This window comes from Chiloscyllium plagiosum, unplaced genomic scaffold (genome assembly GCF_037043375.1).
Source record: "Chiloscyllium plagiosum isolate Xiang-an unplaced genomic scaffold, Cpla_swu_hap1 HiC_scaffold_16, whole genome shotgun sequence".
Classification (NCBI taxonomy): domain Eukaryota; kingdom Metazoa; phylum Chordata; class Chondrichthyes; order Orectolobiformes; family Hemiscylliidae; genus Chiloscyllium; species Chiloscyllium plagiosum.
The window spans coordinates 2,237,945-2,310,033 of record NW_028270154.1 but is presented as its reverse complement, the minus strand read 5'-3'; positions in this window follow the sequence as shown (position 1 = coordinate 2,310,033).

The window sequence follows — 72,089 nt, the reverse complement described above, 5'->3', positions numbered from 1 at the left end:
ATCTGATGGGCTGAATGGCCTACTTCTGTGCCTACATCTCCAGATTTGGCTGTAAGAGTGAGAAGCAGGCGGAGACCACTTAGGTCCTCAAGCCTGCTCCACCATTCACTGCGATCACAGCTGATCTTATTACTCCACAAACCCACACAATCACAGAAACACAGAATGAGGACATTCAGCCCATCACGTCAGCACTGGCTCTCCAAATAAGTATCATGAGTTTAGGCGATTCTCGGGCTTTGTCCCCATAATCTTGCGCATTGTTTTGTTTAAATAATTATCTAATGTCTTCTTGAATACCATATTCAAACTGCCCCCATTTCATTTCTACTCAGTGTTCCAGACTCAACCAGCTCATTTTCTGAAAGAGGTTTTTGATTCTTTCACAAATCATAATAAATCTGTGTCCTCTCGTCCTTGGTCGTTTTATGAGAAGAAACAGCTTCTCCTTATCTGCTCTACCTGCCGGTGTCATGATTTTGAAAACTTCTTCTCTTCAGTAATTTGACTCAGTGACTTTGGGAGCTAAGTGTGTATTACATTCTTTCCATCCACAAAGAACAAGCCCTCTGTATTCATATATGTAGCAAATCCCTACCAGTAATCCTCAATTGGTCAGTATAATTGTTCACACACTCAGGATTATCCAGCAAATACTGTCCAATTACACAATCACATCTAATGTTAATAATATAACAACAAAATAAGTGACAGCCATTCTCTGGGTCATTTCCCAGGGCAATGCCTTGACAAATTAGAGTCATCCTGCCTTGACTAAAATATAAACAAATCTTAGCAGTTAACTATCAGACATCATTAGTTAATGAATTGTCCTTGACAATTTCTCTCCAAATAAGATTTCTCTTATCACCTCGTCAGCATTCTGCACTTTTACAGAATAATTCTTGCTTTCCTTTCACTTTAGTATTCCTTGTTAATTGTCCTAATGAGTGCAGAATGAGAACATAGAACGTAGAACAATACAGAGCAGAACAGGCCCTTCAGCCCTCGGTGTCGAACTATTCTCAGCTCATCCCCCTACACTATCCTAAAATCATTCATGTGCCTATATAAGGATTGTTTAAATCTCCCTCATGTGGCTGAGTTGACTACATTAGCAGGTAGGGCATTCCATGCCCTTACCACTCTCTGAGTAAAGAACCTGCCTCTGACATCTGTCTTAAATCTATCACCCCTCAATTTGTAGTTATGCCCCCTCGTACAAACTAACATCATCATCCTAGGAAAAAGACTTTCACTGTCTACCCTATCTAATCCTCTGGTCATCTTGTATGTTTCAAATAATTTAGTCTTTTTTTCATCAATACTAAAACACAAGCGACGTGGACATGGTAACCATCTTCCAAATCACTCATTATATTGTTAACTGCAGAGTAGAAAGAAACAAATGAGCTGCACTTGTTTTGAAAATCGAATTGTGCATTTATCACAAAATACAACAGGAGTCCAAATACACACTGACAATAACCAAAATCAGAAAAAGTGAAAGAAGGATGTGGATTTTTATAGCACTATCATAACCATAATACACCCTTTGAAAGCCAATGAAATGCTTTTGAAGAGGAGTCACTGTTGAACAGTATAATAATGATGACGGTGAATGAGGAGATGTTTTGGACACAAATCATTTCTTTGCTTCATTCTCAAGAAAATAGTGATGTGGGAAAGCTTCAAAGAGCTCATGTAACGTCAGATGATCTGTTTGTAACAGATACCTGCTGCCCGGTATTACTTCCCTATCTAATTGCACCAGCTCACAGAGGATCTGATCATTTGCTGCATCCCAGGCTGTGTTACTGAACAGTAGCTACACTTGCATGTGTAATTACATTCATCTCAGTGACAAGGTCATCAGTGCAAGTTTCAACTACCCTGATTGACCTCTGAAGCCAGGAGACTGTTATCCCTGGTAAATATATCTGTTACTGTTTCCCTGGTCCTATCAGAGTGTTGATGGCAATGTTTGGTGTCAGCAATAATGAGGGCACCTAGTTCCACCGAGACTTAAATATGCAAAGCTCTCTTCCCCGAGGCTCTAGATTTGTAATTGTGTTGAATTCTATGCAAGGTTTAACTTAACGCAGGAGCCCCCATTTGCACATCATTAACCTAGTATTCTTTCATAAACTGTACAAAACATTCAGAAAACTCTTTGAGAGAAACAAAAGGGAGGGAGTTTCTCATTTGTATATGAGCAGCTCAAATTGAAGGGAGCAGACACTAACTACTTGACAATGACGCTCCAGCACCACCCTGTACATGGTCATGCCTGGAGGGAGAGGTAAGATGTGAGGTGTGAATGGTATGGGAGACTGTAGCCAAATCCTCCACTCATTGTTAGAATGACAGCCAGTCTAAATGGCAGGGAGAAGAGGGATTGCGGTGTCGCATTCAATCAGATCAAACCCTGTGGCGACATCAGTGGTTAGCACTGCTGCCTCACAGAGTCAGCAGCCTGGGTTCGATTCCAGCCTCGGGCGACTGTCTGTGTGGAGTTTGGACATTCTCCCTGTCTCTGCACGGGTTTCCTCTGGGTACTCCAGTTTCCACCCACAGTCCACAGATGCGCAGGTTAGGGTGGACTGACCATGCTAAATTGTCCACAGTGTTCAGGGATGTGTAGGTTACGTGCATCACTCAGGTGAAATGTAGAGTAATAGGCAAATTGGGATTGGGTGGGATATCCTTTGGAGTGTCGGTGTGGACTTGTTGGGCCAAATGGCCTGTATCCACATTGTAGGGATTCTATGAACATAACAACTCAGAGCAAGAGGAGGGCATTCAGCCCCTCAAGCTTGTTCTACCTCTAAATATGATCATGGCTGACCTCAACTTCACTTTCCTGCCGTCTATCCATAATCCTTCAACCTATTACTCATTAAAAATCTGCCTATCTCCTCTTTCAGTTAATTCAATATCCCAGCATCCACTTCACTCTGATTCCAGATTCACAACCGTTTGACAGAAGTAATTCCTCCTTATCTCCTAATTAGTGAAGGCATGATTACAGAAGGTAACATGTTATTGATGCGGGCAGCTTAAAAAAAAGGACAGAACATGCTAGATTTATTTGTCCAGAGACAATAGAGTCATAGAGATGTACAGCATGGAAACAGACCCTTCGGTCCAACCCGTCCATGCTGACCAGATATCCCAACCCAATCTAGTCCCACCTGCCAGCACCCGGCCCATATCCCTCCAAATCCTTCCTATTCATATACCCATCCAAATGCCTCTTAAATGTTGCAATTGTACCAGCCTCCACCACATCCTCTGGCAGCTCATTCCATACACATACCACTCTCTGTGTGAAAAAGATGCCCCTTAGGTCTGTTTTATATCTTTCCCCTCTCACCCTAAACCTATGCCCTCTAGTTTTGGACCCCCCGACCCCAGAGAAAAGACTTTGCCTATCTACCCTATCCATGCCCCTCATAATTTTATAAACCTCTATAAGGTCACCCCTCAGCCTCCGATGCTCCAGGAAAACAGCCCCAGCCTGTTCAGTCTCTCCCTGTAGCTCAAATCCTCTAACTCTGGCAACAGCCTTGTAAATCTTTTCTGAACCCTTTCAAGTTTCACAACATCTTTCTGATAGGAAGGAGACCAGAATTGCACGCAATATTCCAACTGAGGCCTAACCAATGTCCTGTACAGCCGCAACATGACCTCCCAACTCCTGTACTCAATACTGTGACCAATAAAGGACAGCATACCAAATGCCTTTTTCACTATCGTATCTACCTGCAACTCCACTTTCAAGGAGCTATGAACCTGCACTCCAAGGTTTCTTTGTTCAGCAACACTCTCTAGGACCTTACCATTAAGTGTATAAGTCCTGCTAAGATTTGCTTTCCCAAAATGCAGCACCTTGCATTTATCTGAATTAAACTCCATCTGCCACTTCTCAGCCCATTGGCCCATCTGGTCCAGATCCTGTTGTAATCTGAGGTAACCCTCTTCGCTGTCCAATACACCTCCAATTTTGGTGTCATCTGCAAACTTACTAACTGTACCTCTTATGCTCACATCCAAATCATTTACATAAATGACAAAAAGTAGAGGACCCAGCACCGATCCTTGTGGCACTCCACTGATCACAGGCCTCCAGTCTGAAAAACAACCTTCCACCACCACCCTCTGTCTTCTACCTTTGAGCCAGTTCTGTATCCAAATGGCTACTTCTCCCTGTATTCCATGAGATCTAACCTTGCTAATCAGTCTCCCCTGGGGAACCTTGTCGAACGTCTTAGTGAAGTCCATATAGATCACATCCACTGCTCTGCCCTCATCAATCCTCTTTGTTACTTCCTCAAAAAACTCAATCAAGTTTGTGAGACATGATTTCCCACGCACAAAGCCATGTTGACTATTCCTAATCAGTCCTTACCTTTCCAAATACATGTACATCCTGTCCTTCAATATTCCCTCCAACATCTTGCCCACCACTGACATCAGGCTCACTGGTCTATAGTTCCCTGGCTGGTCTTTACCGCCCTTCTTAAACAGTGGCATCACGTTTGCCAACCTCCAGTCTTCTGGCACCTCACCTTCGACTATCGATGATACAAATATCTCAGCAAAATGCCCAGCAATGACTTCTCTAGCTTCCCACAGAGTTCTCGGGTACACCTGATCAGGTTCTGGGGATTTTTATGCATTTCAAGACATTCAGCACTTACTCTTCTGTAATATGGACATTTTGAAAGGAGTCACCATCTATTTCCCTACAGTCTATATCTTCCATATCCTTTTCCACAGTAAATACTGATGCAAAATACTCATTTAGTATCTCCCCCATTTTCTGCGGATCCACACAAAGGCCGCCTTGCTGATCTTTGAAGGGCCCTATTCTCTCCCTAGTTACCCTTTTGTCCTTAATGTATTTGTAAAATCTCTTTGGATTCTCTTTAATTCTATTTTCCAAAGCTATCTCATGTCCCCTTTTTGCCCTCCTGATTTCCCTCTTAAATATACTCCTACTTCCTTTATACTCTTCTAAGGATTCACTTGATCTATCCTGTCTATACCTTACATATGCTTCCTTCTTTTTCTTAACTAAACCCTCAATTTCTTTAATCATCCAGCATTCCCTATACCTACCAGCCTTTCCTTTCACCCTGACAGGAATATATTGCCTCTAGATTCTTGCTATCTCATTTCTGAAGGCTTCCCATTTTCCAACCATCCCTTTACCTGCGAACATCTGCCCCCAATCAGCTTTTGAAAGTTCTTGCCTAATACCATCAAAATTGGCTTTTCTCCAATTTAGAACTTCAACTTTTAGAAATGGTCTATCCTTTTCCATCATTATTTTAAATCTAATAGAATTATGGTCGCTGGCCCCAAAGTGTTCCCCCACTGACACCTCAGTCACCTGCCCTGCCTTATTTCCCAAGCGTAGGTCAAGTTTTGCACCTTCTCTAGTAGGTACATCCAGATACTGAATCAGAAAATTGTCTTGTACACACTTAACAAATTCCTCTCTATCTAAATCCATAACACTATGGCAGTCCCAGTCTAGGTCTGGAAAGTTAAAATTCCCTGCCATAACCATCTTATTATTCTTATAGATAGCTAAAAAAATGCAGATGCTGGAACCCAAAGTAGATAGGCAGGAAGCTGGGGGAGCACAGCAAAGCAGGCAGCATCAGGAGATGGAGAAGTTGATGTTTCACGTGTAACTCTTCTTCAGGACTGGGGGTGGGTGTGGGGGAGCTGCAGTTAAAGGGGGTGGCGGGGGCAGGGTGGTGAAGTGGGGATAGTTGAAAGCAGGTAGAGGGTACGACCTGATTGGTCAACGGGAGGAATGAATCAGGTTCATGGCTGGGAGGAGTGGAGGGGAGTAGGAGGGGCTGGGAATGGAGTCAGGGGATGGGAAGGGAGGCTATTTGAAATTGGAGAACTCAGTGTTGAGTCGTCCAGGCTGAAGGTGAGGTGTTGTTCCTCCAATTTGCGCTGTGGTTCATTGCGCTGTGGTCAAGGATGGTCATGTTGGAGAGGGAGTGGGAAGGGAAATTAAAATGGGCGGTGACTAGGAGGTCCATTTGGCCCCTGCAGGCCCGGCTGAGATGCTCGGTGAACCGTTCCCTAAGCTTACATTCGGTCTCCCCAATGCAGAGAAGACCACATCGGGAGTACCTGATGCAGTAAACCAGGTTGGAGGAGAGGCAGGTGACCCTTTGTCTAACCGGGAAGGAGTGTTTGGGGCCCTGGATGGAGTTGGGGGCTGTGGTATACTGACAGGTTCTGCATCTTTTCTGGTTGCAGAGGAAGGTACCTGGGGGTCTGGTGGGGGGGGGAGGTGTGTGAACCAAGGGCTGCCGAAGGGAACGATCCTTGCGTCCTTGCGGAAGGCAGAGAGGGTGGGGAGAGGAAGATGGTCTTGGTGGTGGGGTCTAGTTGGAGTTGGTGGTAGTGGGATTACTTGTCCCACAGACTCCAAATCAGAAACAGTTGCCGTTTCAGATTCAGGACATCTCGTCAGGTGCTTAATGACTGTGCCCAGTATTTGCTGTTTTTGCTTGTGAGGACACTGAATGGTTGAAACGTGCTCTTGATATGTGTAATAGTGAGTATCCCTCCTGCATTGCCTGATGACTGGTCTAACACAGTGTGCTCAAGGAAATTGCTATTGTTTGGGAATAATGCTGAATATTTCATAGCCCCTGAAAAGGCTGATAGATTCTTTGTGAGAATCACAACAACATTTGCTAGAGTGAGCTATTGTTAGAGTAAAACAAAACTGCAGATGTTGGAAAGAGGCTGCCTGGCTTATTGTGTTCTTCTAGCCTCCTGCCTGACTACTTTAGAGTGAGCTGTTGTAACAGTAAGTGGAAGGATCATTAAATATCATGTACTTCTCTTGATTCACAAATGCCCTTTAGTGAATGCAAGAAGCTGATCTTACCCAGTCTGGCCTACATGTGACTCCAGACCTGCAGCAATGTGATTCACTCATACTTCACTCTGAAATGCCTGACCGAGCCAGAAGTTGTCTGATGAAGGAGCTACACTCCAAGAGCTCGTGATTTTAAATAAAGCTGTCGGACTATAGTCTGGTGTCGTGTGACTTCTGACTTTGTCCACCAGAGACCAACAGCAGCATCTCCACATCATGCCTACCAAGCCACTCAGTTCAGGGGCATTTAGGGTTGGGAAATGAATACTGGCATTGTCAGTGTTGCCTACATTCCATAACCAATCACAGTATGTTTCTAACAAAGAAAAAGCAAAATATTGCAGAAGATCTGACCTAGGGGCAGAACATGGTGAAAATATGGCCTGCCATTATTTATGGAGAGAGAAACAAGGAGAACATTCTGAATCTGTGATGTTTGGTCAGAACTGATCTCAACATGGTGCTGAATTTGTTGGCCTTCATTGTGAGAGGGTTCGAATACAGGAGCAGGGGTGTGTTGGTGCAGTTATACAGCACCTTGGTGAGGCCACCCCTAGAATACTGTGTGCAAGTTTTGGCCTCCTTTTCTGAGGAAGGATGCTCTTGCTCTCGAGGGAGTGCAGTGAAGGTTTCCTAGGCTGATTCCAGGGGATGGTGGGACTGACGTATGAGGAGAGATTGACTAGGTTAGGATTGTTTTCATTAGAATTCAGATGAATGAGGGGGGATCTCATAGAGACTTATAAAATTCTAACAGGACTAGACAGGATAGATGCAAGGAGGATGTTCCTGATGGTGGGTATCGTCACAACCAGGGATCAGAGTCTGAGGATTCAGGGTGGACAATTCAGGATGGAGATGAGGAGACATTTTGTCACCCAAAGAGCAGTGAACCTGTGGAATTCATGACCACAGGAAGTAGTTGATGCCAAATCATTGAATGTATTCAAGAGCTAGATATGGCACTTAGGGCAAATGGGATCAAAGACTATGGGGAGAAAGCAGGATTAGGCTATTGAGTTGGCCAATCAGTCATGATTGTGATGAATGGCAGACTAGGCTTGAAGGGCTGAATGGCCTCCTCCTGCTCTGATCTTCCATGTTTTTATGTTTCTATTTTGGAAGAGCCAGAGATAACAATGAATAACTGAAAAGAGATATTCGCGAAATAAAACAAAGAACTGCAGAAAATTTGAAGATCTGAAACATACACAGGAATTTCTGCAGAAACTCAGCATCAGTGGAAAGAAAACAGACGTGGCATTTCCAGTTCAAAGGGCGGTCACTGAACTCGAAATGTTAACTCTGCCTTTGCTCCACCGATTCTGCCAGACCTGCTGAGTTTCTCCAGCAATTTCTGTTTTTGATACAATTATTAGTGAGTTACATTCAAAGATGCTGCTTAATGTCTTTGGCTACACAGCAGACTGTTCACAATTAAACAAGTAAAAACTACCATCACAATCACAACCCAGATCGTCTATTCTTTATTGTTTCCAAAATAGTATGTATGTAAGATATTTATATGAATTTTATATTTTGATATAATTTTATATACACACACACGCACATGTACACACACACACATATATATATACACACATATATACACACATATATATATACATACATGCATATATACATATACACACATAACACAACACACACATATATATACATATACACACAACACACACACACATATATACACACACACATATATATATACACATATATACATACATATATATATACACACACATATACACATATAACACACACACACACATATATATATATATATATATATACACACACACACATACATATATATATATATATACACACACATACTGCATTTTACTAGATTTAAAGCTTGTAGAGAAAAAAAAACTTTCTCAAAATTATTTTGCTTCATTTCCTGAATAAAACAGAAGGGAAAGAGAAAGAGACTGATCTCTTGGGACAGATATAAATACTGATCTAATTGAAGCCTCATTTATCCTTAAAGAATAAAACAGCTTTATCTAATGTTCCATTAAGTCTCAAGTAGAGAATGAACTGCCTCCCATTCTTTCACTTCTCTGCACAGAATGTATTGCACTTCACACATTATTAGATTTCCATTATGAGGACCTTAATGTCAGCGCAGATCAGGGTTTTCTGGCCCATTTCATCTCAATGTATCACATTTTCACTCAGGTTTCTATCTAATGGAATGAAACTTGGTATTAACTCCTCTGAGAAAGTCTAGATTCTGCAGATAACTATATTAATGGAACTTCCCGAGTTCACTTTATATTACAGTAGTGAAATTGCAAATGTGAAAGTGGAAAGCTGTCAGCTTGCACAATCCTTCCTGACTAAAAACAGCCTTCTACATTATTCACCCACTGAAGCAATTTGCTTCAACACACTATTGTTTACCCTGATTACTGTGTGCTGCAGGTTTAGTGTGTATGGAGAGTAAGATCATTTATCAAGCATTTGAAGTGGTGTCAATCATGACACATTCAAGCTAAAAGGCTGATGGTGGTGGTGAGGGGAGAGGTATTGTTTTGTATGAGAGCAGAAGCCAGCCTTTTCGGAAGCTTTTCTGAACTTGGCGTTCAGAAGTGGACAATGGTGTATTGAGACCAGTCTGGAAGAACACTATTTTAATACATAGCGCTTAGGAATGAGTGTGGGGATAATTTCTGATTTAATATTTATAATATGCAGGGAGAGTTAGAAATATTCTGATGAATTGAATTAGGTTTTATTATCATGTATAATCAAGTACAGGGATACAGTAATACAGTGAAAGGCTTACAATGTCACTAATCACTCTTTAGCACTGGGTAATGGGTAGAAAAATAAAGAAATAAGTCAAAGATGCATCAGATACATCATGCCATCCATGTCTCTCGAGCTAGCTTGCTCTGCACTATATAGGTATGCGTGCATGTATGTGTGCACGTGTGAGTGTGCATGTGTGAATGTGTGTGTGTGAATGCGTGAGTGTGTGTATGCATATGTGTATGTGAATGTGTGGGTGTGGGTGTGTGTGTGTGAGTGTTTAAGTGTGTGAATGTGTGGGTGTGTGTGCGTGTGTGAGTGTTTATGTGTGTGAATGTATGGGTGCGTGTGCGTGTGTGAGTGTTTATGTGTGTGAATGTGTGTGTGTGCGTGTGTGAGTGTTTATGTATATGTGTGTGTGGGTGTGTGTGCATGTGTGTGTGTGAATGTGTGGGTGTGTGTGTGTGTGAGTGTTTATGTACGTGTGTGTGGGTTTGTGTGCGTGTGTGAATGTGTTGGTGTGTGTGCGTGTGTGAGTGCTTATGTGTGTGTGGATTTGTGTGTGTGTGAATGTGTTGGTGTGTGTGGGTGTGTGAGTGTTTATGGGTGTCAATGTGTGGGTGTGTGTGCGTGTGTGAGTGTTTATGTGTGTGAATGTGTGGGTATGTGTGCGTGTGTGAGTGTTTATGTGTGTGAATGTGTTGGTGTGTGTGCGTGTGTGTGTTTATGTGTGTGAATATGTGCGTGTGTGAATGTGTGTGCGTGTGTGAGTGTTTATGTGTGTGAAGGTGTGAGTGTGTGAGTGCCCTCAGATCCCACCCCTCCAACCGTAACAAGGACAGAACGCCCCTGGTGCTCACCTTCCACCCTACCAACCTTCGCATAAACCAAATCATCTGCCGACATTTCCGCCACCTCCAAACAGACCCCACCACCAGGAATATGTTTCTCTCCCCACCCCTTTCCGCCTTCCGCAAAGACCGTTCCCTCCGTGACTACCTGGTCAGGTCCACGCCCCCCTACAACACACCCTCCCATCCTGGCACTTTCCCCTACCACCGCAGGAACTGTAAAACCTGTGCCCACACCTCCTCCCTCACCTCCATCCAAGGCCCTAAAGGAGCCTTCCATATCCATCAAAGTTTTACCTGCACATCCACTGATATCATTTATTGTATCTGTTGCTCCCGATGCGGTCTCCTCTACATTGGGGAGACTGGGCGCCTCCTAGCAGAGCGCTTTAGGGAACATCTCCGGGACACCCGCACCAATCAACCCCACCGCCCTGTGGCCCAACATTTCAACTCCCCCTCCCATTCTGCCGAGGACATGGAGGTCCTGGGCCTCCTTCACTGCCGCTCCCTCACCACCAGATGCCTGGAGGAAGAACGCCTCATCTTCCGCCTCAGAACACTTCAACCCCAGGGCATCAATGTGGACTTCAACAGTTTCCTCATTTCCCCTTCCCCCACCTCACTCTAGTTCAAAACTTCCAGCTCAGCACTGTCCCCTTGACTTGTCCGGACTTGTCCTACCTGCCTATCTCCTTTTCCACCTATCCACTCCACCCTCTCCTCCCTGACCTATCACCTTCATCTCCTCCCCCACTCACCTATTGTACTCTATGCTACTTTCTCCCCACCCCCACCCTCCTCTAGCTTATCTCTCCACGCTTCAGGCTCGCTGCCTTTATTCCTGATGAAGGGCTTTTGCCCGAAACGTCGAACTCGAAGTTCCTTGGATGCTGCCTGAACTGCTGTGCTCTTCCAGCACCACTAATCCAGAATCTAGTTTCCAGCATCTGCAGTCATTGTTTTTACCCAAGAGTACCATCCCTTCACAAGTCTAATAAACACTTCTCAAACTATCTCATAATTGTGGCTGTTTAGCTGTGTTTAGTGCAGGTCCTATCGATATGAATATGCTTCTGTCTTTGATATGAGGTTGCGTTTTGTCGATGCAGCCATGTGCGTAATGTCTGATGAAACCTCAAAATGATTTCATTTGAACATTGTGGCATTGTAAACAACACTAGTTACATTCAAGTCTTTCTTTTGTATGCTAGTTTCCTTTTCCCTTCTACAAAATAACCAGATGCTATTCACTCGAACTGTGTCTCACTTCAACTGCCTGACTGTTTCTGACAATAAGGCTTATTGTCCCACCAGGTGCCTGCTTTAGAAGGTGGTCCCTTGTGGTCAAGCTTTCATTTTGCTTTCTTAGGTGTCAGTGGTTACAAGGATCTGCTCGCAGCTGTAAACATCAAAAAAACACACTTAACCGCGACTCTGCTGTCCACACATGGACTGTCCAGGTCCACTCAGGGTCTGAAGGCTTTTAATGCTTTCCTTCTCACACGGGCAGATTGTGAAACAGTCCTCCCTGTTCAAGGACAGCAGGCTATCAGCAAAGTTAACAAGAGCACCATGAGGAGGAGACAGAAGCAGATGCTGATAAAAAGTCAAATTCCTGCCAAACTAATGCAAGGATTACAAATTTCCGGGAGGCTGTGTTTCCACAGAATTGCTTTCTACAAAATCGTCCAACTGAGTCATCATCTGCTGAGTACTTCTCGAGACCATCTTCAGTGTTTGCGCATATGCTCGAAATTCTTTGAGTAGGTTTCTTTGAGAAATAAGCCTCCCCTGTGAGATGATCCAGAGCTTCATCAGCCAAAGGCATTTGTCTCATCACGCTTCAGGCAATCCATTCCCGGATCCCGTCAGAGTGACCATTCCCAGCTCCGGTCAGAATGATCATTCCCGGATCCTATCAGAGTGACCATTCCCGACTGCTCTCACAGTGTCCATTCCTAGCTGCTCTGACAGTGACCATTCCCAGCTGCTCTCAGAGTGACCACTCCCGGCTGCTCTCAGGGTGGAAGAAGTGAGGACTGCAGATGCTGGAGATCAGAGCTGAAGAATATGTTGCTATAAAAGCGCAGCAGGTCAGGCAGCATCCAAGGAGCAGGAGAATCGACATTTCTGGCATGAGCCCTTCTTCAGGAATGAGGAAGGTGTGCCACACAGGCTAAGATAAAAGGTAGGGAGGAGGGACTTCAGGGAGGGGTGTTGGAAATGTGATAGGTGGAAGGAGGTCAAGGTAAGGGTGATAGGCTGGAGTGGGGGTGGGGGCGGAGAGGTCGGGAAGAAGATTGCAGGTTAGGAAGGTGGTGCTGAGTTCGAGAGTTGGGACTGAGACAAGGTGGGGGGAGGGGAAATGAGGAAGCTGGAGAAATCTGCATTCATCTCTTGTGGTTGGAGGGTTCCTAGGCAGAAGATGAGGCGCTCTTCCTCCAGGCGTCGTGTTGCCATGGTCTGGCGATGGAGGAGTCCAAGGACCTGCATGTCCTTGGTGGAGTGGGAGGGGGAGTTAAAGTGTTGGGCCACGGGGTGGTTGGGTTGTTTGGTCCGGGTGTCCCAGAGGTGTTCCCTGAAACGTTCCGCAAGTAGGCGGCCTGTCTCCCCAATATAGAGGAGGCCACATTGGGTGCAGCAGATGCAGTAAATGATGTGTGTGGAGGTGCAGGTGAATTTGTGATGGATATGGAAGGATCCCTTGGGGCCTTGGAGGGAAGTGAGGTGTGGGCGCAAGTTTTGCATTTCTTGCGGTTGCAGGGGAAGGTGCCGGGAGTGGAGGTTGGGTTGGTGGGGGGTGTGGACCTGACGAGGGAGTCACGGAGGGAGTGGTCTTTCCGGAACGCTGATAGGGGAGGGGAGGGAAATATATCCCTGGTGGTGGGGTCTGTTTGGAGGTGGCGGAAATGACGAAGGATGATACGATGTATCTGGAGGTTGGTGGGGTGGTAGGTGAGGACCAGTGGGGTTCTGTCCTGGTGGCGATTGGAGGGGCGGGGCTCAAGGGCGGAGGAGCGGGAAGTGGAGGAGATGCAGTAGAGAGCATCGTCGACCACGTCTGAGGGGAAATTGCCGTCTTTGAAGAAGGAGGCCATCTGGGTTGTGCGTTTTTGGAACTGGTCCTCCTGGGAGCAGATGCGGCAGAGTCGAAGGAATTGGGGATATGGGATGGCAATTTTACAGGGGGCAGGGTGGGAGGAGGTGTAGTCTAGGTAGCTGTGGGAGTTGGTCGGTTTATAGTAAATGTCAGTGTTGATTCGGTCGCCCGAGATAGAAATGGAGAGGTCTTGGAAGGGGAGGGAGGAGTCTGAGGCGGTCCAGGTGAATTTGAGGTCGGGGTGAAAAGTGTTAGTAAAGTGGATGAACTGTTCAACCTCCTCGTGGGAGCATGAGGCAGCGCCGATACAGTCATTGATGTAGCGGAGAAAAAGGTGGGGGGTGGTGCCAGTGTAGCTGCGGAAGATGGACTGTTCCACATATCCGATGAAGAGGCAGGCATAGCTGGGGCCCATGCGGATGCCCATGGGCTACTCCTTTGGTTTGGAGGAAGTGGGAGGATTGGAAAGAGAAGTTGTTCAGAGTGAGGACCAGTTCAGTCAGTCGAAGGAGGGTGTCAGTGGAAGGGTACTGGTTGGGTCAGCAGGAGAGGAAGAAGCGGAGGGCCTTGAGTCCTTCGTGATGGGGGATGGAGGTGTATAGGGACTGGATGTCCATCGTGAAGATAAGGCATTGAAGCCGGGGAAGTGAAAACCATGGAGGAGGTGGAGGGCATGGGTGGTGTCCTGAAAGTAGGTGGGGAGTTCTTGGACTAAGGGGGATAGGACAGTGTCGAGGTAAGCAGAGATGAGTTCGGTGGGGCAGGAGCAGGCTGAGACAATGGGTCGGCCGGGGCAGTCAGGTTTGTGGATTTTGGGCAGGAGGTAGAAACGGGCGGTGCGGGGTTGTGGGACTATGAGGTTGGAGGCGGTGGATGGGAGATCCCCCGAGGTGATGAGGTTATGGACGGTCTGGGAGATGATGGTTTGGTGGTGGGGGGTGGGGTCATGGTCAAGGGGCAGTAGGAGGTGGTGTCCGCGAGTTGGCATCTAGCTTCAGCGGTGTAAAGGTCGGTGCGCCAAACTACCATTGCGCCTCCCTTATCTGCCGGTTTGATAGTGAGGTTGGGGTTGGAGCGGAGGGAGTGGAGGGCTGCACGTTGCGAGGGTGAGAGGTTGAGGCAGTTAATGTCGCGATGGCAGTTGGCTATGAAGAGATCGAGGGTAGGTAAGAGGCCAGCGCGGGTTGTCCTTGTGGATGGGGTGTGTTGGAGGCAGGAGAAGGGGTCGTCAGAGGGTGGGCAAGAATCTTAGTTGTCCATTCCCGACTGCTCACACAGTGACTATTTTCGTCTGCTCTCAGAGTGTCCATTCCCAGCTTCTTTCAGAGTGACCATTTGTGGCTGCCCTCACAGTGACCATTCCCAGCTGCTCTCAGAGTGACCATTCCCGACTGCTCTCAGAGTGACCATTCCCGACTGCTCTCAGAGTGACCATTCCCGGCTGCTCTCAGAGTGTCCATTCCCAGCTGCTCTCAGAGTGACCATTCCCGACTGCTCTCAGAGTGACCATTCCCGGCTGCTCTCAAAGTGTCCATTCCCGACTGCTCTCAGAGTGTCCATTCCCAGCTGCTCTCAGAGTGACCATTCCCGACTGCTCTCAGAGTGACCATTCCCGACTGCTCTCAGAGTGACCATTCCCGGCTGCTCTCAGAGTGACCATTCCCAGCTGCTCTCAGAGTGTCCATTCCCAGCTGCTCTCAGAGTGACCATTCCCGACTGCTCTCAGAGTGACCATTCCCGACTGCTCTCAGAGTGACCATTCCCGGCTGCTCTCAGAGTGACCATTCCCGACTGCTCTCAGAGTGACCATTCCTGACTGCTCTCAGAGTGACCATTCCCGACTGCTCTCAGAGTGACCATTCCTGACTGCTCTCAGAGTGACCATTCCCGACTGCTCTCAGAGTGACCATTCCCGACTGCTCTCAGAGTGTCCATTCCCGGCTGCTCTCAGAGTGACTATTCCCGACTGCTCTCAGAGTGACCATTCCTGACTGCTCTCAGAGTGACCATTCCTGACTGCTCTCAGAGTGACCATTCCCAGCTGCTCTCAGAGTGACCATTCCCGGCTGCTCTCAGAGTGACTATTCCCGACTGCTCTTACAGTGACCATTCCCGACTGCTCTCAGAGTGTCCATTCCCGGCTGCTCTCAGAGTGACCATTCACCTCTGGCTCAGCACCAAATGCCACCAGGAGCTGGTGTTTTAGCAGAGGGAAGGTTTGCCAGTGTACACAGTGATGAAGTGCTGCCGTGTGTGAAGTGGGCATGCCTGCCCCATATCCCTGCATTCCGTGGTGCTATCAGAAAGAGATCAAGTGCCATCGGGATGATGATGGACACCAAGAGGCAAAGGTCACTGCAAGTAGAGTACAAGGTGGACGATCCTACAGTGTGGGGAGTTGGATTATCCCCAGAAAAGTGAAATGAGGAGAAGGAACAGTGGTATATCACAATTACTCTGCAGCAGATCTTCAACATTCCTGTCTCCAGCTGTCTATACTCTCCTTCTCTCCTTTTCAATGCTTTTGTTTCATTCAGTCTGAGAGACTCCATGAAGCAGTTTGTTGGAGTCCTTCTTCAATGTACATACATTGCCTTATCGTTTAATCACAAAATATAATTCTCACATTGTTTCTCTGATAGCGAGGTGATACAGACTCAATCAGATATCAGAACATCACGGTGTTAGTAACGTACATTTAAAACTGATGAAAACACAAGGAGATGATCTGAGTGAAATCTATCCCTGCACGATTGTGAGTGAGGGGACATCTGAGGTTAGAACTTTGAGGATGGTAAGCATCTCTGACATTGAGAGCAAACCATTGAATAGAAACTGGAACGATATCATTGATGTGCGAGGGTACAATGCAACATCTTTCAGTGATATTAACCCCCCCAACTAAGTCAATATCTATACTAATTCAACTGATATGGGTATGGTTGGCTGGGCCAACATTTATTGCCCATCCCCAGTTGCCTTGAGAAGGTGGGGGTGAGCTGCTTTCTTGAACTGTTGCTGTCCCTGTGCTGTAGGTCAACCCACAGTGCGGTTAGGGAGGAAATTTCAGGATTTTGACTCAGCAATAGTGAAGTGAGGGCGATATATTTCCAAGTCAGGATAATGAACGGCTTGGAAGGTAATGGTGTTTCCATTTATTTGCTGCCCTTGTCTCTGGAGATTAAAGTAGTTTTGGGTTTGGAAGGTCTGTCTAAGGAACCGTTTTGAGATCTAACACCGCATCTTGTATCTAGTACACACTGCTGCTATTGAATGTCAGTGGTGGAGGGAGTGAATCTTGAATCTGGTGAACTTGATGCAAATCAAATGGAATATTTCTTCCTGATGGGGTCAACGTTTTCACTGTTGTTGGAGCTGCACTCATTCAGGCAAGTGGGAAGTATTCCCTCACACTCCGGACTTGTGCCATGTCAAAGGTGGACAGGCTCTGGGGAGTCAGGAGGTGAGTTACTCGCTGAAGGACTTTTAGCTTCCGACCTGCTTTTGTTAACCACAATATTTATATAGTTGATTTAATTGCATTTCTTGGCCAATAATAACCATAGAATGTTCACGTTGGAGGATTCAACAATGGTAACCCAACTGAATATCAAGAGGCATTACCTGGAAATTTTGTGGTGTGATTATTATAAGCCACTTATCAGCCCAGGGTTGGATATGCTGCATCTGGACATGGACTGCCTCAGTATCTGAGGAATAAAAAAGGTTCTTCCCTTTCTGTTGTTTGGGAGCAGCGGGAAGGTGATAACAGGGTGCGTTATATTTGTTTAAATTGATCCATTTCTCATTTTACCCTCCATCTTCTGGAATCTTGTGCAAGCACAGGGCAAGTTTTTAAAGTGATGAAGTTGAATATTCTTTAACACAAATTTCAACTGGCTGGAATGGGACCCCAATGTTTTCTTTTTGAGTAAATTCTTCTGCTCCTGTTTTTAATCCCATGTTTTGTTTACTAAGATGGCACCAGCAAATAGCTTCTTTGAACACTTTTCACTGTATTCCTGTTCTCAAGCACATGTGACAAAAAAAACAAAATCTAAATCTTGTTATGGGCGAGGCCAGGCCTCCTCAAAATGTATTAAGAAGGCGTCCTGGAACATAGAATATAGAACAGTGCAGCAAAGTACAGGCCCTTTGGCCCTTGATGTTGTGCCAATATTTATCCTACTCTAAGAACAAACTAACTTACATGCCCTTTATTTTACTATCATCGAACTAGACACTAACTTTTTCTTATTTTAAAGGTAAACGCGACGTGTTGTGTTCCAGATGGAATTTGATTGGTCAAACTATCAATGTTAAGCAAAGCACAATTTATTTAAACACTGTTATTAAAATACAACAAAAAAAGAGGAACTTGAAAAAACAACACAACTGGAAAACTTAACAGAATGATAGATTGTTTTACTAATAAAGTGTAACTGTTCCAATATAGTAACATCTCATAAACACATCTGTGGCAAAAAGGCAAATTTAGAAAACAGATTGTCTCACATGCAGTTCTCCAATCCAGGAGGAAAGAACATCAAAACACAATTTTAAGAGAAACTCAGAGAGCTAGAGTGTATCAGCCATAAGAGATTCACTGTCTTTCAACCCTACTGAGACCTGAGCAACAACTTCTGAAAGTTACTAAAAAATCCTGGTTCTGTGGGAGCTTGACCACACCCATCCAGGCTGCTTCTGTTGTTCTAACTTTAAAAAAAAACCCAAGGCCTCACGAGTTGTTTATCTTCTCATAGACTGCTCTACACTTGTCATCCAATCTCTGTCTAAAAGAAACCAGGACAAAACACACCTCGAAAGACGCAGTATTGTCATAATATAAATGCAAATGAAGCTATTTTTAATTAAGAACAGAGAAGATTGAAATGCCCGGAGAGTCTGGCGGCACCTATCGAGAGAAGAAATGGTTAATGTTCTAGGTTGATGGTTACTGACCAGGAGAACATGCGCAGTGTTCTGATTTTGTGTCAGTGCTCAAACTGATCAGTTTGGGTTCAGATTAAACCCCCCTTATAATCCACCGCCCATTCCAGCAACAACTTGCATGTCGTTTTCTCCTTCAGAACCAGACACAGAGGTGAAAGGAAGGACTGCTGTGCTCCAATGGAATTTTTTAACATGGTTCCAACACCACATAATGTGGGATTCTGAAATATTCACATGTATTTAATAGATGTTGGAATTCCATCAAATAATGGGATCTCTCTGTAATCACTGAATCTAATAGATAGCTTCCCAGGTTAGTGATTCCAAGTATTCCTCTTGGAGGCCTTATCAATGCAATTATTCTCCTGCTACCTTTTTATCTTTGTCTAATTTTTGGTAGCCATGCAAACTGAAAGTTAACTCAACACAGACCTTACCTGAGAAACCCACACCAGAAAATTGAATTGAATTGAATTGAATTTATTGTCACCTATACTGAGATACAGTGAAAAGCTTTGTCTTGTGAGCAACACAGGCAGATCCCAGGGATAAGTAGCATAGATAGTAAATAATAGGTAAACAAAAACACAGGTACAGGTGAATGTTAAGAGTTTGTGAGTCCATTCAGTATTCTAACAACAGTAGGGTAGAAACTGTATCGAAACCGGCTGGTGCTTGTGTTCAGGCTTCTGTACCTTCTCCCCGATGGTAGAGGTTGTAGAAAAGCATTGCCAGGGTGGGATGGGTCTTTGAGAATGCTGGCGGCCTTTCCTTGACAGTGGGTCTAGTAGATGGATTCTATAGATGGGAGGTTGGCCTTTGTGATTGTCCGGGCCGAGTTGACCACTCTCTGTAACTGTCTTTGATCTTGAATGGTACAGTTGCCGTACCAGGTAGTGATACATCCAGACAGAATGCTCTCGATGGCACACCTATAAAAGTTGGCAAGGGTATTCACCATCATGGCAAATTTCCTCAGCTGCCTAAGGAAGAAGAGACGTTGTTGGGCCTTTGTAACCAGTGCATCCACATGAAGAGTCCAAGAAAGTTTGTTGTGGATGACTACTCCCAGGAGCCTGACATTCTCCACTCATTCCTCCTCTGTGCTGTTAATGTGTAGAGGGGCATGAGGAACATCCAACTGAAAGTCGACAATGAGTTCCTTGGTTTTGCTGGCATTGAGAGCTAGGTTGTTCTCAGTGCACCATTTTTCCAGGTCTTCCATCTCTGCTTGGCTTCATCCTCAATAATCTACCTATTATAGCTAAACCTCTCAATGTTAATGGTGATAAGAGGGTCCACCACACAGTCCTTGTGGTGATTACATTTTATTTTCATTGAATTGCGTGGCACTATCTCTGTGTTAAATGGGATAAACATCAAATAGATGTCATATGTAAAGACTGGCATCCATAATGAACTGTGAGCCTTTCACAGCAACAGGACAGTATTCAACCACCATCTGCAGCCTCATAACCCACCATATCCCCATTCTATCATTACCATTAAGGAGATCTCAACCTGGTGAAGATACAAGCCAGACTACTGGTGACAGAGAGCAGCTGATAGGCAGGGCTAAACAATCCCACACCAGAGGATCAGGTTTAAGTTCTGCAGTCCGATACATCCAGTCATGAATGGGGGTGGACAATTAAACAACTCATTTGAGGAGGACTCTCCACAAAGCTTCCCAACAGCAAATCAAATGAAGATAAACAGTCACCAGACTCAAAATGTTAAAACTGCTTTCTTCCCATAGATGCTGTCAGACCTACTGAGTTTGAGCAGCAATTTCTGTTTTCATTTCAGATCCGCATCCTAAATGATGGGGGTCCAGCACATTGGTGTTCAAGAAAAACCTAAATATTTTTGTTGTATAACATTAATGTATTCTCAAAAATCTTCATCCATCTTCAGCTGCTCATCAGTGATCCTTCCTCCATCAGAAGATGAGAATTAAGAATGTTCGCTGATGGTTGAACATGGATCAGCACCATTCATAAGACCATAAGACCTAAGAGTGGAAGAAAGACCATTTGGCCCATCGAGTCCACTCCACCATTCAATCATGGCTGATGGGCATTTCAATTCCACTTACCTACCTTCTCTCCGTATCCCTTAGTTCCTTACGAAATTAAGAGTTTATCAATCTCTGCCTTAAAGACATTTAACGTCCCAGCCTCCACTGCGCTCCATGGCCATGAATTCCACAGGCCCACCACTCTCTGACAGAAGAAATGTCTTCTCATTTCCATTGTAAATTGACCTCCTCTAATTTCAAGGCTGTGTTCGTGGGTCCTAGTATCCCCACCTGATAGCAACAATTTCCCAGTGTCCACCCTTTCTCAGCCATGCATTATCTTGTAAGTTTCTGTTAGATCTCTCCTCAACCTTCTAAACTCTAATGGGTACAATCCCAGGATCCTCAGCCGTTCATCATATGTTAGACCTACCATTCCCGAGATCATCCGTGTGAATCTCCGCTGGACACGCTCCAGTGCCAGTATGTCCTTCCTGAGGTGTGGGGACCAAAACTGGACACAGTACTCCAAATGGGGCCTAACCAGAGCTTTATAAAGTCTCAGTAGCTCATCGCTGCTTTTACATTCCAACCCTTTTGAGATAAATGACAACATTATCTTCACTTTCTTAATCACAAACTCAACCTGCAAGTCAACCTTTAGAGAATCCTCAACTAGCACTCCCAGATCCCTTTGTACTTCAGCTTTATGAACTTTCTCACCGTTTAGAAACTAGTCCATGCCTGTATTCCTTTTTCCAAAGTGCAAGACCTCGCTTTTGCTCACGTTGAATTTCATCAGCCATTTCCTGGACCACTCTCCTAAACTGTCTAGATCTTTCTGCAGCCTCCCCACCTCCTCAGTGCTACCTGTCTGCCCCCCTAACTTCACATCATCGGTGAACTTTGCCAGAATGCCCCCAGTCTCTTCATCCAGATCATTAATGTATAAAGTGAACTTTATTCAAGAACATTCAAGACTTTTGTTACTTGTTCATGTTTTGGTTTTCTGATTCAAACACTTCTTTATTTGATGAAATTAACACAGGTTACGTTTAACCTGGATGTGTTGCTGACCTAATTATTTGCCCTCCTAACTCTCATCTGAAATGAAGAACCTGTCAGTGATTGAAATTTCTTTGAATTTTTTGAAGAGCTTTTCAGTGTAAAAGTGTATTCCAAATGATATCCTTCCCCTTTCCAGTTTTAAGATTGCTATTAGTTGCTATCTCATGTTAACCCAGAAAAAATAGTGAAAAATCTATTGGGAATGCTATTGTACGTGCTCTAAATTATCTGCAGCAGTGAACTGTCCATGAGCTGCTTGGATAGGTTGCTGGTTACGACTCTTACTATTATGTACCAATTGTGAAATAACAAAAAAGATTTCAGATCTGTAATTCTGTGGTGCCATTCACGACTTCAATAGAACCTGAAAGTCTCTCACACCAACCAAAAATAAACACTAGAATAATGTGACTGTTTTCCACCATTCAATGAGATAAGGGCTGATCTGGTAATGCTCAACTCCACCATCCTACCTTACCCCATAAGCCCGGTCCCCTTACTGATTACAAACCTGTCTATCTTGGTCTTGAAAATACTTAATGACCCAGCTTCAACAGTCCGTGCTATGGTGAAGGATTCCACTGATTCATAACCCTCTGAGAAAAGAAATTCCTTCAAATTCCTTATTCTAAGTTGAAGACCTCTGGTCCAAGACTCTCCCACAAAGAGAAAAAATATTCTGCATCGACCCTGTCAAATCCCCTATGAATCTCATATACTTTAATAAGGTCTCCTCGCATTCTAATAAACTCCAATGGGTTCTGTCCCAACCTACTCAACCTCTCCTCATAAGGCAGTCCCTTCAAACCTGGTATTAGCCTAATGAACCTTCTCTGGACTGTCTCCAATGTCAGTATATCCTGTAGTCTGCCCAGTGCCTTGTACAGTTTATCATCACTATGGTTACCATAATAGCCTTGCTCTATGACCTCTTTGAGGAGAAAGTGAGGTCTGCAGATGCTGGAGATCAAAGTTGAAACTTTATTGCTGGAACAGCACAGCAGGTCAGGCAGCATCCAGGGAACAGGAGATTCGACGTTTCGGGCACAGGCCCTTCTTCAGGAATGAGCAGAGAGTGTTCAGCAGGAGAAGATAAAAGGTAGGGAGGAGGGACTTGGAGGAGGGGCGTTGGAAATGTGATAGGTGGAAAGAGGTCAAGGTGAGGGTGATAGGTCGGAGTAGGATGGAGGCGGAGAGGTCAAGAAGAAGACTGCAGGTCAGGAAGGCGGTGCCGGGCTGGAGGGATTCGGCTGAGACAAGGTGGGGGGAGGGGGGATGAAGAAACTGGTGAAGTCCAAGTTCATCCCCTGTGGTTGAAGGGTTCCCAGTCGGAAGATAAGACGCTCCTCCTCTGACCATCGCGTTGTTGTGGTTTGGCGGTGGATGAGTCCAATGACCTGCATATCCTCGGTGGAGTGGGAGGGGGAGTTGAAATGCTGTGCTACAGGTTGGTTGGGTTGGTTCATCCGGGTGGCCCAGAGGTGCTCTCTGAATCGCTTCGCAAGTAGGCGGCCTGTCTCCCCAATATAGAAGAGGCCACACCGGCTGCAGCGGATGCAGTAGATGATGTGGGTGGAGGTGCAGGTGAATCTGTGGCGGATATGGAAGTTTCCTTTGGGGCCTTGGAGAGAAGTGAGGGGGGAGGTGTGGGCGCAAGTGTTGCACCTCCTGCGGTTGCAAGGGAAGGTGCCGGGAGTGGAGGTTGGGTCGGTGGGGGGTGTGGATCTGACAAGGGAGTCGCGGAGGGAGTGGTCTCTACGGAAAGCTGATAGGGGAGGGGAGGGAAATATATCCTTGGTGGTGGGGTCTGTTTGGAGGTGGCGGAAGTGACGGCGGATGATGCGCTGTACATAGAGATTGGTGGGGTGGTAGGTGTGGACCAGTGGGGTTCTGTCCTGGTGGCGGTTGGAGGGGCGGGGCTCAAGGGCGGAGGACCGGGAAGTGGAGGAGATGCGGTGGAGGGCACCGTCGACCACGTCTTGCAACCGCAGGAGGTGCAACACTTGCGCCCACACCTCCCCCCTCACTTCTCTCCAAGGCCCCAAAGGAAACTTCCATATCCGCCACAGATTCACCTGCACCTCCACCCACATCATCTACTGCATCCGCTGCAGCCGATGTGGCCTCCTCTATATTGGGGAAACAGGCCGCCTACTTGCGGAGCGATTCAGAGAGCACCTCTGGGCCACCCGGACGAACCAACCCAACCACCCTGTAGCACAGCATTTCAACTCCCCCTCCCACTCCACCGAGGATATGCAGGTCATTGGACTCATCCACCGCCAAACCACAACAACCCGACGGTCGGAGGAGGAGCGTCTTATCTTCCGACTGGGAACCCTCCCACCGCAGGGGATGAACTTGGACTTCACCAGTTTCTTCATCCCCCCTCCCCCCACCTTGTCTCAGCCGGATCCCTCCAGCCCGGCACCGCCTTCCTGACCTGCAGTCTTCTTCTTGACCTCTCCGCCTCCATCCTACTCCGACCTATCACCCTCACCTTGACCTCTTTCCACCTATCATATTTCCAACGCCCCTCCTCCAAGTCCCTCCTCCCTACCTTTTATCTTCTCCTGCTGAACACTCTCTGCTCATTCCTGAAGAAGGGCCTGTGCCCGAAACGTCGAATCTCCTGTTCCCTGGATGCTGCCTGACCTGCTGTGCTGTTCCAGCAATAAAGTTTCAACTATGACCTCTTTACCATGTTTTGTAAATCTGTCCTATTGGTTGGCCTCATACATCTTTCCAAAATGCAAAGGCTGAGGAATTTCTTACCTCTTTCTGTGTTCTTGTCCAGGTTCTAGTTTCTTTGCTACTGGAGATTACTGCACAGTGGGTGTTAAACCCAAGCAGGGCGATCATTTGCATGCAATTATTTCACATACTTCGAAATTTTCATGATGCTGATTGGACAAAGCACTCCTGCTGTGGAGCAATTTGTATCACCTCAAGAGAGGAAATTATCTGTTAGCAACAAAATGCAACTTAGCATGATTTGCACTGAATTTGCATCAATTTATGTGAAATTTTAATGCCCCTTGTTTCTCAGAGTATACTTTCAAATGCATTATGGTGAGCAGACTAGACAAGGGAACGGTTTCTGATTGCAGTAAAGTGGATTGGAGATGTCAAAGGTACAAATGCACTGTTTTAAATCAGTACAATGCTGAATAAGCAGGATACAGAGCTGTCTCTGAGGGCAATGGAATGGGTGGGAACATGCATGTAGCTGGTAAATCGAACAATTTGCATTTTATAAAAGAGGATAGAGCACCATGTGTGGATTTTTCTGCTCAGCTTCTTTGCAGTGTCGCTACAGTTCATCTCACTGCTGTCTAAGTTTTTTGTGTTAATTCATTTAATTTTGTTTTAAAGAAGCACAGTGACATTCCCTGACACATTGTTGTTAAAATGCAGATAAGGAGTGGCATAAATGGAATCAGTTAAATGATATTAGATAGGGATGGGAAGGAAAAGAAGAAAATAAGTTTACCATTTCGGATGAACAGCAGATTTATTTATAAAAGGTCCCCTCTGAGTTTCTGTATACAGCAGCATCTATCGAAAAAACTAAGAGCTGGAGTTGGCCAATCCGCTCCTTGAGTTCAACACGATGATGTCTAAACTGATCGTGACCTCAACTCCACTTTCTTGCCTGACCTGTCCTCTATCCATCTCACCATGGAAAATATTCAATGACCCAGCCTTTACGGCCCTCTGGGCAAGGGAATTTGAAATAACCTTTAATCGCAATTATACTTTAACCACAAATAAATTTCCTGGCTGGTGAAAACCCAATCTGTTGATCTGGGTGGCTGTCGGTGCTCACAGAACCCATTAACTACGTTTATGGATGCTCAGGGTTGGTGTCCAGTTGGTCTTCATAGATAGAACATAGAACATAGTAAAGTACAGCACAGAACAGGCCCTTTGGCCTACGATGTTGTGCTGAGGATTAATCCTAATGTAAAATATAATAACCTAACCTACCCACTCCTCAACTCACTGCTATCCATGTGCATGTCCAGCAGTCGCTTAAATGTCCCCAATGACTCTGCTTCCACCACCACAGCTGGCAACGCATTCCATGTATTCACATTACTCTCTCTGTAAAGAACCTAACTCTGACGTCTCCTTTATACCTTCCTCCTAATATCTTAAAACTATGACTTCTCATACCAGTCAATCCTGCCCTGAGGAAAAGTCTCTGGCTATTGACTCTACCTATTCCTCTTATTATTTTGTACACCTCGATCAGGTCTCCTGTCTTCCTCCTTCTCTCCAGAGAGAAAATTCCAAGCTTATTCAACTTTTCCTCATAAGGCAAGCCCTGCAGTCCAGGTAGCATCCTGGTAAACCTTCTTTGTACCCTCTCCAAAGCCTCTGTATCTTTCCTGTAGCCGGGCGACCAGAACTGGACACAATATTCCAAGTGTGGTCTCAGCAGGGTCTTGTAGAGCTGCAGCAAAACCTCGCAGCTCTTAAACTCGATCCCCCTGTTAATGAAAGCCAAAACACCATATGCTTTCTTAACAACCCTATCCAATTGGGTGGCAACTTTGAGGGATCTATGTACTTGCACACCCAGATCCCTCTGTTCCTCCACACTGCCAAGAATCCTGTATTTAATCCTATATTCAGCATTCGAGTTCAACCTTCCAAAATGCATCACTTCTCATTTATTCAGGTTGAACTCCATCTGCCATTTCTCAGCCCAGCGCTGCAGCCTGCAATAGCCCTCTATACTATCGACGACACCTCCAACCTTTGTGTCATCTGCAAATTTACTAAACCCTTAACCTCCTCATGCAAGTCATTTATAAAAACTACAAAGAGCAGAGGCCCAAGGACAGAGCCCTGCGGGACCCCACTCAACACTGACCTCCAGGCAGAATACTTCCCACCTACAACCACTCTCTGCCTTCTGTCAGCCAGCCAATTCTGAATCCAGATAGCCAAATCTCCCTGTATCCCATACCTCCTGACTGTATGAATGAGCCTACCATGGGGAACTCTATCAAATGCCTTGCTGAAGTCCATATACAATGCATGCACTGCTCGACTGTCATCGACCTGACTTGACACCTCCTCAAAGAACTCAATAAGATTTGTGAGGCATGACCTGCCCCTGACAAAGCCATGCTGACTGCCTTTAATCGCACTATGTTTTGTCAAATAGTCATAAATCCTATCCCTCAGAATTCTTTCCAAAACTTTGCTAACCACAGATGTGAGACTGACTGGTCTGTAATTACCAGGGATTTCCCTATTGCTCTTCTTGAAAAGAGGAACAACATTCGCCTCCTTCCAATCTTCCGGTATGACTCCCGTGGAGAGTGAGGAGGCAAAGATCCTCGCCAGCACCTTAGCAACCTCCTTTCTCCCTTCCCGGAGCAGCCCAGGATAAATCTGGTCTAGCCCTGGGAACTTATCAATCTTCATGTTTTCCAAACTTTCTAGCACGTCAATTTCATCAATCTCGATCTGACCAAGACTGTATCCCAGCTCCTCTAAGTTTTCATTTACAACAAGTTCCCTTTCCTTGGTGAAAACTGAAGCAAAAAACTCATTTATGACTTCCCCTATCTGCTCAGACTCCACGCACAAGTTCCCTCCGCTATCCCTGATCGGCCCTACCTTCTCCCTGATCATTCTCTTATTCCTCACATTTGAGTAAAACGCCTTTGGGTTCTCCCTAATACATCTTTACAAGCCTTTTTCGTGCCCCTCCTGGCTCTCCTCAGTCCATTTCTGAGCTCCTTTCTAGCAAGCCTGTAATCCTCTAAAGCTGTGCGAGATCCTTGCTTCCTCCACCTTACGTAAGCTGCCTTCTTCCTATTGACGAGAAGCTCCTCTGTTCTCGTTATCCAAGGCTCCTTAATCTTACCCTTTCTTGCCTGTCTCAGTGGAACAAATTTGTGCATCACTCGCAACAACTGCTCCTTAAACAGTCTCCACATGTCTGCTGTGCCCTCTCTGTGGAATAATTGCTCCCAGTCTGTACTTCCCAACTCCTGTCTGATAGCTTCATAATTTCCTTTTCCCCAATTAAATACATCCCTCGGTAACTGCTCCTTTCACTCTCCAAGGCTATGCTAAATGTGAGGCAGTTGTGATCACTGTCACCAAAGTGCTTTCCCACCGCGTGATCTGACACCTGTCCTGGCTCGTTGCTGAGCACCAAATCGAAAATGACGTCTCCCCTCGTGGGCCTGTCTACATAGAACATAGAACATTACAGCGCAGTACAGGCCCTTCGGCCCTCGATATTGCGCCGTCCTGTCATACTAATCTGAAGCCCATCCCACCTACACTATTCCATGTAGGTCCATATGCCTGTCCAATGACGACTTAAATGCACTTAAACTTGGCGAATCTACTACCGTTGCAGGCAAAGCATTCCATACCCTTACTACTCTCTGAGTAAAGAAACTACCTCTGACATCTGTCTTATACTGAGAACTGGGAAGCTTTTAAAGAGCAACAGAGAAGTACTAAGAAGGAAAAATGCGGTACGAAGGTAAACTGGCCAATAATATTAAGGAGGATAGTAAAGGCTTTTTTAGGTATGTGCAAGGCAAAAAAATGGTTAGGACTAAAATTGGGCCCTTGAAGACAGAAACGGGGGAATATATTACGGGGAACAAAGAAATAGCAGAGGAATTAAATGGGTACTTCAGATCTGTGTTCACTGGGGAAGACACAAGCAATCTCCCTGAGGTAACAGTGGCTGAAGGACCTGAACTTAAGGGAATTTATATTTGCCAGGATTTGGTGTTGGAGAGACTGTTAGGTCTGAAGGTTGATAAGTCTCTGGGCCCTGATGGTCTACATCCCAGGGTACTGAAAGAAGTGGCTCGGGAAATCGTGGATGCGTTGGTGATTATTTTCCAGAGTTCGAGAGATTTGGGGTCGGTTCCTGAGGATTGGAGGGTGGCTAATGTTATACCACTTTTTAAGAAAGGTGGGAGAGAGAAAGCAGGAAATTATAGACCAGTTAGTCTGACCTCAGTGGTGGGAAAGATGCTGGAGTCTATTATAAAGGATGAAATTACAGCACATCTGGATAGTAGTAACAGGATAGGACAGAGTCAGCATGGATTTATGAAGGGGAAATCATGCTTGACTAATCTTCAGGAATTTTTTGAGGATGTAACTCTGAAGATGGACGAGGGAGATCCAGTAAATGTAGTGTACCACAGGAGGTTAGTGAGTAAAATTAGGGCGCATGGTATTGGGGGCAAAGTACTAGATTGGATTGAAAGTTGGTTGGCTGATAGGAAACAAAAGGTGGTGATAAACGGCTCCATTTCGGAATGGCAGGCAGTGACCAGTGGGGTACCGCAGGGATCCGTGCTGGGACCGCAGCTTTTTACAATATATGTGAATGATATAGAAGATGGTATCAGCAATAACATTAGCAAATTTGCTGATGATACAAAGCTGGGTGGCAGGGTGAAATGTGATGAGGATGTTAGGAGATTACAGGGTGACCTGGAAAAGTTAGGTGAGTGGGAAGATGCATGGCAGATGCAATTTAATGTGGATAAATGTATGGTTATCCACTTTGGTGGCAAGAACAGGAAGGCAGATTACTACCTCAATGGAATCAATTTATGTAAAGGGGCAGTACAGAGAGATCTGGGTGTTCTTGTACACCAGTCAATGAAGGTAAGCATGCAGGTACAGCAGGTAGTGAAGAAGGCTAATAGCATGCTGTCCTTCATAACAAGAGGAATTGAGTATAGAAGCAAAGAGGTTCTTCTGCAGCTGTACAGGGCCCTGGTGAGACCACACCTGGAGTACTGTGTGCAGTTCTGGTCTCCAAATTTGAGGAAAGACATTCTGGCTATTGAGGGAGTGCAGCGAAGGTTCACAAGGTCAATTCCTGGAATGGCGGGATTACGTTACACTGAAAGACTGAAGCGACTGGGCTAGTATAGCCTTGAGTTTAGAAGACTGAGAGGGGATCTGATTGAGACATATAAGATTATGAAAAGATTGGACACTCTGGCAGCAGGAAACATGTTTCCACTGATGGGTGAGTGCCGAACCAGAGGACACAGCTTAAAAATATGGGGTAGATCATTTAGGACAGAGATGAGGAGAAATTTCTTCACCCAGAGAGTGGTGGGTGTGTGGAATGCTCTGCCCCAGAGGGCAGTGGAGGCCCAGTCTCTGGATTCATTTAAGAAGGAGTTGGATAGAGCTCTCAAAGATAGTGGAATCAAGGGTTATGGAGATAAGGCAGGAACAGGATACTGATTAGGAATGATCAGCCATGATCATATTGAATGGCAGTACAGGCTCGAAGGGCTGAATGGCCTACTCCTGCACCTATTGTCTATTGTCTATTGTCTATAACTATCTCCCCTCACTTTAAAGCTGTGTCCCCTCGTGTTTGCCGTCCCCATACTTGGAAAAAAGGCTCTACCGTCCACCCTATCTAACCCTCTGATTATTTTGTTCGTCTCTATTAAGTCACCTCTCAACCTTCTTCTCTCTAACGAGAACAGCCTCAAGGCCCTCAGCCTTTCCTCGTAAGATATTCCTTCCATACTAGGCAACATCCTAGTAAATCTCCTCTGCACCCTTTCCAAAGCTTCCACATTCTTCTTATAATGCGGTGACCAGAACTGTACACAATACTCCAAGTGTGGCCGTACCAGAGCTTTGTACAGCTGCAGCATAACCTCCTGGTTCTGGAACTCAATCCCTCTATTAATAAAGGCCAAAACACTGTATGCCTTCTTAACAACCCTGTCAATCTGGGTGGCAACTTTCAGGGATCTGTGTACATGGACACCAAGATCTCTCTGCTCATCCGCACTCTCTGGAATCCTACCATTAGCCCAGTAATCCGCATTCCGATTACTCCATCCAAAGTGTATCACCTCACACTTGTCCACATTAAATTCCATTTGCCACCTCTCAGCCCAGCTCTGCAGCTTATCTATGTCTCTCTGCAACCTACTACATCCTTCATCACTATCCACAACTCCACCGACCTTAGTGTCATCCGTAAATTTACTAACCCACCCTTCTACCCTCATCCAGGTCATTTATAAAAATGACGAACAGCAGTGGACCCAACACCGACCCTTGCGGTATGCCGCTAGTAACTGGACACCAAGATGAACATGTTCGATCAACTACAACCCTCTGTTTTCTTTCAGCAAGCCAATTACTGATCCAAACTGCTATGTCTCCCACAATCCCATTCCTCTGCATTTTGTACAATAGCCTACTGTGGGGAACCTTATCGAACACCTTGCTGAAATCCATATACACCACATCAACTGGTTTACTCTCATTTACTAGTTTGGTCACTTTGTCAAAAAACTCAATAAGATTCTTTAGGCACGGCCGACCCTTCACAAAACCGTGCTGACTGTCCCTGATCAGGTTATTCTTTTCTAGATGGTTATAAATCCTAGCTCTTATAACCTTTTCCAACACTTTACCAACAACAGAAGTGAGACTCACTGGTCTGTAATTACCAGGATTGTCTCTACTACCCTTTTTGATCAGGGGAACCACATTTGCTATCCTCCAGTCCTCAGGCACTATTCCTGTAGACAATGATGATTTGAAGATCAATGCCAAAGGCTCGGCAATCTCTTCCCTTGCTTCCCAGAGGATCCTAGGATAGATCCCATCTGGCCCAGGGGACTTGTCTATCCTCACACTCTGCAGTATTTCTAATACCTCTTCCATGTGAACCTCAATCTCTTCTAGTCTAGATGAAAGTATCTCTGTATCTTCCTCGCCAACATTGTCATTTTCTATGTTGAACACTGTCGAAAAATATTTATTTAGTGCTTCCCCTATCTCCTCTGACTCCACACACAACTTCCCACTATCATCCTTGATTGGCCCTAATTTAACTCTTGTCATTCTTTTATTCCTGACATACCTATGGAAAGCCTTAGGGTTAACCCTGATCCTATCCGCCAACAACTTCGCATGTCTCCTCCTGGCTCTTCTGAGCTCTCTTTTTAGGTCTTTCCTGACTCCCTTGTAACCCTCAAGTGTCCTATCTGAGTTTTCACATTTTGTCCGAACATAAGCCTTCTTCTTCCTCTTGACCATAGATTCCACTTCCTTCATAAACCACGGCTCCCATGCTCTACAGCTTCCGCCCTGTCTAACAGGTACATACTTATCTAGGACACACTGGAGCTTTTCCTTGAATAAGCTCCACATTTTTAATGTGCTCATCCCCTGCAGTTTCCTCCCCCATTCTACGCTTCCTAAATCTTTCCTAATTGCATCGTAATTTCCCTTCCCCCAGCTATAACTCTTGCTCATTGGAGTACACCTATCCCTTTCCTGAAGAAGGGCTAATGCCTGAAACGTCGATTCTCCTGTTCCCTAGATGCTGCCTGACCTGCTGTGCTTTTCCAGCAACACATTTCTATCCCTTTCCATCACTAAAGTAAACCTGACAGAATTGTGATCGCTATCACCAAAGTGCTCACCTACTTTAGATTAGATTAGATTACATACAGTGTGGAAACAGGCCCTTCGGCCCAACAAGTCCACACTGCCCAGCCGAAGCGCAACCCAACCATACCCCTACATTTACCCCTTACCTAACACTACGGGCAATTTAGCATGGCCAATTCACCTGACCTGCACATCTTTGGACTGTGGGAGGAAACCGGAGCACCCGGAGGAAACCCACGCAGACACGGGGAGAACGTGCAAACTCCACACAGTCAGTCGCCTGAGGCGGGAATTGAACCCGGGTCTCTGGCGCTGTGAGGCAGCAGTGCTAACCACTGTGCCACCGTGCCGCCCACTTATTAGTCTAACACCTGGCCGGGCTCGTTGCCCAGTACTAAATCTAAAGTGGCTTCGCCCCTTGTAGGCCTGTCTACATACTGTGTCAGAAAGCCCTCCTGCACACACTGGACAAAAACTGACCATCTATAGTACTCATACTGTAGTGATCCCAGTCAATATTTGGATGGTTGAAGTCCCCCATGACAACTACCCTGCCTCTCTCACTCCTATCGAGAATCATCTTTGCTATCCTTTCCTTTACATCCCTGGCACTATTCAGAGGCCTATAGAAAACTCCCAGCATGGTGACTTCTCCTTTCCTGTTTCTAACCTCAGAGGAGAAAGTGAGGTCTGCAGACGCTGGAGATCAAAGCTGAAACTTTATTGCTGGAACAGCACAGCAGGTCAGGCAGCATCTAGGGAACAGAAGATTCGACGTTTCGGGCACATGCCCTTCTTCAGGAATGTTGGGCCGAAGGGCCTGTTTCCACACTGTATGTAATCTAATCATTCCTGAAGAAGGGCATGTGCCCGAAACGTCGAATCTTCTGTTCCCTAGATGCTGCCTGACCTGCTGTGCTGTTCCAGCAAAAAAGTTTCAGCTCTAACCTCAGCCCATACTACCTCAGTTAACGAGTCCCTAGACATCCTTTCTACAACTGTAATATTGTCCCTGATCAATAATGCCACACCTCCCCCTCTTTTACCATGTTCTCTGTTCTTACTGAACTGAGTAAGGAAACCCTCCTGAACACACCTGACAAAAACGGCTCCATCCAAACCATCTATACTTGGGAAGTTCCAGTTGATATTGAGAAAGTTGAAATCACCCATAACAACAACCCTGCTACATCTACATTTTTCCAGAATCTGTCCACCTATGAGGTCTTCAATCTCTCTACTGCTATGAGGGGTCTGTAGAAAATCCCCAATGAGGTGACTGCTCCCTTGCTGTTCCTAACTCCCTTCCATACTGACTCAGTAGACAAACCTTCCTCAACAATCTTTGTTTCTGTAGCTGTGATGCACTCTCTGATTAGCAATGCTACACCCCCTCCTCTTTCTCCCCCCTCTTTGTTCTTCTTAAACGTTCCAAACCCTGGAACATCCAGCAACCATTCCTGCCCCTGTGAAACCCACGTCTCCGTTATGGCCACAACATCGTAGTCCCAAGTACTGATCCATGCTCTAAGTTCGTCATTCTTATTTCTGACACTCCTTGCATTAAAGCAGACACACTTTAACCGATCCCTTTGTTTCATTGCGTAAGAAACTATCTGGTGACTGTCCCATCTGCAACTGACCCTCTCTCAGACATGTGGCTCTGATTCCCACCCCCCTGCCAAACTAGTTTAAACCCTCCCTAACCACACAAACAAATCTCCCACCCAGGACATTTGTGCCCCTCCAGTTCAGGTGCAACCCGTCCTTCATGTACAGGTCCCACCTTCCCCAGAAGGTATCACAATGGTCTAGGTATCTGAAGCCCTCCCTCCTGCACCAGCCTCACAGCCATATGTTAAGGTGCATTCACTGACTGTTCCTCATCTCACTGTCTCGTGGCACCGGTAGCAAACCTGAGATCACTACTCTACTCGTCCTGCTCTTCAGCTTCCAACCTAGCTCTCTGTAGTCACTTTTCAGATCCTCAACCCTTTTCCTGGCTATGTCATTGGTGCCAATATGTACCACGATTTCTGGCTGCTCCCCCTTCCCCTTCAGAATCTTGTAAACCCGATCAGCGACATCCCGGACCCTGGCACCAGGGAGGCAACATACCTTCTGGGAGTCCCGTTCCTGACCACAAAATCTCCTGTCAATCCGTCTAACTATTGAGACCCCTACCACTATTTTCTATTTTCCCCCCTTCCCTTCTGAAACACAGTGCCAGGCTCAGTGCCAGAGACACAGAGGTCTTAAAAGCAGAATTCAGGGAGCTCGGAGAGAGATTAAAGAGAAGGACCTCAAAGGTAGTGATCTCGGGATTACGGCCAGTGCCACATGCTAGCCAGCGTAGAAATGAAAATATAGGCAGGATGGACACGTGGCTTGAGAGATGGTGTAGGAGGGATGGGTTCACATTTGTTGGACATTGGGGCCGGTTCTGAGGAAAGTGGGACTGTTACAAAATGGACGGTCTACACCTGAACCAGACCGGAACCAATGTCCCTGAGGAAGTTTTTGCCACTGTTGTTGGGGAGGTTTTAAACTAATGTGGCAGGGACTGGGAACCAGAAGAGAAAACAAGTAGGCAGCGAGGTGGGGACTGGAGACTGTAAGAATCATGAAGATAGCATTAATAAAGGGAAGAGTAGGCAGGGAGCAGGTGAGTGCAAAAGAACTGGTGGCCTGAAATGCATCTACTTTAATGCAAGGAGTATAGTGTGTAAGGCAGATGAACTTAGGGCTTGGAATGGTGCCTAGGAGTATGACGTTATTGCAATCACAGAGACTTGGTTGAAGGAAGGGCATGATGATTGGCAACTAAATGTTCCAGGATATAGACACTCCAGACAGGACAGGGAGGGAAGTAAAAAGGGGAGGGGGGTTGGAGTTACATTGCTGGTCAGGGACGATATCACGGCTGTGCTAAAGGAGGACACTATGGCGGTCTTGGGTAGTGAGGCATTATGGGTGGAGCTGAGAAATAAGAAGGGTGCAGCTACATTGTTGGGGCTGTATTACAGGCCTCCCAACAGTGAGCGTGAGGTAGAAGAACAAATAGGTAAACAGATTATGGAAAGATGTAGAGGCAATAGGGTAGTGGTGTTGGGAGATTTTAATTTTTCCAACATTGACACTTAGCGTCGGAGGTCTGGATGGAGTAGAATTTGTAAGAAGCGTCCAGGAGAGTTTTCTAGAGCAGTATGTCAAAAGTCTGACAAGGGAAGGGGCCATATTGGACCTGGTACTGGCCAACGAGCCAGGACAGGTGGTAGAAGTTGCAGTGGGGGATTTCTTTGGGAACAGTGACCACAATTCTGTAAGTTTTAGAATACTCATAGATAAAGAAGAGAGTGGTCCTAAGGGAAGAGAACTAAACTGGGCCAAGGTCAATTATATCAAAATTAGGCAGGAGCTGAGAAATGTGGATTGGACACAGCTATTTGAAGGGAAGTCCACATTTGAGATGTGGGAAGCTTTCAAAGATAGGTTAACAGTAGTGCAGGATAGGCATGTCCCATTGAAGGCAAAGGATAGGAAAGGCAAGATTCCTGAACCATGTATGACAACAGAAATTGTACGACTAGCCAAGAGGAAAAGGGAAGCGTACATAAGGTCTAAGCAGCTGAGAACAGAACAGGCCCTGGAGGAATATCGGAAGAGTAGGACAAGTCTTAAACGAGGAATCAAGTGGGCTAAAAGGGGTCATGAAATAGCTTTAATGAGCAGAATTAAGGAGAATCCCAAAGTCTTTTATTCTTATATAAGAAGCAAGCAGGTAACTAGAGGAAGAATTGGTCCACTAAAGGATAATGAAGGAAAGCTGTGTGTCGAACCTGAGAGAATGGGCGAGATTCTGAATGATTACTTTGTATCAGTGTTCACTGGGGAGAGGGACATGATGAATGTTGAGATTAGAGATAGAGGTTTGATTAGTCTGGATCACGTCGACATAAGTAGAGAAGATGTGTTGAGTAGGCTAGAGGTTATTAAGGTAGAAAAATCCCCAGGACCGGATGGGATCTTTCCCAGGTTGCTGAGGGAGGCAAGAGAGGAAATAGCTTGGGCCCTGACAGATACCTTTGTGGCATCCTAAAATACAGGTGAGGTGCTAGAGGACTGGAGGGTTGCTCATGTTGTCCCCCTGTACAAGAAGGGAAGTAGGGATATTCCAGGTAACTACAGACCAGTGAGCCTGATGTCAATGGTGGGAAAGTTGCTGGAGAAGGTACTGAGGGATAGGATTTATTTATATTCAGAAAAGAATGGGCTTATCAGTGATAGGCAACATGGTTTTGTGCAGGGGAGATCGTGCCTTACCAACTTAAAAGAGTTCTTCAAGAAAGTGGCCAAGTTGATAAATGAAGGAAGGGCTGTAGATGTCATATACATGGACTTTAGTAAGGCATTTGATCTTCTTCCTGACCTCTCCGCCCCCACCCCCATTCCGGCCTATCACCCTCACCTTGACCTCCTTCCACCTATCGCATTTCCAACGCCCCTCCTCCCTACCTTTTATCTTAGCCTGCTTGGCACACTTTCCTCATTCCTGAAGAAGGGCTCATGCCCGAAACGTCGATTCTCCTGTTCCTTGGATGCTGCCTGACCTGCTGCGCTTTTCCAGCAACACATTTTCAGCTCTGATCTCCAGCATCTGCAGTCCTCACTTTCTCCTCCATTGAGATGTTTAACACAGTTACAAATAAACAAATACTGTATTAACAGGTATATCACTCTGTGCTCAAACTAAGCAATTCAGATAAAGCAGCTTGTTTCCATCAGTGTATCATACTTCAACTGATCACAAGAAAATGGGAGTTTGTGTTGTCGCGGCCTACATGACCCACTGATGGTACCGAGCCCATCTCTCTTACTGACACACATGCTGTGACACAAAACACGACAGGAGCAATCACTGAGACTGAGGGACCAGGACCCCGCGGTATTGGTGAGTGAGAACAGGACTCCGCGGAGTCGGTGAGTGAGGACAGGGCTCCGCTGTAGAGATGAGTGAGGACAGGACTCCGCAGTATCGGTGAGGGAGGACAGGGCTCCGCGGTATCGGTGAGTGAGGACAGGGCTCCGCGGTGTCAGTGAGTGAGGACAGGGCTCCGCGGTATCGGTGAGGGAGGACAGGGCTCCGCAGTATCGGTGAGTGAGGACAGGACACCGCGGTATCGGTGAGTGAGGACAGGGCTCCGTGGTATCGGTGAGTGAGGACAGAGCTCCGCGGTATCGGTGAGTGAGGACAGGGCTCCGCGGTATCGGTGAGTGAGGACAGGGCTCCGTGGTATTGGTGAGGGAGGACAGGGCTCCGTGGTATCGGTGAGTGAGGACAGGACTGCGCGGTATCGGTGAGTGAGGACAGGGATCCGCGGTGTGAGTGAGTGAGAACAGGGCTGCGCGGTATCGGTGAAAGAGGACAGGGCTCCATGGTATCGGTGAGTGAGGACAGGGCTCCGCGGTATCGTTGAGTGAGGACAGGACTCCGCGGTGTCAGTGAGTGAGGACAGGACTCCGTAGTTTCAGTGAGTGACGGCAGGACTCCGCGGTATCGGTGAGTGAGGACAGGGCTCCGCGGTATCGGTGAGTGAGGACAGGGCTCCGCGGTATCGGTGAGTGAGGACAGGGCTCCGTGGTATTGGTGAGGGAGGACAGGGCTCCGTGGTATCGGTGAGTGAGGACAGGACTGCGCGGTATCGGTGAGTGAGGACAGGGATCCGCGGTGTGAGTGAGTGAGAACAGGGCTGCGCTGTATCGGTGAAAGAGGACAGGGCTCCATGGTATCGGTGAGTGAGGACAGGGCTCCGTGGTATCGGTGAGTGAGGACAGGGCTCCGCGGTATCAGTGAGTGAGGACAGGGCTCCGCGGTATCGGTGAGTGAGGACAGGGCTCCGTGGTATCTGTGAGTGAGGACAGGACTCCACAGTATCGGTGAGTGAGGACAGGGCTCCGCGGTACCGGTGAGGGAGGACAGGGCTCCGCGGTATCGGTGAGAGAGGACAGTGCTCTGCGGTATCGGTGAGTGAGGACAGGACTCCGTGGTATCTGTGAGTGAGGACAGGACTCCACGGTATCGGTGAGTGAGGACAGGGCTCCGCGGTATCGGTGAGAGAGGACAGTGCTCGGCGGTATCGATGAGTGAGGACTGGGCTCCGCTGTGTCAGTGACTGAGGACAGGGCTCCGCGGTATCGGTGAGTGAGGACAGGGCTCCGCGGTATCGGTGAGTGAGGACAGGGCTCCGCGGTATCGGTGAGAGAGGACACTGCTCTGCGGTATCGGTGAGTGAGGACTGGGCTCCGCGGTGTCAGTGACTGAGGACAGGGCTCCGCGGTATCGGTGAGGGATGACAGCACTCCGTGGTATCTGTGAGTGAGGACAGGACTCCACAGTATCGGTGAGTGAGGACAGGGCTCCGCGGTACCGGTGAGGGAGGACAGGGCTCCGCGGTATCGGTGAGAGAGGACAGTGCTCTGCGGTATCGGTGAGTGAGGACAGGGCTCCGTGGTATCTGTGAGTGAGGACAGGACTCCACAGTATCGGTGAGTGAGGACAGGGCTCCGCGGTACCGGTGAGGGAGGACAGGGCTCCGCGGTATCGGTGAGTGAGGACAGGACTCCGTGGTATCGGTGAGTGAGGACAGGACTCCACGGTATCGGTGAGTGAGGACAGGGCTCCGCGGTATCGGTGAGAGAGGACACTGCTCTGCGGTATCGGTGAGTGAGGACTGGGCTCCGCGGTGTCAGTGACTGAGGACAGGGCTCCGCGGTATCGGTGAGGGATGACAGCACTCCGCGGTATCGGTGAGGGAGGACTTGGCTCACGGTATCGGTGAGGGAGGACAGGGATCCGTGGTATCGGTGAGTGAGGACAGGACTCCGCGGTGTCAGTGAGTGAGGACAGGGCTCCTTAGGATCGGTGAGTGAGGACAGGACTCCGCGGTATCAGTGAGTGAGGACAGGACTCCACGGTATCGGTGAGTGAGGACAGGGCTCCTTAGTATCGGTGAGTGAGGACAGGACTCCGCGGTATCAGTGAGTGAGGACAGGACTCCACGGTATCGGTGAGTGAGGACAGGGCTCCGTGGTATCAGTGAGGGAGGACAGGGCTCCGCGGTATCGGTGAGGGAGCACAGGGATCTGCGGTATCGGTGAGTGAGGACAGGACGCAGTGGTATCGGTGAGCGAGGACAGGACTCCGCGGTATCGGTGAGTGAGGACAGGACTCCGCGGTATCGGTGAGTGAGGACAGGACTCCGCGGTATCGGTGAGTGAGGACAGGGCTCCGCGGTATCGGTGAGAGAGGACAGTGCTCTGCGGTATCGGTGAGTGAGGACAGGGCTCCGTGGTATCTGTGAGTGAGGACAGGACTCCACGGTATCGGTGAGTGAGGACAGGGCTCCGCGGTATCGGTGAGAGAGGACAGTGCTCGGCGGTATCGATGAGTGAGGACTGGGCTCCGCTGTGTCAGTGACTGAGGACAGGGCTCCGCGGTATCGGTGAGTGAGGACAGGGCTCCGCGGTATCGGTGAGTGAGGACAGGGCTCCGCGGTGTCAGTGACTGAGGACAGGGCTCCGCGGTATCGGTGAGTGAGGACAGGACTCCGCGGTATCGGTGAGTGAGGACAGGGCTCTGCGGTATCTGTGAGTGAGGACGGGGCTCCCCGGTATCGGTGAGTGAGGACAGGGCTCCGCAGTATCGGTGAGTGAGGACAGGGCTCTGCGGTATCGATGAGTGAGGACAGGGCTTCGCAGTATCGATGAGTGAGGACAGGCCTCCGCGGTATCGGTGAGTGAGGACAGGACTCCGCGGTATCAGTGATGGATGACAGGGCTCCGCGGTATCGATGAGTGAGGACAGGACTCCGTGGTATCGGTGAGTGAGGACAGGACTCCGCGGTGTCTGTGAGTGAGGACAGGGCTCCGCGGTATCGGTGAAAGAGGACAGGACTCCGCGGTATCGATGAGTGAGGACAGGGCTCCGCGGTATCGGTGAGAGAGGACAGGACTCCGCGGTATCGGTGAGTGAGGACAGGACTCCGTGGTATCGGTGAGTGAGGACAGGACTCCACGGTATCGGTGAGTGAGGACAGGGCTCCGCGGTATCGGTGAGAGAGGACACTGCTCTGCGGTATCGGTGAGTGAGGACTGGGCTCCGCGGTGTCAGTGACTGAGGACAGGGCTCCGCGGTATCGGTGAGGGATGACAGCACTCCGCGGTATCGGTGAGTGAGGACTTGGCTCCGCGGTATCGGTGAGGGAGGACAGGGATCCGTGGTATCGGTGAGTGAGGACAGGACTCCGCGGTGTCAGTGAGTGAGGACAGGGCTCCTTAGGATCGGTGAGTGAGGACAGGACTCCGCGGTATCAGTGAGTGAGGACAGGGCTCCTTAGGATCGGTGAGTGAGGACAGGACTCCGCGGTATCAGTGAGTGAGGACAGGACTCCGCGGTATCGGTGAGTGAGGACATGGCTCCACGGGATCAGTGAGTGAGGACAGGACTCCACGGTATCGGTGAGTGAGGACAGGGCTCCGTGGTATCGGTGAGGGAGGACAGGGCTCCGCGGTATGGTGAGGGAGGACAGGGCTCCGCGGTATCGGTGAGGGAGCACAGGGATCTGCGGTATCGGTGAGTGAGGACAGGACGCAGTGGTATCGGTGAGCGAGGACAGGACTCCGCGGTATCGGTGAGTGAGGACAGGGCTCCGCGGTAGAGGTGAGGGAGGACAGGTCTCCGCGGTATCGGTGAGTGAGGACAGGACTCCACGGTATCGGTGAGTGAGGACAGGACTCCGCGGTATCGGTGAGTGAGGACAGGGCTCCGCGATATCGGTGAGTGAGGACAGGGATCTGCGGCATCGGTGAGGGGTGACAGGACTCCGCAGTATCTGTGAGTGAGGACAGGGCTCCGCGGTATCGGTGAGGGAGGACAGGGCTCCGCGGTATCGGTGAGGGAGGACAGGAATTTGCGGTATCGGTGTGGGAGGACAGCACTCCGCGATATCGGTGAGTGAGGACAAGACTCCGCGGTTTCAGTGAGTGAGGGCAGGACTCCGCGGTATCGGTGAGTGAGGACAGGGCTCTGCGGTATCAGTGAGGGATGACAGGACTCCGCGGTAACGGTGAGGGAGGATAGGGCTCCGCGGTATCGGTGATTGATTTCAGGACTCTGCGGTATCGGTGTGTGAGCACAGGGATCTGCGGTATTGGTGAGTGAGGACAGGGCTCCACGGTATCGGTGTGGGAGGACAGCACACCGCGATATTGCTGAGTGAGGACAGGGCTCCGCGGTATCGGTGAGGGAGGACAGGGATCTGCGGTATCGGTGAGGGATGACAGGACTCCGCGGTATCGGTGAGGGAGGATAGGGATCCGCGGTATCGGTGAGTGAGGACAGCGCTCCGCGGTATCAGTGTGGGAGGACAGGACTCAGTGGTATCGGTGAGTGAGGACAGGGCTCCGCGGTATCGGTGAAGGAGGACAGGGCTCCGCGGTATCGGTGAGTTAGGACAGGGCTCCGCGATATCAGTGAGGGAGCACAGGGCTCCGCGGTATTGGTGAGGGAAGACATGGCTCCGCGGTATCGGTGAGGGAAGACATGGCTCCACGGTATCAGTGAGTGAGGACAGGACTCCACGGTATCGGTGAGTGAGGACAGAACTCCGTGGTATCGGTGAGTGAGGACAGGGCTCCGCGGTATCGGTGAGTGAGGACATGGCTCCACGGTATCGGTGAGTGAGGACAGGACTCCGCGGTATGGTGAGGGAGGACAGGGCTTCGCGGTATCGGTGAGTGAGGACAGTGCTCCGTGGTATCAGTGTGGGAGGACAGGACTCCGTGGTATCGGTGAGTGAGGACAGGGCTCCGCGGTATGGTGAGGGAGGACAGGGCTTCGCGGTATCGGTGAGTGAGGACAGTGCTCCGTGGTATCAGTGTGGGAGGACAGGACTCCGTGGTATCGGTGAGTGAGGACAGGGCTCCGCGGTATCGGTGAGTGAGGACATGGCTCCACGGTATCGGTGAGTGAGGACAGGACTCCGTGGTATCGATGAGTGATGACAGGACTCCGCGGTATCGGTGAGGGAGGACTGGGCTCCGCGGTATGGTGAGGGAGGACAGGGCTCCGCGGTATCGGTGAGTGAGGACAGGGATCTGCGGTATCGGTGAGGGATGACAGGACTCCGCGGTATCGGTGAGGGACGAAAGGGATCCGCGGTATCGGTGAGTGAGGACAGGGCTCCGCGGTATCAGTGTGGGAGGACAGGACTCAGTGGTATCGGTGAGCGAGGACAGGACTCCGCGGTATCGGTGAGTGAGGACAGGGCTCCGCGGTATCAGTGTGGGAGGACAGGACTCCGCGGTATCGGTGAGTGAGGGCAGGGCTCCACGGTATCGGTGAGTGAGGACAGGGCTCCGCGATATCGGTGAGTGAGGACAGGGCTCCGCGGTATCAGTGTGGGAGGACAGGACTCCGCGGTATCTGTGAGTGAGGACAGGACTCCGCGGTATCTGTGAGTGAGGACAGGACTCTGCGGTATCGGTGAGTGAGGACTGGGCTCCGCGGTATCGGTGAGTGAGGGCAGGGCTCCACGGTATCGGTGAGTGAGGACAGGGCTCCGCGATATCGGTGAGGGAGGACATGGCTCCGCGGTATCGGTGAGGGATGACAGCACTCCGCGGTATCGGTGAGGGAGGACAGGGCTCCGCGGTATCAGTGTGGGAGGACAGCACACCGCGATATCGGTGAGGGAGGACAGGGCTCCGCGGTATCGGTGAGGGAGGACAGGGATCTGAGGTATCGGTGAGGGGTGACAGGACTCCGCGGTATCGGTGAGGGAGGACAGGGCTCCGCGGTATCGGTGAATGAGGACAACACTCGGCAGTATCGGTGACTGAGGACAAGACTCCGCGGTATCGGTGAGTGAGGACAGGGCTCCACGGTATCAGTGAGTTAGGACAGCACTCCGTGGTATCGGTGATTGAGGACAGGACTCCGCGGTATTGGTGAGTGAGGACAGGGCTCCACGGTATCGGTGTGGGAGGACAGCACACCGCGATATCGCTGAGTGAGGACAGGGCTCCGTGGTATCGGTGAGTGAGGACAGGGCTCCGCGGTATCGGTGAGTGAGGACATGGCTCCACGGTATCGGTAAGTGAGGACAGGACTCCGTGGTATCGGTGAGTGAGGACAGGACTCCGCGGTATCGGTGAGGGAGGACAGGGCTCCGCGGTATGGTGAGGGAGGACAGGGCTCCGCGGTATCGGTGAGTGAGGACAGGACTCTGCGGTATCGGTGAGTGAGGACAGGGCTCCGCGGTATCAGTGTGGGAGGACAGGACTCAGTGGTATCGGTGAGCGAGGACAGGGCTCCGCGGTATCGGTGAAGGAGGACAGGGCTCCGCGGTATCGGTGAGTGAGGACAGGGCTCCGCGGTATCAGTGAGGGAAGACATGGCTCCGCGGTATCGGTGAGGGAAGACATGGCTCCACGGTATCGGTGAGTGAGGACAGGACTCCGTGGTATCGGTGAGTGAGGACAGGGCTCCGCAGTATCGGTGAGTGAGGACAGGACTCCGCGGTGTCAGTGAGTGAGGACAGGGCTCCGCGGTATCGGTGAGGGAGGACAGGGCTCCGTGGTATCGGTGAGTGAGGACATGGCTCCACGGTATCAATGAGTGAGGACAGGACTCCACGGTATCGGTGAGTGAGGACAGGGCTCGGTGGTATCGGTGAGTGAGGACAGGGCTCCGCGGTATCTGTGAGTGAGGACAGGGATCTGCGGTATTGGTGAGTGAGGACAGGGCTCCACGGTATCGGTGAGTGAGGACAGGGCTCCGCGGTAGAGGTGAGGGAGGACAGGGCTCCGCGGTATCGGTGAGGGAGGACAGGGCTCCGCGGTATGGTGAGGGAGGACAGGGGTCTGCGGTATCGGTGAGGGAGGACAGGGATTTGCGGTATCGGTGAGTGAGGACAAGACTCCGCGGTTTCAGTGAGTGAGGGCAGGACTCCGCGGAATCTGTGAGTGAGGACAGGACTCCGCGATATCAGTGAGGGAGCACAGGGCTCTGCGGTATCGGTGAGGGAGGACATGGCTCCGCGGTATCAGTGTGGCATGACAGCACTCCACGGTATCGGTGAGGGAGGACAGGGATCTGCGGTATCAGTGCGTGAGGACAGGGTTCCGCGGTATCGGTGAGGGAAGACATGGCTCCGCGGTATCGGTGAGGGAAGACATGGCTCCACGGTATCGGTGAGTGAGGACAGGACTCCATGGTATCGGTGAGTGAGGGCAGGACTCCACGGTATCGGTGTGGGAGGACAGCACACCGCGATATCGGTGTGGGAGGATAGGGATCCGCGGTATCGGTGAGTGAGTACAGGGCTCCGCGGTATCAGTGTGGGAGGACAGGACTCCGCGGTGTCAGTGAGTGAGGACAGGGCTCCGCGGTATCGGTGAGGGAGGACAGGGCTCCGTGGTATCGGTGAGTGAGGACATGGCTCCACGGTATCAATGAGTGAGGACAGGACTCCACGGTATCGGTGAGTGAGGACAGGGCTCGGTGGTATCGGTGAGTGAGGACAGGGCTCCGCGGTATCTGTGAGTGAGGACAGGGATCTGCGGTATTGGTGAGTGAGGACAGGGCTCCACGGTATCGGTGAGTGAGGACAGGGCTCCGCGGTTTCAGTGAGTGAGGGCAGGACTCCGCGGAATCTGTGAGTGAGGACAGGACTCCGCGATATCAGTGAGGGAGCACAGGGCTCTGCGGTATCGGTGAGGGAGGACATGGCTCCGCGGTATCAGTGTGGCATGACAGCACTCCACGGTATCGGTGAGGGAGGACAGGGATCTGCGGTATCGGTGAGTGAGGACAGGGTTCCGCGGTATCGGTGAGGGAAGACATGGCTCCGCGGTATCGGTGAGGGAAGACATGGCTCCACGGTATCGGTGAGTGAGGACAGGACTCCATGGTATCGGTGAGTGAGGGCAGGACTCCGCGGTATCGGTGAGTGAGTACAGGGCTCCGCGGTATCAGTGTGGGAGGACAGGACTCAGTGGTATCGGTGAGCGAGGACAGGACTCCGCGGTATCGGTGAGTGAGGACAGGGCTCCGCGGTAGAGGTGAGGGAGGACAGGTCACCGTGGTATCGGTGAGGGAGGACAGGTCTCCGTGGTTCCAGTGAGTGAGGACAGGACTCCGCGGTGTCAGTGAGTGAGGGCAGGACTCCACGGTATCGATGAGGGAGCACAGGGCTCCGCGGTATCGGTGAGGGAGGACATGGCTCCGCGGTATCGGTGAGGGATGACAGCACTCCGCGGTATCGGTGAGGGAGGACATGGCTCCGCAGTATCAGTGAGTGAGGACAGGGCTCCGCGGTATCGGTGAGTGAGGACAGGGCACCGCGGTATCGGTGAGTGAGGACAGGACTCCGCGGTATCGGTTAGTGAGGACAGGACTCCGCGGTATTGATGAGTGAGGACAGGACTCCGCAGTATCGGTGAGTGAGGACAGGACTCCGCGGTATCGGTTAGTGAGGACAGGACTCCGCGGTATTGATGAGTGAGGACAGGACTCCGTGGTATCGGTGAGTGAGGACAGGGCTCCGCGGTATCGGTGAGTGAGGACAGGACTCCGCGGTATCGGTGAGGGAGGACAGGGCTCCGCGGTATGGTGAGGAAGGACAGGGCTCCGCGGTATCGGTGAGTGAGGACAAGGCTCCGTGGTTTCAGTGAGTGAGGGCAGGACTTCACGGTATCGGTGAGTTAGGACAGCACTCCGTGGTATCGGTGAGTGAGGACAGGACTCCGTGGTATCGGTGAGTGAGGACAGGGATCTGAGGTATCGGTGAGTGAGGACAGGGTTCCGCGGTATCGGTGAGGGAAGACATGGCTCCACGGTATCGGTGAGTGAGGACAGGACTCCATGGTATCGGTGAGTGAGGGCAGGACTCCACGGTATCGGTGTGGGAGGACAGCACACCGCGATATCGGTGTGGGAGGATAGGGATCCGCGGTATCGGTGAGTGAGGACAGGGCTCCGCGGTATCAGTGTGGGAGGACAGGACTCAGTGGTATCGGTGAGTTAGGACAGCACTCCGTGGTATCGGTGAGTGAGGACAGGACTCCGTGGTATCGGTGAGTGAGGACAGGGCTCCGCAGTATCGGTGAGTGAGGACAGGAATCCACGGTATCGGTGAGTGAGGACAGGACTCCACGGTATCGGTGAGTGAGGATAGGGCTCCACGGTATCGGTGAGTGATGACAGGGCTCCGTGGTATCGGTGAGTGATGACAGGGCTCCGTGGTATCGGTGAGTGAGGACAGGGCTCCACGGTATCGGTGAGTGAGGACAGGGCTCCACGGTGTCAGTGAGTGAGGACAGGACTCCACGGTATCGGTGAGTGAGGACAGGACTCCGCGGTGTCGGTGAGTGAGGACAGGACTCCGCGGTATCGGTGAATGAGGACAGGGCTCCGCGGTATCTGTGAGTGAGGACAGGGATCTGCGGTATCGGTGAGTGAGGACAGGGCTCCACGGTATCGGTGAGTGAGGACAGGGCTCCGCGGTATCGGTGAGTGAGGACATGGCTCCACGGTATCAGTGAGTGAGGACAGGGCTCCGCGATATCGGTGAGTGAGGACAGGGCTCCGTGGTATCGGTGAGTGAGGACAGGGCTCCGCGGTATCTGTGAGTGAGGACAGGGATCTGCGGTATCGGTGAGTGAGGACAGGGCTCCGCGATATCGGTGAGTGAGGACAGGGATCTGCGGTATCGGTGAGTGAGGACAGGGCTCCACGGTATCGGTGAGTGAGGACAGGGCTCCGCGGTAGAGGTGAGGGAGGACAGGGATCTGCGGTATCGGTGAGTGAGGACAGGACTCCGCAGTGTCAGTGAGTGAGGACAGGACTCCGCGGTATCGGTGAGTGAGGACAGGGCTCCGTGGTATCGGTGAACGAGGACAGGACTCCGCGGTATCGGTGAGGGAGGACAGGGCTCCGCGGTATCGGTGAGTGAGGACAGGACTCCGCGGTATCGGTGAGTGAGGACAGGGCTCCGTGGTATCGGTGAGTGAGGACAGGGCACCGCGGTATCGGTGAGTGAGGACAGGACTCCGCAGTGTCAGTGCGTGAGGACAGGACTCCGCGGTATCGGTGAGTGAGGACAGGACTCCGCGGTGTCAGTGAGTGAGGACAGGACTCCACGGTATCGGTGAGTGAGGACAGGGCTCCGCGGTTTCGGTGAGTGAGGACAGGGCTCCGCAGTATCGGTGAGTGAGGACAGGTCTCCGCAGTGTCAGTGCGTGAGGACAGGACTCCATGGTAACGGTGAGTGTGGACAGGGCTCCGCGGTGTCAGTGAGTGAGGACAGGACTCCACGGTATCGGTGAGTGAGGACAGGGCTCCGCGGTATCGGTGAGTGAGGACAGGACTCTGCGGTATCGGTGAGTGAGGACAGGACTCCATGGTAACGGTGAGTGTGGACCGGGCTCCGCGGTATCGGTGAGTGAGGACAGGACTCCACGGTATCGTTGAGGGAGGACAGGGCTCCGCGTTATCGGTGAGTGAGGACAGGACTCCGCAGTATCGGTGAGTGAGGACAGGACTCCGCGGTATCGGTGAGTGAGGACAGGACTCCGGGGTATTGATGAGTGAGGACAGGACTCCGCGGTATCGGTGAGTGAGGACAGGACTCCGCGGTATCGGTGAGTGAGGACAGGACTCCGCGGTATCGGTTAGTGAGGACAGGACTCCGCGGTATTGATGAGTGAGGACAGGACTCCGTGGTATCGGTGAGTGAGGACAGGGCTCCGCGGTATCGGTGAGTGAGGACAGGACTCCGCGGTATCGGTGAGGGAGGACAGGGCTCCGCGGTATGGTGAGGGAGGACAGGGCTCCGCGGTATCGGTGAGTGAGGACAGGACTCCACGGTATCAGTGTGGGAGGACAGGGCTCCACGGTATCAGTGAGTTAGGACAGCACTCCGTGGTATCGGTGAGTGAGGACAGGACTCCGCGGTGTCAGTGAGTGAGGACAGGACTCCACGGTATCGGTGAGTGAGGACAGGGCTCTGCGGTATCGGTGAGGGAGGACAGGGCTCCGTGGTATCGGTGAGTGAGGACATGGCTCCACGGTATCAGTGAGTGAGGACAGGGCTCCGCGGTATCGGTGAGTGAGGACAGGGCTCCGTGGTATCGGTGAGTGAGGACAGGGCTCCGCGGTATCTGTGAGTGAGGACATGGATCTGCGGTATCGGTGAGTGAGGACAGGGGTCTGCGGTATCGGTGAGTGAGGACAGGGCTCCGCGGTAGAGGTGAGGGAGGACAGGGATCTGCGGTATCGGTGAGTGAGGACAAGGATCTGCGGTATCAGTGAGTGAGGACAGGACTCCGCGGTAGAGGTGAGGGAGGACAGGGCTCCGCGGTATCGGTGAGTGAGGACAGGACTCCGTGGTATCGGTGAGTGAGGACAGGACTCCGTGGTATCGGTGAGTGAGGACAGGACTCCGCGGTATCGGTGAGTGAGGACAGGACTCCGTGGTATCGGTGAGTGAGGACAGGACTCCGTGGTATCGGTGAGTGAGGACAGGACTCCGTGGTATCGGTGAGTGAGGACAGGGCTCCGCGGTATCGGTGAGTGAGGACAGGACTCCGCGGTATCGGTGAGTGAGGACAGGGCTCCTCGGTATCGGTGAGTGAGGACATGGCTCCACGGTATCAGTGAGTGAGGACAGGGCTCCGCGGTATCGGTGAGTGAGGACAGGGCACCGCGGTATCGGTGAGGGAGCACAGGGCTCCGCGGTATCAGTGAGGCATGACAGCACGCCACGGTATCGGTGAGGGAGGACAGGGATCTGCGGTATCGGTGAGTGAGGACAGGGCTCGCCGTGTCAGTGAGTGATGACAGGGCTCCGTGGTATCGGTGAGTGAGGACAGGGCTCCGCAGTATCGGTGAGTGAGGACAGGACTCCACGGTGTCAGTGAGGGAGGACAGGGCTCCGTGGTATCGGTGAGTGAGGACAGGGCTCCTCGGTATCGGTGAGTGAGGACAGGACTCCGCGGTATCGGTGAGTGAGGACAGGACTCCGCGGTATCGGTGAGTGAGGACAGGGCTCCTCGGTATCGGTGAGTGAGGACAGGACTCCGCGGTATCGGTGAGGGAAGACAGGGCTCCGTGGTATCGGTGAACGAGGACAGGACTCCGCGGTATCGGTGAGGGAGGACAGGGCTCCGCAGTGTCAGTGAGTGAGGACAGGACTCCGCGGTATCGGTGAGGGAGGACAGGGCTCCGTGGTATCGGTGAACGAGGACAGGACTCCTCGGTATCGGTGAGGGATGACAGCACTCCACCGTATCGGTGAGTGAGGACAGGACTCCGCGGTATCGGTGAGGGAGGACAGGGCTCCGTGGTATCGGTGAACGAGGACAGGACTCCTCGGTATCGGTGAGGGATGACAGCACTCCACCGTATCGGTGAGTGAGGACAGGACTCCGCGGTATCGGTGAGTGAGGACAGGGCTCCGCGGTATCGGTGAGTGATGACAGGACTCCGCGGTATCGGTGAGTGAGGACAGGACTCCGCGGTATCGGTGAGTGAGGACAGGGCTCCTCGGTATCGGTGAGTGAGGACAGGACTCCGCGGTATCGGTGAGTGAGGACAGGACTCCGCGGTATCGGTGAGGGAAGACAGGGCTCCGTGGTATCGGTGAACGAGGACAGGACTCCGCGGTATCGGTGAGGGAGGACAGGGCTCCGCAGTGTCAGTGAGTGAGGACAGGACTCCGCGGTATCGGTGAGGGAGGACAGGGCTCCGTGGTATCGGTGAACGAGGACAGGACTCCTCGGTATCGGTGAGGGATGACAGCACTCCACCGTATCGGTGAGTGAGGACAGGACTCCGCGGTATCGGTGAGGGAGGACAGGGCTCCGTGGTATCGGTGAACGAGGACAGGACTCCTCGGTATCGGTGAGGGATGACAGCACTCCACCGTATCGGTGAGTGAGGACAGGACTCCGCGGTATCGGTGAGTGAGGACAGGGCTCCGCGGTATCGGTGAGTGATGACAGGACTCCGCGGTATCGGTGAGTGAGGACAGGACTCCTCGGTATCGGTGAGTGAGGACAGGACTCCGCAGTATCGGTGAGTGAGGACAGGACTCCGCGGTATCGGTGAGGGAGGACAGGGCTCCGTGGTATCGGTGAACGAGTACAGGACTCCGCGGTATCGGTGAGGGAGGACAGGGCTCCGCGGTATCGGTGAGTGAGGACAGGACTCCGCGGTATCGGTGAGTGAGGACAGGGCTCCGTGGTATCGGTGAGTGAGGACAGGGCACTGCGGTATCGGTGAGTGAGGACAGGACTCCGCGGTATCGGTGAGGGAGGACAGGGCTCCGCGGTATCAGTGAGTGAGGACAGGGCTCCGCGGTATGGTGAGGGAGGACAGGGCTCCACGGTATCGGTGAGTGAGGACAGTGCTCCGTGGTATCGGTGAGTGAGGACATGGCTCCACGGTATCAGTGAGTGAGGACAGGGCTCCGCGGTATCGGTGAGGGAGGACAGGGATCTGCGGTATCGGTGAGTGAGGACAGGGCTCCGCAGTATCGGTGAGTGAGGACAGGACTCCTCTGTATCGGTGAGTGAGGACTGGGCTCCGCGGTATCGGTGAGTGAGGACAGGGCTCCGCAGTATCGGTGAGTGAGGACAGGGCTCCGCAGTATCGGTGAGTGAGGACAGGACTCCATGGTGTCAGTGAGGGAGGACAGGACTCCGTGGAATCTGTGAGTGAGGACAGGGCTCCGCGGTATCAGTGAGGCATGACAGCACTCCACGGTATCGGTGAGTGAGGACAGGGCTCTGCGGTATCGGTGAGGGAGGACAGGGCTCCGTGGTATCGGTGAGTGAGGACATGGCTCCACGGTATCAGTGAGTGAGGACAGGGCTCCGCGGTATCGGTGAGTGAGGACAGGGCTCCGTGGTATCGGTGAGTCAAGACAGGGCTCCGCGGTATCCGTGAGTGAGGACAGGGATCTGCGGTATCGGTGAGTGAGGACAGGGATCTGCGGTATCGGTGAGTGAGGACAGGGCTCCGCGGTATCGGTGAGGGAGGACAGGACTCCGTGGTATCGGTGAGTGAGGACAGGGCTCCGCAGTGTCAGTGAGTGAGGACAGGACTCCGCGGTATCAGTGAGGGATGACAGGACTCCGCGGTATCGGTGAGTGAGGACAGGGCTCCGCGGTATCGGTGAGTGAGGACAGGGCTCCGCGGTATCGGTGAGTGAGGACAGGACTCCGCGGTATCGGTGAGTGAGGACAGGGCTCCGTGGTATCGGTGAACGAGGACAGGACTCCGCGGTATCGGTGAGGGAGGACAGGGCTCCGCGGTATGGTGAGGGAGGACAGGACTCAGTGGAATCGGTGAGCGAGGACAGGACTCCGCGGTATCGGTGAGTGAGGACAGGGCTCCGCGGTAGAGGTGAGGGAGGACAGGACTCCGCGGTATTGGTGAATGAGGACAGGGCTCCGCGGTATCTGTGAGTGAGGACAGGGATCTGTGGTATCGGTGAGTGAGGACAGGGCTCCACGGTATCGGTGAGTGAGGACAGGGCTCCGCGGTATCGGTGAGTGAGGACATGGCTCCACGGTATCAGTGAGTGAGGACAGGGCTCCGCGGTATCGGTGAGTGAGGACAGGGCTCCGTGGTATCGGTGAGTGAGGACAGGGCTCCGTGGTATCGGTGAGTGAGGACAGGGCTCCGCGGTATCTGTGAGTGAGGACAGGGCTCCACGGTATCAGTGAGTGAGGACAGGGCTCCGCGGTATCGGTGAGTGAGGACAGGGCTCCGTGGTATCGGTGAGTGAGGACAGGGCTCCGCGATATCGGTGAGTGAGGACAGGGCTCCGCGGTATCTGTGAGTGAGGACAGGGATCTGCGGTATCGGTGAGTGAGGACAGGGCTCCACGGTATCGGTGAGTGAGGACAGGGCTCCGCGGTAGAGGTGAGGGAGGACAGGGATCTGCGGTATCGGTGAGTGAGGACAGGACTCCGCAGTGTCAGTGAGTGAGGACAGGACTCCGCGGTGTTGGTGAACGAGGACAGGACTCCGCGGTATCGGTGAGGGAGGACAGGGCTCCGCGGTATCGGTGAGTGAGGACAGGACTCCGCGGTATCGGTGAGTGAGGACAGGGCTCCGTGGTATCGGTGAGTGAGGACAGGGCACCGCGGTATCGGTGAGTGAGGACAGGACTCCGCAGTGTCAGTGCGTGAGGACAGGACTCCGCGGTATCGGTGAGTGAGGACAGGACTCCGCGGTGTCAGCGAGTGAGGACAGGACTCCACGGTATCGGTGAGTGAGGACAGGGCTCCACGATATCGGTGAGTGAGGACAGGGCTCCGCAGTATCGGTGAGTGAGGACAGGGCTCCGCAGTGTCAGTGCGTGAGGACAGGACTCCATGGTAACGGTGAGTGTGGACAGGGCTCCGCGGTGTCAGTGAGTGAGGACAGGACTCCACGGTATCGGTGAGTGAGGACAGGGCTCCGCGGTATCGGTGAGTGAGGACAGGGCTCCGCAGTATCGGTGAGTGAGGACAGGACTCTGCGGTATCGGTGAGTGAGGACAGGACTCCATGGTAACGGTGAGTGTGGACAGGGCTCCGCGGTATCGGTGAGTGAGGACAGGACTCCACGGTATCGTTGAGGGAGGACAGGGCTCCGCGTTATCGGTGAGTGAGGACAGGACTCCGCGGTATTGATGAGTGAGGACAGGACTCCGTGGTATCGGTGAGTGAGGACAGGGCTCCGCGGTATCGGTTAGTGAGGACAGGACTCCGCGGTATTGATGAGTGAGGACAGGACTCCGCGATATCGGTGAGTGAGGACAGGGCTCCGCGGTATCGGTGAGTGAGGACAGGACTCCGCGGTATCGGTGAGGGAGGACAGGGCTCCGCGGTATGGTGAGGGAGGACAGGACTCCGCGGTATCGGTGAGTGAGGACATGGCTCCACGGTATCAGTGAGTGAGGACAGGGCTCCGCGGTATCGGTGAGTGAGGACAGGGCTCCGTGGTATCGGTGAGTGAGGACAGGGCTCCGCGGTATCTGTGAGTGAGGACATGGATCTGCGGTATCGGTGAGTGAGGACAGGGGTCTGCGGTATCGGTGAGTGAGGACAGGGCTCCGCGGTAGAGGTGAGGGAGGACAGGGATCTGCAGTATCGGTGAGTGAGGACAGGGATCTGCGGTATCAGTGAGTGAGGACAGGACTCCGCGGTATCGGTGAGAGAGGACAGGGCTCCTCGGTATCGGTGAGTGAGGACAGGGGTCTGCGGTATCGGTGAGTGAGGACAGGGCTCCGCGGTAGAGGTGAGGGAGGTCAGGGATCTGCGGTATCGGTGAGTGAGGACAGGGATCTGCGGTATCAGTGAGTGAGGACAGGGCTCCGCGGTATCGGTGAGTGAGGACAGGACTCCGCGGTATCGGTGAGTGAGGACAGGACTCCGCGGTATCGGTGAGGGATGACAGCACTCCACCGTATCGGTGAGTGAGGACAGGGCTCCGCGGTATCGGTGAGTGAGGACAGGGCTCCGCGGTATCGGTGAGTGAGGACAGGACTCCGCGGTATCGGTGAGTGAGGACAGGGCTCCTCGGTATCGGTGAGTGAGGACAGGACTCCGCGGTATCGGTGAGTGAGGACAGGACTCCGCGGTATCGGTGAGGGAGGACAGGGCTCCGTGGTATCGGTGAACGAGTACAGGACTCCGCGGTATCGGTGAGGGAGGACAGGGCTCCGCGGTATCGGTGAGGGAGGACAGGGCTCCGTGGTATCGGTGAACGAGTACAGGACTCCGCGGTATCGGTGAGGGAGGACAGGGCTCCGCGGTATCGGTGAGTGAGGACAGGACTCCGCGGTATCGGTGAGTGAGGACAGGGCTCCGTGGTATCGGTGAGTGAGGACAGGGCACCGCGGTATCGGTGAGTGAGGACAGGACTCCGCGGTATCGGTGAGGGAGGACAGGGCTCCGCGGTATCAGTGAGTGAGGACAGGGCTCTGCGGTATGGTGAGGGAGGACAGGGCTCCACGGTATCGGTGAGTGAGGACAGTGCTCCGTGGTATCGGTGAGTGAGGACAGGGCTCCGCGGTATCGGTGAGAGAGGACACTGCTCTGCGGTATCGGTGAGTGAGGACTGGGCTCCGCGGTGTCAGTGACTGAGGACAGGGCTCCGCGGTATCGGTGAGGGATGACAGCACTCCGTGGTATCTGTGAGTGAGGACAGGACTCCACAGTATCGGTGAGTGAGGACAGGGCTCCGCGGTACCGGTGAGGGAGGACAGGGCTCCGCGGTATCGGTGAGAGAGGACAGTGCTCTGCGGTATCGGTGAGTGAGGACAGGGCTCCGTGGTATCTGTGAGTGAGGACAGGACTCCACAGTATCGGTGAGTGAGGACAGGGCTCCGCGGTACCGGTGAGGGAGGACAGGGCTCCGCGGTATCGGTGAGTGAGGACAGGACTCCGTGGTATCGGTGAGTGAGGACAGGACTCCACGGTATCGGTGAGTGAGGACAGGGCTCCGCGGTATCGGTGAGAGAGGACACTGCTCTGCGGTATCGGTGAGTGAGGACTGGGCTCCGCGGTGTCAGTGACTGAGGACAGGGCTCCGCGGTATCGGTGAGGGATGACAGCACTCCGCGGTATCGGTGAGGGAGGACTTGGCTCACGGTATCGGTGAGGGAGGACAGGGATCCGTGGTATCGGTGAGTGAGGACAGGACTCCGCGGTGTCAGTGAGTGAGGACAGGGCTCCTTAGGATCGGTGAGTGAGGACAGGACTCCGCGGTGTCAGTGAGTGAGGACAGGACTCCGCGGTATCGGTGAGTGAGGACAGGGCTCCTTAGTATCGGTGAGTGAGGACAGGACTCCGCGGTATCAGTGAGTGAGGACAGGACTCCACGGTATCGGTGAGTGAGGACAGGGCTCCGTGGTATCAGTGAGGGAGGACAGGGCTCCGCGGTATCGGTGAGGGAGCACAGGGATCTGCGGTATCGGTGAGTGAGGACAGGACGCAGTGGTATCGGTGAGCGAGGACAGGACTCCGCGGTATCGGTGAGTGAGGACAGGACTCCGCGGTATCGGTGAGTGAGGACAGGACTCCGCGGTATCGGTGAGTGAGGACAGGGCTCCGCGGTATCGGTGAGAGAGGACAGTGCTCTGCGGTATCGGTGAGTGAGGACAGGGCTCCGTGGTATCTGTGAGTGAGGACAGGACTCCACGGTATCGGTGAGTGAGGACAGGGCTCCGCGGTATCGGTGAGAGAGGACAGTGCTCGGCGGTATCGATGAGTGAGGACTGGGCTCCGCTGTGTCAGTGACTGAGGACAGGGCTCCGCGGTATCGGTGAGTGAGGACAGGGCTCCGCGGTATCGGTGAGTGAGGACAGGGCTCCGCGGTGTCAGTGACTGAGGACAGGGCTCCGCGGTATCGGTGAGTGAGGACAGGACTCCGCGGTATCGGTGAGTGAGGACAGGGCTCTGCGGTATCTGTGAGTGAGGACGGGGCTCCCCGGTATCGGTGAGTGAGGACAGGGCTCCGCAGTATCGGTGAGTGAGGACAGGGCTCTGCGGTATCGATGAGTGAGGACAGGGCTTCGCAGTATCGATGAGTGAGGACAGGCCTCCGCGGTATCGGTGAGTGAGGACAGGACTCCGCGGTATCAGTGATGGATGACAGGGCTCCGCGGTATCGATGAGTGAGGACAGGACTCCGTGGTATCGGTGAGTGAGGACAGGACTCCGCGGTGTCTGTGAGTGAGGACAGGGCTCCGCGGTATCGGTGAAAGAGGACAGGACTCCGCGGTATCGATGAGTGAGGACAGGGCTCCGCGGTATCGGTGAGAGAGGACAGGACTCCGCGGTATCGGTGAGTGAGGACAGGACTCCGTGGTATCGGTGAGTGAGGACAGGACTCCACGGTATCGGTGAGTGAGGACAGGGCTCCGCGGTATCGGTGAGAGAGGACACTGCTCTGCGGTATCGGTGAGTGAGGACTGGGCTCCGCGGTGTCAGTGACTGAGGACAGGGCTCCGCGGTATCGGTGAGGGATGACAGCACTCCGCGGTATCGGTGAGTGAGGACTTGGCTCCGCGGTATCGGTGAGGGAGGACAGGGATCCGTGGTATCGGTGAGTGAGGACAGGACTCCGCGGTGTCAGTGAGTGAGGACAGGGCTCCTTAGGATCGGTGAGTGAGGACAGGACTCCGCGGTATCAGTGAGTGAGGACAGGGCTCCTTAGGATCGGTGAGTGAGGACAGGACTCCGCGGTATCAGTGAGTGAGGACAGGACTCCACGGTATCGGTGAGTGAGGACAGGGCTCCGTGGTATCGGTGAGGGAGGACAGGGCTCCGCGGTATGGTGAGGGAGGACAGGGCTCCGCGGTATCGGTGAGGGAGCACAGGGATCTGCGGTATCGGTGAGTGAGGACAGGACGCAGTGGTATCGGTGAGCGAGGACAGGACTCCGCGGTATCGGTGAGTGAGGACAGGGCTCCGCGGTAGAGGTGAGGGAGGACAGGTCTCCGCGGTATCGGTGAGTGAGGACAGGACTCCACGGTATCGGTGAGTGAGGACAGGACTCCGCGGTATCGGTGAGTGAGGACAGGGCTCCGCGATATCGGTGAGTGAGGACAGGGATCTGCGGCATCGGTGAGGGGTGACAGGACTCCGCAGTATCTGTGAGTGAGGACAGGGCTCCGCGGTATCGGTGAGGGAGGACAGGGCTCCGCGGTATCGGTGAGGGAGGACAGGAATTTGCGGTATCGGTGTGGGAGGACAGCACTCCGCGATATCGGTGAGTGAGGACAAGACTCCGCGGTTTCAGTGAGTGAGGGCAGGACTCCGCGGTATCGGTGAGTGAGGACAGGGCTCTGCGGTATCAGTGAGGGATGACAGGACTCCGCGGTAACGGTGAGGGAGGATAGGGCTCCGCGGTATCGGTGATTGATTTCAGGACTCTGCGGTATCGGTGTGTGAGCACAGGGATCTGCGGTATTGGTGAGTGAGGACAGGGCTCCACGGTATCGGTGTGGGAGGACAGCACACCGCGATATTGCTGAGTGAGGACAGGGCTCCGCGGTATCGGTGAGGGAGGACAGGGATCTGCGGTATCGGTGAGGGATGACAGGACTCCGCGGTATCGGTGAGGGAGGATAGGGATCCGCGGTATCGGTGAGTGAGGACAGTGCTCTGCGGTATCGGTGAGTGAGGACAGGGCTCCGTGGTATCTGTGAGTGAGGACAGGACTCCACGGTATCGGTGAGTGAGGACAGGGCTCCGCGGTATCGGTGAGAGAGGACAGTGCTCGGCGGTATCGATGAGTGAGGACTGGGCTCCGCTGTGTCAGTGACTGAGGACAGGGCTCCGCGGTATCGGTGAGTGAGGACAGGGCTCCGCGGTATCGGTGAGTGAGGACAGGGCTCCGCGGTGTCAGTGACTGAGGACAGGGCTCCGCGGTATCGGTGAGTGAGGACAGGACTCCGCGGTATCGGTGAGTGAGGACAGGGCTCTGCGGTATCGATGAGTGAGGACAGGGCTTCGCAGTATCGATGAGTGAGGACAGGCCTCCGCGGTATCGGTGAGTGAGGACAGGACTCCGCGGTATCAGTGATGGATGACAGGGCTCCGCGGTATCGATGAGTGAGGACAGGACTCCGTGGTATCGGTGAGTGAGGACAGGACTCCGCGGTGTCTGTGAGTGAGGACAGGGCTCCGCGGTATCGGTGAAAGAGGACAGGACTCCGCGGTATCGATGAGTGAGGACAGGGCTCCGCGGTATCGGTGAGAGAGGACAGGACTCCGCGGTATCGGTGAGTGAGGACAGGACTCCGTGGTATCGGTGAGTGAGGACAGGACTCCACGGTATCGGTGAGTGAGGACAGGGCTCCGCGGTATCGGTGAGAGAGGACACTGCTCTGCGGTATCGGTGAGTGAGGACTGGGCTCCGCGGTGTCAGTGACTGAGGACAGGGCTCCGCGGTATCGGTGAGGGATGACAGCACTCCGCGGTATCGGTGAGTGAGGACTTGGCTCCGCGGTATCGGTGAGGGAGGACAGGGATCCGTGGTATCGGTGAGTGAGGACAGGACTCCGCGGTGTCAGTGAGTGAGGACAGGGCTCCTTAGGATCGGTGAGTGAGGACAGGACTCCGCGGTATCAGTGAGTGAGGACAGGGCTCCTTAGGATCGGTGAGTGAGGACAGGACTCCGCGGTATCAGTGAGTGAGGACAGGACTCCGCGGTATCGGTGAGTGAGGACATGGCTCCACGGGATCAGTGAGTGAGGACAGGACTCCACGGTATCGGTGAGTGAGGACAGGGCTCCGTGGTATCGGTGAGGGAGGACAGGGCTCCGCGGTATGGTGAGGGAGGACAGGGCTCCGCGGTATCGGTGAGGGTGCACAGGGATCTGCGGTATCGGTGAGTGAGGACAGGACGCAGTGGTATCGGTGAGCGAGGACAGGACTCCGCGGTATCGGTGAGTGAGGACAGGGCTCCGCGGTAGAGGTGAGGGAGGACAGGTCTCCGCGGTATCGGTGAGTGAGGACAGGACTCCACGGTATCGGTGAGTGAGGACAGGACTCCGCGGTATCGGTGAGTGAGGACAGGGCTCCGCGATATCGGTGAGTGAGGACAGGGATCTGCGGCATCGGTGAGGGGTGACAGGACTCCGCAGTATCTGTGAGTGAGGACAGGGCTCCGCGGTATCGGTGAGGGAGGACAGGGCTCCGCGGTATCGGTGAGGGAGGACAGGAATTTGCGGTATCGGTGTGGGAGGACAGCACTCCGCGATATCGGTGAGTGAGGACAAGACTCCGCGGTTTCAGTGAGTGAGGGCAGGACTCCGCGGTATCGGTGAGTGAGGACAGGGCTCTGCGGTATCAGTGAGGGATGACAGGACTCCGCGGTAACGGTGAGGGAGGATAGGGCTCCGCGGTATCGGTGATTGATTTCAGGACTCTGCGGTATCGGTGTGTGAGCACAGGGATCTGCGGTATTGGTGAGTGAGGACAGGGCTCCACGGTATCGGTGTGGGAGGACAGCACACCGCGATATTGCTGAGTGAGGACAGGGCTCCGCGGTATCGGTGAGGGAGGACAGGGATCTGCGGTATCGGTGAGGGATGACAGGACTCCGCGGTATCGGTGAGGGAGGATAGGGATCCGCGGTATCGGTGAGTGAGGACAGCGCTCCGCGGTATCAGTGTGGGAGGACAGGACTCAGTGGTATCGGTGAGTGAGGACAGGGCTCCGCGGTATTGGTGAAGGAGGACAGGGCTCCGCGGTATCGGTGAGTTAGGACAGGGCTCCGCGATATCAGTGAGGGAGCACAGGGCTCCGCGGTATTGGTGAGGGAAGACATGGCTCCGCGGTATCGGTGAGGGAAGACATGGCTCCACGGTATCAGTGAGTGAGGACAGGACTCCACGGTATCGGTGAGTGAGGACAGAACTCCGTGGTATCGGTGAGTGAGGACAGGGCTCCACGGTATCGGTGAGTGAGGACATGGCTCCACGGTATCGGTGAGTGAGGACAGGACTCCGCGGTATGGTGAGGGAGGACAGGGCTTCGCGGTATCGGTGAGTGAGGACAGTGCTCCGTGGTATCAGTGTGGGAGGACAGGACTCCGTGGTATCGGTGAGTGAGGACAGGGCTCCGCGGTATGGTGAGGGAGGACAGGGCTTCGCGGTATCGGTGAGTGAGGACAGTGCTCCGTGGTATCAGTGTGGGAGGACAGGACTCCGTGGTATCGGTGAGTGAGGACAGGGCTCCGCGGTATCGGTGAGTGAGGACATGGCTCCACGGTATCGGTGAGTGAGGACAGGACTCCGTGGTATCGATGAGTGATGACAGGACTCCGCGGTATCGGTGAGGGAGGACTGGGCTCCGCGGTATGGTGAGGGAGGACAGGGCTCCGCGGTATCGGTGAGTGAGGACAGGGATCTGCGGTATCGGTGAGGGATGACAGGACTCCGCGGTATCGGTGAGGGACGAAAGGGATCCGCGGTATCGGTGAGTGAGGACAGGGCTCCGCGGTATCAGTGTGGGAGGACAGGACTCAGTGGTATCGGTGAGCGAGGACAGGACTCCGCGGTATCGGTGAGTGAGGACAGGGCTCCGCGGTATCAGTGTGGGAGGACAGGACTCCGCGGTATCGGTGAGTGAGGGCAGGGCTCCACGGTATCGGTGAGTGAGGACAGGGCTCCGCGATATCGGTGAGTGAGGACAGGGCTCCGCGGTATCAGTGTGGGAGGACAGGACTCCGCGGTATCTGTGAGTGAGGACAGGACTCCGCGGTATCTGTGAGTGAGGACAGGACTCTGCGGTATCGGTGAGTGAGGACTGGGCTCCGCGGTATCGGTGAGTGAGGGCAGGGCTCCACGGTATCGGTGAGTGAGGACAGGGCTCCGCGATATCGGTGAGGGAGGACATGGCTCCGCGGTATCGGTGAGGGATGACAGCACTCCGCGGTATCGGTGAGGGAGGACAGGGCTCCGCGGTATCAGTGTGGGAGGACAGCACACCGCGATATCGGTGAGGGAGGACAGGGCTCCGCGGTATCGGTGAGGGAGGACAGGGATCTGAGGTATCGGTGAGGGGTGACAGGACTCCGCGGTATCGGTGAGGGAGGACAGGGCTCCGCGGTATCGGTGAATGAGGACAACACTCGGCAGTATCGGTGACTGAGGACAAGACTCCGCGGTATCGGTGAGTGAGGACAGGGCTCCACGGTATCAGTGAGTTAGGACAGCACTCCGTGGTATCGGTGATTGAGGACAGGACTCCGCGGTATTGGTGAGTGAGGACAGGGCTCCACGGTATCGGTGTGGGAGGACAGCACACCGCGATATCGCTGAGTGAGGACAGGGCTCCGTGGTATCGGTGAGTGAGGACAGGGCTCCGCGGTATCGGTGAGTGAGGACATGGCTCCACGGTATCGGTAAGTGAGGACAGGACTCCGTGGTATCGGTGAGTGAGGACAGGACTCCGCGGTATCGGTGAGGGAGGACAGGGCTCCGCGGTATGGTGAGGGAGGACAGGGCTCCGCGGTATCGGTGAGTGAGGACAGGACTCTGCGGTATCGGTGAGTGAGGACAGGGCTCCGCGGTATCAGTGAGTGAGGACAGGACTCAGTGGTATCGGTGAGCGAGGACAGGGCTCCGCGGTATCGGTGAAGGAGGACAGGGCTCCGCGGTATCGGTGAGTGAGGACAGGGCTCCGCGGTATCAGTGAGGGAAGACATGGCTCCGCGGTATCGGTGAGGGAAGACATGGCTCCACGGTATCGGTGAGTGAGGACAGGACTCCGTGGTATCGGTGAGTGAGGACAGGGCTCCGCAGTATCGGTGAGTGAGGACAGGACTCCGCGGTGTCAGTGAGTGAGGACAGGGCTCCGCGGTATCGGTGAGGGAGGACAGGGCTCCGTGGTATCGGTGAGTGAGGACATGGCTCCACGGTATCAATGAGTGAGGACAGGACTCCACGGTAACGGTGAGTGAGGACAGGGCTCGGTGGTATCGGTGAGTGAGGACAGGGCTCCGCGGTATCTGTGAGTGAGGACAGGGATCTGCGGTATTGGTGAGTGAGGACAGGGCTCCATGGTATCGGTGAGTGAGGACAGGGCTCCGCGGTAGAGGTGAGGGAGGACAGGGCTCCGCGGTATCGGTGAGGGAGGACAGGGCTCCGCGGTATGGTGAGGGAGGACAGGGGTCTGCGGTATCGGTGAGGGAGGACAGGGATTTGCGGTATCGGTGAGTGAGGACAAGACTCCGCGGTTTCAGTGAGTGAGGGCAGGACTCCGCGGAATCTGTGAGTGAGGACAGGACTCCGCGATATCAGTGAGGGAGCACAGGGCTCTGCGGTATCGGTGAGGGAGGACATGGCTCCGCGGTATCAGTGTGGCATGACAGCACTCCACGGTATCGGTGAGGGAGGACAGGGATCTGCGGTATCGGTGCGTGAGGACAGGGTTCCGCGGTATCGGTGAGGGAAGACATGGCTCCATGGTATCGGTGAGGGAAGACATGGCTCCACGGTATCGGTGAGTGAGGACAGGACTCCATGGTATCGGTGAGTGAGGGCAGGACTCCACGGTATCGGTGTGGGAGGACAGCACACCGCGATATCGGTGTGGGAGGATAGGGATCCGCGGTATCGGTGAGTGAGTACAGGGCTCCGCGGTATCAGTGTGGGAGGACAGGACTCCGCGGTGTCAGTGAGTGAGGACAGGGCTCCGCGGTATCGGTGAGGGAGGACAGGGCTCCGTGGTATCGGTGAGTGAGGACATGGCTCCAAAGTATCAATGAGTGAGGACAGGACTCCACGGTATCGGTGAGTGAGGACAGGGCTCGGTGGTATCGGTGAGTGAGGACAGGGCTCCGCGGTATCTGTGAGTGAGGACAGGGATCTGCGGTATTGGTGAGTGAGGACAGGGCTCCACGGTATCGGTGAGTGAGGACAGGGCTCCGCGGTAGAGGTGAGGGAGGACAGGGCTCCGCGGTATCGGTGAGGGAGGACAGGGCTCCGCGGTATGGTGAGGGAGGACAGGGGTCTGCGGTATCGGTGAGGGAGGACAGGGATTTGCGGTATCGGTGAGTGAGGACAAGACTCCGCGGTTTCAGTGAGTGAGGGCAGGACTCCGCGGAATCTGTGAGTGAGGACAGGACTCCGCGATATCAGTGAGGGAGCACAGGGCTCTGCGGTATCGGTGAGGGAGGACATGGCTCCGCGGTATCAGTGTGGCATGACAGCACTCCACGGTATCGGTGAGGGAGGACAGGGATCTGCGGTATCGGTGAGTGAGGACAGGGTTCCGCGGTATCGGTGAGGGAAGACATGGCTCCGCGGTATCGGTGAGGGAAGACATGGCTCCACGGTATCGGTGAGTGAGGACAGGACTCCATGGTATCGGTGAGTGAGGGCAGGACTCCGCGGTATCGGTGAGTGAGTACAGGGCTCCGCGGTATCAGTGTGGGAGGACAGGACTCAGTGGTATCGGTGAGCGAGGACAGGACTCCGCGGTATCGGTGAGTGAGGACAGGGCTCCGCGGTAGAGGTGAGGGAGGACAGGTCACCGTGGTATCGGTGAGGGAGGACAGGTCTCCGTGGTTCCAGTGAGTGAGGACAGGACTCCGCGGTGTCAGTGAGTGAGGGCAGGACTCCACGGTATCGATGAGGGAGCACAGGGCTCCGCGGTATCGGTGAGGGAGGACATGGCTCCGCGGTATCGGTGAGGGATGACAGCACTCCGCGGTATCGGTGAGGGAGGACATGGCTCCGCAGTATCAGTGAGTGAGGACAGGGCTCCGCGGTATCGGTGAGTGAGGACAGGGCACCGCGGTATCGGTGAGTGAGGACAGGACTCCGCGGTATCGGTTAGTGAGGACAGGACTCCGCGGTATTGATGAGTGAGGACAGGACTCCGCAGTATCGGTGAGTGAGGACAGGACTCCGCGGTATTGATGAGTGAGGACAGGACTCCGTGGTATCGGTGAGTGAGGACAGGGCTCCGCGGTATCGGTGAGTGAGGACAGGACTCCGCGGTATCGGTGAGGGAGGACAGGGCTCCGCGGTATGGTGAGGAAGGACAGGGCTCCGCGGTATCGGTGAGTGAGGACAAGGCTCCGTGGTTTCAGTGAGTGAGGGCAGGACTCCACGGTATCGGTGAGTTAGGACAGCACTCCGTGGTATCGGTGAGTGAGGACAGGACTCCGTGGTATCGGTGAGTGAGGACAGGGATCTGAGGTATCGGTGAGTGAGGACAGGGTTCCGCGGTATCGGTGAGGGAAGACATGGCTCCACGGTATCGGTGAGTGAGGACAGGACTCCATGGTATCGGTGAGTGAGGGCAGGACTCCACGGTATCGGTGTGGGAGGACAGCACACCGCGATATCGGTGTGGGAGGATAGGGATCCGCGGTATCGGTGAGTGAGGACAGGGCTCCGCGGTATCAGTGTGGGAGGACAGGACTCCACGGTATCGGTGAGTGAGGACAGGGCTCCGTGGTATCGGTGAGGGAGGACAGGGCTCCGCGGTATGGTGAGGGAGGACAGGGCTCCGCGGTATCGGTGAGGGAGCACAGGGATCTGCGGTATCGGTGAGTGAGGACAGGACGCAGTGGTATCGGTGAGCGAGGACAGGACTCCGCGGTATCGGTGAGTGAGGACAGGGCTCCGCGGTAGAGGTGAGGGAGGACAGGTCTCCGCGGTATCGGTGAGTGAGGACAGGACTCCACGGTATCGGTGAGTGAGGACAGGACTCCGCGGTATCGGTGAGTGAGGACAGGGCTCCGCGATATCGGTGAGTGAGGACAGGGATCTGCGGCATCGGTGAGGGGTGACAGGACTCCGCAGTATCTGTGAGTGAGGACAGGGCTCCGCGGTATCGGTGAGGGAGGACAGGGCTCCGCGGTATCGGTGAGGGAGGACAGGAATTTGCGGTATCGGTGTGGGAGGACAGCACTCCGCGATATCGGTGAGTGAGGACAAGACTCCGCGGTTTCAGTGAGTGAGGGCAGGACTCCGCGGTATCGGTGAGTGAGGACAGGGCTCTGCGGTATCAGTGAGGGATGACAGGACTCCGCGGTAACGGTGAGGGAGGATAGGGCTCCGCGGTATCGGTGATTGATTTCAGGACTCTGCGGTATCGGTGTGTGAGCACAGGGATCTGCGGTATTGGTGAGTGAGGACAGGGCTCCACGGTATCGGTGTGGGAGGACAGCACACCGCGATATTGCTGAGTGAGGACAGGGCTCCGCGGTATCGGTGAGGGAGGACAGGGATCTGCGGTATCGGTGAGGGATGACAGGACTCCGCGGTATCGGTGAGGGAGGATAGGGATCCGCGGTATCGGTGAGTGAGGACAGCGCTCCGCGGTATCAGTGTGGGAGGACAGGACTCAGTGGTATCGGTGAGTGAGGACAGGGCTCCGCGGTATTGGTGAAGGAGGACAGGGCTCCGCGGTATCGGTGAGTTAGGACAGGGCTCCGCGATATCAGTGAGGGAGCACAGGGCTCCGCGGTATTGGTGAGGGAAGACATGGCTCCGCGGTATCGGTGAGGGAAGACATGGCTCCACGGTATCAGTGAGTGAGGACAGGACTCCACGGTATCGGTGAGTGAGGACAGAACTCCGTGGTATCGGTGAGTGAGGACAGGGCTCCACGGTATCGGTGAGTGAGGACATGGCTCCACGGTATCGGTGAGTGAGGACAGGACTCCGCGGTATGGTGAGGGAGGACAGGGCTTCGCGGTATCGGTGAGTGAGGACAGTGCTCCGTGGTATCAGTGTGGGAGGACAGGACTCCGTGGTATCGGTGAGTGAGGACAGGGCTCCGCGGTATGGTGAGGGAGGACAGGGCTTCGCGGTATCGGTGAGTGAGGACAGTGCTCCGTGGTATCAGTGTGGGAGGACAGGACTCCGTGGTATCGGTGAGTGAGGACAGGGCTCCGCGGTATCGGTGAGTGAGGACATGGCTCCACGGTATCGGTGAGTGAGGACAGGACTCCGTGGTATCGATGAGTGATGACAGGACTCCGCGGTATCGGTGAGGGAGGACTGGGCTCCGCGGTATGGTGAGGGAGGACAGGGCTCCGCGGTATCGGTGAGTGAGGACAGGGATCTGCGGTATCGGTGAGGGATGACAGGACTCCGCGGTATCGGTGAGGGACGAAAGGGATCCGCGGTATCGGTGAGTGAGGACAGGGCTCCGCGGTATCAGTGTGGGAGGACAGGACTCAGTGGTATCGGTGAGCGAGGACAGGACTCCGCGGTATCGGTGAGTGAGGACAGGGCTCCGCGGTATCAGTGTGGGAGGACAGGACTCCGCGGTATCGGTGAGTGAGGGCAGGGCTCCACGGTATCGGTGAGTGAGGACAGGGCTCCGCGATATCGGTGAGTGAGGACAGGGCTCCGCGGTATCAGTGTGGGAGGACAGGACTCCGCGGTATCTGTGAGTGAGGACAGGACTCCGCGGTATCTGTGAGTGAGGACAGGACTCTGCGGTATCGGTGAGTGAGGACTGGGCTCCGCGGTATCGGTGAGTGAGGGCAGGGCTCCACGGTATCGGTGAGTGAGGACAGGGCTCCGCGATATCGGTGAGGGAGGACATGGCTCCGCGGTATCGGTGAGGGATGACAGCACTCCGCGGTATCGGTGAGGGAGGACAGGGCTCCGCGGTATCAGTGTGGGAGGACAGCACACCGCGATATCGGTGAGGGAGGACAGGGCTCCGCGGTATCGGTGAGGGAGGACAGGGATCTGAGGTATCGGTGAGGGGTGACAGGACTCCGCGGTATCGGTGAGGGAGGACAGGGCTCCGCGGTATCGGTGAATGAGGACAACACTCGGCAGTATCGGTGACTGAGGACAAGACTCCGCGGTATCGGTGAGTGAGGACAGGGCTCCACGGTATCAGTGAGTTAGGACAGCACTCCGTGGTATCGGTGATTGAGGACAGGACTCCGCGGTATTGGTGAGTGAGGACAGGGCTCCACGGTATCGGTGTGGGAGGACAGCACACCGCGATATCGCTGAGTGAGGACAGGGCTCCGTGGTATCGGTGAGTGAGGACAGGGCTCCGCGGTATCGGTGAGTGAGGACATGGCCCCACGGTATCGGTAAGTGAGGACAGGACTCCGTGGTATCGGTGAGTGAGGACAGGACTCCGCGGTATCGGTGAGGGAGGACAGGGCTCCGCGGTATGGTGAGGGAGGACAGGGCTCCGCGGTATCGGTGAGTGAGGACAGGACTCTGCGGTATCGGTGAGTGAGGACAGGGCTCCGCGGTATCAGTGAGTGAGGACAGGACTCAGTGGTATCGGTGAGCGAGGACAGGGCTCCGCGGTATCGGTGAAGGAGGACAGGGCTCCGCGGTATCGGTGAGTGAGGACAGGGCTCCGCGGTATCAGTGAGGGAAGACATGGCTCCGCGGTATCGGTGAGGGAAGACATGGCTCCACGGTATCGGTGAGTGAGGACAGGACTCCGTGGTATCGGTGAGTGAGGACAGGGCTCCGCAGTATCGGTGAGTGAGGACAGGACTCCGCGGTGTCAGTGAGTGAGGACAGGGCTCCGCGGTATCGGTGAGGGAGGACAGGGCTCCGTGGTATCGGTGAGTGAGGACATGGCTCCACGGTATCAATGAGTGAGGACAGGACTCCACGGTAACGGTGAGTGAGGACAGGGCTCGGTGGTATCGGTGAGTGAGGACAGGGCTCCGCGGTATCTGTGAGTGAGGACAGGGATCTGCGGTATTGGTGAGTGAGGACAGGGCTCCACGGTATCGGTGAGTGAGGACAGGGCTCCGCGGTAGAGGTGAGGGAGGACAGGGCTCCGCGGTATCGGTGAGGGAGGACAGGGCTCCGCGGTATGGTGAGGGAGGACAGGGGTCTGCGGTATCGGTGAGGGAGGACAGGGATTTGCGGTATCGGTGAGTGAGGACAAGACTCCGCGGTTTCAGTGAGTGAGGGCAGGACTCCGCGGAATCTGTGAGTGAGGACAGGACTCCGCGATATCAGTGAGGGAGCACAGGGCTCTGCGGTATCGGTGAGGGAGGACAGGGATCTGCGGTATCGGTGAGTGAGGACAGGGTTCCGCGGTATCGGTGAGGGAAGACATGGCTCCGCGGTATCGGTGAGGGAAGACATGGCTCCACGGTATCGGTGAGTGAGGACAGGACTCCATGGTATCGGTGAGTGAGGGCAGGACTCCGCGGTATCGGTGAGTGAGTACAGGGCTCCGCGGTATCAGTGTGGGAGGACAGGACTCAGTGGTATCGGTGAGCGAGGACAGGACTCCGCGGTATCGGTGAGTGAGGACAGGGCTCCGCGGTAGAGGTGAGGGAGGACAGGTCACCGTGGTATCGGTGAGGGAGGACAGGTCTCCGTGGTTCCAGTGAGTGAGGACAGGACTCCGCGGTGTCAGTGAGTGAGGGCAGGACTCCACGGTATCGATGAGGGAGCACAGGGCTCCGCGGTATCGGTGAGGGAGGACATGGCTCCGCGGTATCGGTGAGGGATGACAGCACTCCGCGGTATCGGTGAGGGAGGACATGGCTCCGCAGTATCAGTGAGTGAGGACAGGGCTCCGCGGTATCGGTGAGTGAGGACAGGGCACCGCGGTATCGGTGAGTGAGGACAGGACTCCGCGGTATCGGTTAGTGAGGACAGGACTCCGCGGTATTGATGAGTGAGGACAGGACTCCGCAGTATCGGTGAGTGAGGACAGGACTCCGCGGTATCGGTTAGTGAGGACAGGACTCCGCGGTATTGATGAGTGAGGACAGGACTCCGTGGTATCGGTGAGTGAGGACAGGGCTCCGCGGTATCGGTGAGTGAGGACAGGACTCCGCGGTATCGGTGAGGGAGGACAGGGCTCCGCGGTATGGTGAGGAAGGACAGGGCTCCGCGGTATCGGTGAGTGAGGACAAGGCTCCGTGGTTTCAGTGAGTGAGGGCAGGACTCCACGGTATCGGTGAGTTAGGACAGCACTCCGTGGTATCGGTGAGTGAGGACAGGACTCCGTGGTATCGGTGAGTGAGGACAGGGATCTGAGGTATCGGTGAGTGAGGACAGGGTTCCGCGGTATCGGTGAGGGAAGACATGGCTCCACGGTATCGGTGAGTGAGGACAGGACTCCATGGTATCGGTGAGTGAGGGCAGGACTCCACGGTATCGGTGTGGGAGGACAGCACACCGCGATATCGGTGTGGGAGGATAGGGATCCGCGGTATCGGTGAGTGAGGACAGGGCTCCGCGGTATCAGTGTGGGAGGACAGGACTCAGTGGTATCGGTGAGTTAGGACAGCACTCCGTGGTATCGGTGAGTGAGGACAGGACTCCGTGGTATCGGTGAGTGAGGACAGGGCTCCGCAGTATCGGTGAGTGAGGACAGGAATCCACGGTATCGGTGAGTGAGGACAGGACTCCACGGTATCGGTGAGTGAGGATAGGGCTCCACGGTATCGGTGAGTGATGACAGGGCTCCGTGGTATCGGGTGAGTGATGACAGGGCTCCGTGGTATCGGTGAGTGAGGACAGGGCTCCACGGTATCGGTGAGTGAGGACAGGGCTCCACGGTGTCAGTGAGTGAGGACAGGACTCCACGGTATCGGTGAGTGAGGACAGGACTCCGCGGTGTCGGTGAGTGAGGACAGGACTCCGCGGTATCGGTGAATGAGGACAGGGCTCCGCGGTATCTGTGAGTGAGGACAGGGATCTGCGGTATCGGTGAGTGAGGACAGGGCTCCACGGTATCGGTGAGTGAGGACAGGGCTCCGCGGTATCGGTGAGTGAGGACATGGCTCCACGGTATCAGTGAGTGAGGACAGGGCTCCGCGATATCGGTGAGTGAGGACAGGGCTCCGTGGTATCGGTGAGTGAGGACAGGGCTCCGCGGTATCTGTGAGTGAGGACAGGGATCTGCGGTATCGGTGAGTGAGGACAGGGCTCCGCGATATCGGTGAGTGAGGACAGGGCTCCGCGGTATCTGTGAGTGAGGACAGGGATCTGCGGTATCGGTGAGTGAGGACAGGGCTCCACGGTATCGGTGAGTGAGGACAGGGCTCCGCGGTAGAGGTGAGGGAGGACAGGGATCTGCGGTATCGGTGAGTGAGGACAGGACTCCGCGGTATCGGTGAGTGAGGACAGGGCTCCGCGGTATCGGTGAGTGAGGACAGGGCTCCGTGGTATCGGTGAACGAGGACAGGACTCCGCGGTATCGGTGAGGGAGGACAGGGCTCCGCGGTATCGGTGAGTGAGGACAGGACTCCGCGGTATCGGTGAGTGAGGACAGGGCTCCGTGGTATCGGTGAGTGAGGACAGGACTCCGCGGTGTCAGTGAGTGAGGACAGGACTCCACGGTATCGGTGAGTGAGGACAGGACTCCGCGGTATCGGTGAGTGAGGACAGGACTCCGCGGTGTCAGTGAGTGAGGACAGGACTCCACGGTATCGGTGAGTGAGGACAGGGCTCCGCGGTATCGGTGAGTGAGGACAGGGCTCCGCAGTATCGGTGAGTGAGGACAGGTCTCCGCAGTGTCAGTGCGTGAGGACAGGACTCCATGGTAACGGTGAGTGTGGACAGGGCTCCGCGGTGTCAGTGAGTGAGGACAGGACTCCACGGTATCGGTGAGTGAGGACAGGGCTCCGCGGTATCGGTGAGTGAGGACAGGACTCTGCGGTATCGGTGAGTGAGGACAGGACTCCATGGTAACGGTGAGTGTGGACCGGGCTCCGCGGTATCGGTGAGTGAGGACAGGACTCCACGGTATCGTTGAGGGAGGATAGGGCTCCGCGTTATCGGTGAGTGAGGACAGGACTCCGCGGTATCGGTGAGTGAGGACAGGACTCCGGGGTATTGATGAGTGAGGACAGGACTCCGCGGTATCGGTGAGTGAGGACAGGACTCCGGGGTATCGGTGAGTGAGGACAGGACTCCGGGGTATTGATGAGTGAGGACAGGACTCCGCGGTATCGGTGAGTGAGGACAGGACTCCGCGGTATCGGTTAGTGAGGACAGGACTCCGCGGTATTGATGAGTGAGGACAGGACTCCGTGGTATCGGTGAGTGAGGACAGGGCTCCGCGGTATCGGTGAGTGAGGACAGGACTCCGCGGTATCGGTGAGGGAGGACAGGGCTCCGCGGTATGGTGAGGGAGGACAGGGCTCCGCGGTATCGGTGAGTGAGGACAGGACTCCACGGTATCAGTGTGGGAGGACAGGGCTCCACGGTATCAGTGAGTTAGGACAGCACTCCGTGGTATCGGTGAGTGAGGACAGGACTCCGCGGTGTCAGTGAGTGAGGACAGGACTCCACGGTATCGGTGAGTGAGGACAGGGCTCTGCGGTATCGGTGAGGGAGGACAGGGCTCCGTGGTATCGGTGAGTGAGGACATGGCTCCACGGTATCAGTGAGTGAGGACAGGGCTCCGCGGTATCGGTGAGTGAGGACAGGGCTCCGTGGTATCGGTGAGTGAGGACAGGGCTCCGCGGTATCTGTGAGTGAGGACATGGATCTGCGGTATCGGTGAGTGAGGACAGGGGTCTGCGGTATCGGTGAGTGAGGACAGGGCTCCGCGGTAGAGGTGAGGGAGGACAGGGATCTGCGGTATCGGTGAGTGAGGACAAGGATCTGCGGTATCAGTGAGTGAGGACAGGACTCCGCGGTAGAGGTGAGGGAGGACAGGGCTCCGCGGTATCGGTGAGTGAGGACAGGACTCCGTGGTATCGGTGAGTGAGGACAGGACTCCGTGGTATCGGTGAGTGAGGACAGGACTCCGCGGTATCGGTGAGTGAGGACAGGACTCCGTGGTATCGGTGAGTGAGGACAGGACTCCGTGGTATCGGTGAGTGAGGACAGGACTCCGTGGTATCGGTGAGTGAGGACAGGGCTCCGCGGTATCGGTGAGTGAGGACAGGACTCCGCGGTATCGGTGAGTGAGGACAGGGCTCCTCGGTATCGGTGAGTGAGGACATGGCTCCACGGTATCAGTGAGTGAGGACAGGGCTCCGCGGTATCGGTGAGTGAGGACAGGGCACCGCGGTATCGGTGAGGGAGCACAGGGCTCCGCGGTATCAGTGAGGCATGACAGCACGCCACGGTATCGGTGAGGGAGGACAGGGATCTGCGGTATCGGTGAGTGAGGACAGGGCTCGCCGTGTCAGTGAGTGATGACAGGGCTCCGTGGTATCGGTGAGTGAGGACAGGGCTCCGCAGTATCGGTGAGTGAGGACAGGACTCCACGGTGTCAGTGAGGGAGGACAGGGCTCCGTGGTATCGGTGAGTGAGGACAGGGCTCCTCGGTATCGGTGAGTGAGGACAGGACTCCGCGGTATCGGTGAGTGAGGACAGGACTCCGCGGTATCGGTGAGTGAGGACAGGGCTCCTCGGTATCGGTGAGTGAGGACAGGACTCCGCG